Source organism: Cricetulus griseus, chromosome X (genome assembly GCF_003668045.3).
Source record: "Cricetulus griseus strain 17A/GY chromosome X, alternate assembly CriGri-PICRH-1.0, whole genome shotgun sequence".
NCBI classification, from domain to species: Eukaryota; Metazoa; Chordata; class Mammalia; order Rodentia; family Cricetidae; genus Cricetulus; species Cricetulus griseus.
Window position 1 is genome coordinate 59,892,828 of NC_048604.1, and position 72,089 is coordinate 59,964,916.

Sequence of the window (72,089 nt, forward strand, 5' to 3'; positions counted from 1 at the left end):
ATATTCCCTATGTTGGGATGCCTCACCCAGCCTTGGTGCAAGGGGAGGAACTTGGTCCTGCCTCAACTTGATGTCTTGCTTTGTTGACTCTTATGGGAGACCTGTCCTTTCTGAACAGAAACCAAGGGGGAGTTGATGGGGATGGATAGAAGTGAGGTGGGCAGGTAACAGGAGGAGAGGACTAAGAGGAAACTTTAGTTGGGATTTAACTAAGTGAAAATTTTAATAAAAAGTAGGGGAATTAGACCAAATAAGCAAAGAATATGAAATTTTTAAAAATCACTGGTGAGGAACATACAGGAATTATGAGACACAATTAAAAATCAAAATCTTCTAATTATAAGTATAAATAAAGGAGAAGAATTCCAGGTCAATGGCACAAACTAGATCTTAAACAAGATGATAAAAGAAACTTCCCCAAACTAATGAAAGGTATACCCATACAGATATAAGAGGTACACAGAAAACAAAATAGAAATCAGGAAAAAAACTTCCTCATGGCTTATCATAGTTAAAATTTCAAATACATAGAATAAAGAGTATTGAAAACTGCAAAAACAGGAACAATAACAAACCACAAATCAGATACAATGGAAAATTCATTAGAATAAAATCTTACTTCTCTGTGGAAACACTAGAAGCCAAATGAGCCTGGAGTGAATCCATCAGACAAAGTAGAATCCTATCAGACTTTAATGGAAGATCTAAAGTCGTTCTTTATTAATTAAAAAAATACAGATGTTGTATCTCAGCTTTCCCTCACCCTAGCCCCAGTTTCATGCCCTCCTTATTGCTGTGTCCCAGCTTTCAGAAGAGCAGAGACTCCCATATCTACCTGGGGCTAAATAGACTGAAATAAGTCTAGATAGGCTGCCTGTCCACCAAACTTCCTCACTCTCCCTACCTCTGCCCACTCTGTCCCCAGTCCCCAACTTTCTTAGTGGCCGTACACCAATCCCCTACTGGACTGAGACTCTTTGCCACAGCTGAGACCATCCTGGGGTGGAGACTACACCCTACAATAGATAACTTTAAGACCTAGAGAAGTCCAAGTGGGCTGCCCTACCCTCCAAAACTTCCACACTCTCACTATCTCTGAATACCTCCATCCTACTCCCAGTCCCTTGCCCTTCTACTTGCATCCCCAACTCCCAACAGGGGCAGAGACTCCCTGTTCTGTCACAGACTAAGCACACTGGAAGAAGTCCAGTTGGGCAGCCTGCCCATCAAACTCACCCACTTTCTTGCCTCTGCTCACTCTATTCCCAGTCTTCCACCATCTTAGTTTTCATATTCCAACCTCCATATGGGGCAAAGACTCCTCTGCTCTACCAGAGACCAGTTTGTCCAAGAAAAGACCAGCCACCAACTGGGTTGTAGACTTCCAGGTCTACCAGACACCACACAGACTGGGAGAATTTCAGGTAGGCTCCCACCCTATCTCACTATTTTGGTGTCCAACACCATACTCCCAAGTCCCACATCCTCCTAGTTGCCATACCACAGCCTCCAATTGGGGAAAAGACTCCCCACTCTACCAGAGACCAAGCAGACTAGAAGTCCAGGTAGGCTACCTGAGCACCAAACTCCCCCAGTCTCGTACTATTTTGGAACCCTACACCCCATTGTAAGTTCTGTGCCCTTCTACCTTATCAGCCTCCAACTGGGGTGTAGACTAACCACTCTACCAGAGAGCAAACTGAGAGAAGCCCAGGCTACACAGACTAGAAGACCAGAGAAGAAACATAAATCAAAGAACAAAACACCCATCTAACAAAGATGAACTCAGAAATTGGTACCTAGACTTTTAATTACCTCAAACACAACTGTATAGAGGCAAACATAAGAACACAAGAAACAACAGCCAAGGCAATATGAACCTTGACCCTAGAACCCAGCTATCCTACTACAAAAAGCCCCAAATACTCCAACTAAACAAAAACACATGTAAAAGACCTTAAAAACTTTATGAAGATGATTGAAATTTGTATATGAGAAATGCACAGCCAAAATCATCATAAATGAAGAAAACTTAAAGCAATCCCATTGAAATCAGGAAGGAAACAAGGATGTCAACAATCTCCATTCTTCTTCAATGGAATGGTCAAAGAACTAGCTGGAGCAATCAGGAAAGAAAAAGAATTAAAGGAATAGAAATAGGTAAAGGGTATGAAACCATCCACATTTTCAGGTGACAAGATAGTATACATAAGAGCCCCTAAAATGTTTACCAGGAAACATCTAGAAATTAGCAATATTTTCAGCAAACTGACAAGATGAGGATCAAGTATAAAATATTACTTTTTCTGATACAACAATGACAAGTACACTAAGAAAAAGATCATGGACAAGCACTCATCCACAATAGCCTGAAGGAAATAAAATATCTAGAAATAAACCCAAATTTAATTTAAACAAAACATCTTTAATGAAAACATCTCTGAAGAAAGGTTGTTAAAGACAGTAGGAAATGAAAACACATCCCAAATGCTCACAAATCATAGAATTAACATTATGAAAATGACTATTATAATAAGAGCTATTTAGACTCAATGCAATCCAATAAAAAATCCTTATCTAATTCTTCACAGAAATAGAAAAAAACTACTCTAATATTCATTTGGAACCAAAAGACTCTAGACAGCTAAAGCAATCATGAATAAAATGAACAATACTGGAGGGATTACCATTCCTGATTTTAAGATATATCACAGTGTTCTATTAGTAATAAAAACCAACATGGTACTGGCACAAAAACAGGCATGTATACCAATATAAGAAAACTGAATAATTATCACTAAAGCCATCTAATACCTGACAAAGCTAAGACAAACATACAGTAGAGAAAAGTTAGTTTCACCAACAAAATGATGTTATGAAAACTGGATGTCCGCATGATCATCCTTAACAACAATTAACTCAAAATGACTCAAAGACCTCAATGTTCACCCAAAACTGCTTGAAAAACAATAGCCAGCAAGTACCAGACAAGATACATCTGAAGAAACAGCTTTCTGAGGACTCCATTTACCCAGGAATTGAGGCCAACAACTGACAAGTAGGACCTACTATAACTCAAAGGATTCTGATCAGCTAACAAAACAAGCAAGAGTGAAGAGGAGAATCTTTGTCAGATATACATCTGATAAAAGATTAATATCCAAGATATAAAGAACTCAGAAAGAGACCCATAAACCATATGACCTATTTAATAAATGGGCTATGGATCGAAACATAGAGTTCTCAAAAGAAAGAAAAATGGCTAAGAAATATCTCAAAAATATTCATCATCTTAGCAATTAGACAAATGAAAATCAAAACAGCTTTTGAGATTGCAAATATATGTGGTAATTATCCAAAAGCTAAAAATAAATCTATCACTGCTTCTTGGCAAATGCCCAATGGAATTGACAACCTACTCCAGATATTTATTTAGTAATTGTTCACTGTTGCTCTATTCACAATAGTGAATAAATGTAATCAACCTACATGCTCTACATATGGAAAACGAATAATGAAAATATTTTCCAGATACTCTATGGAATGGTATTAAGCAGTAAAAATACAACCAAGTAATAATGAAATTTGCAGATTATTGGGTGGAACTAGAAAATACATTAAATGAGGTAACCCAGATTCAGACAGATAAATATCAAATATTTTCCCTCATCTGTGCACCTAGCTCCAAATCTTCACATGTGAGTATATAACCTGGGGCAACATCAGAAACCAGGAACCAAGTAAAAAAGGACCATAGGGGGGAGCTCTGGAGAGGATGTTAGAGCCTTATGCCATATCCTTATGCCATATTGACAATTTTGTTGGTTTATTTACAGAATGAATAGTATCTTCCAGGAGACCAAGTTGAGTAACTCTGAGAACTTGCTTTATACGCCTTGCTGAATTTTTAAAAATCTATATATTCAGAGTGTGTTTTGCCATTAAAAACTAGAAGAAACTAATTTCCATAGAAATTTGCCATTGAATGAATTGAATTAAAAATAAAATTATTTGCATATAAGTTATGGTTATGTAGAAAAGGCTCAAAAATCAATGAATGCTTATTTTATGTTCAGTGTAAACATGTAGTTTGTTACTTTATTGTTTAGGTTTTTATCATTGACATAATTAATATAAAAATAAGGTACAAGGTTCAGGAAATTAAATATGTTTAAAACTGTTATGCTTAGCTTTCTTCACCGAGGGTACTTAAAATTCTGGTCTTATGCCAGATAAATTTGCAACATAATTTTCATTTATATTTTGTGCTTTGCTTTTTAAATTTTTGTTTATTTATAATTTGTGTGTATGTGTGTGTGCACATATGTGAGGAAGTCAGAGGACACATTACAGGAGCTGGTTCTTTCCTACCATCATGTAGGTCTCAGGGATCAAACTTAGATCATCAGGAGTGACAGTAGGCACCTTTAGCTGCTGAGAAATCTTGCAGGGCCAAGGATATCATTTTTAGATGTTACTCAGGAATCTAAATCTTAAGGCAAATGTAACTCTATTTCCTCAGGCATACATAATACTAGTTGATTTATATTTTTTTGATTAGCCATACTACCAGTATCATTCACATCAGAAAACTGAGTAGTTCTCTTAAGTATTTTCTTCTTTCCTCCTATATCCAATTATTCAGCAATTTTAAGTCATTCTTATTTTAATATCTCAAGTATACATTCTTCTCCATTTTTACTGCCTACTGCCTTATTTCAAAATCATTTGAGTTAAAGTTTAAAATATTATAGTGAGTCAGGCTTTCTAGTCCCCGTAATTCTGTTTCTTCTAAATTCCATCCTCCATTCCACCAATAAAGTGATTTCTTTGCAGCTCAGTCGGATCATATTATTACCCTGCTTTAAGTTATTAAGCATTACCTATTTTCTGAGAAAAGTCTTACTTTTCTATTATGGTAAACAAGGGTCTTGCTTCTGTTCCCAATGTGAGTTACTATAGGCATCTCATCTACACCATGAACTCTATATATGCTAAACTATTGGTAGTTCCCTAAATGTACTAACATCTACACTGGATGACCTAAACTAAAAACTCAAGGATAAAGTCAATCCATATTATTGATATGATGCTTATGAAGGAGGTAACTATTATGTTGTGGGAAGATATGAAAGTGAACAGTATGTGTGTGTGTGTGTGTGTGTGTGTGTGTGTGTGTGTGTGTGTGTGTGTGTGTGTGTGTGTAAAAGGCATGGAAAAATTTAGGAAACTTGGCTACCTGAAGAAGACACTTAAATTTAAGTAATGGATAGTAGAGTTCACAGTGTATTCACTGTCTGTATCTTACATAAAGGTTTGTCAAATTCGCATGACTTGATTGCCTAAGTATGTAGTGTACCTGGAAATCAACACTCAAAATGAGGTGTTTAAAGTATGCTTAGAAACCCAGCTCTGCCTTCTAACTGAAAAAGAAATAAATTTTTATTTATTTCAATTGCTTTTCAGTTATGTTGTGAAGTCCTATACAATCTTTTGTTTCTTTAAGAAGGATCCATAGATAGCTTGACTTGAATGAGATAAATAGAAAGTTAAACAAACTGCACAATACTGATGAGTCTTAACTATTTTAATTTTGAGCTCCATACTCACAATACAGTAACAACAACAATTAAGATTAACAATAAAATATAGATTCATTATGGGTTCTTTTAAATCTGGAATGGTCACCACAATACTAAGTAAAATGTGTCTTAATTTTTTAAATGGTGAAGTTATGCTCTTGAGAACACAGAGAATACAGGAAAGAATTTCTGATTGAAAATCATGTCTGCATTTTGAATAATTAACAGTAACATTTACTTTTATTGTTAAGAGGGGAATATAGTGTGTCCTTTTCCTAATTCCAGAGTCTGCCACATGTAAGTATTATGGATGAGGCAAATGCCACATGGAACTTTGAAATATCTGTGGCCACAACAGACAATAAAAGCATGGACATATAATGGGGAGAATATCTAAGAATAAACATAAAATAAACATTTTCAGGTATCTCTGTAGTTCTTTTTGAAGTTATTTGCTCATATCCTCTGAACATTCTTGGTTGTGCTTTTGTCTTTTCCATCTCATGGTATTCTTTTCATTAATCAAAGGCCACGGTTTTGTCTGCTACCTGTTTGGAGGCTGAGCTGCAACAACAGGATAAAAAGAAACTAGGGAGTTATAAGTGATAATAAAATATATTTCTTCTTAAAGTACTTTAAAGGGTTTATTTAATAGAAAATGTTGGATATTGTGACCCTAGAAAAGTTCAAGCCCTAACCCAAGAAACTGCTATGATTACCTTATAGTAATAGGGATAATACTGTTTCTTAAAATACTAAGATAGGGACGGGCGTTGGTGGCACACTCGTTTAATCCCAACACTCAGGAGACAGAGACAGGCGGATCTATGTGAGTTCGAGGCCAGCCTGGTCTCCAGAGCGAGTGCCAGGATAGGCTCCAAAGCTACACAGAGAAACCCTGTCTCGAAAAAACAAACAAACAAAAAATACTAAGATAGGACAATAGTGATGTTTATTTTGTAACCTACATGTATGTTAATGCCATGTTTAGCATATTTGACTGATACAATGGAATGTTTTATCTAATATACAAATTAACCATATGTTTAATTATATGCTATCTTATTTTATAGCTATGTAATCATGGAACATTACTTGACTGTTCTATGCTTCTAATTCTTCATCTGAAATAAGGATAATGTAACTACATAGAATTTTATTTTGTATTACCAAGTGCTTGAATAATGTCAAATTTTTCCCATCTTCTAACTTCATCATTGATTTCTCAACCTTTTGTTATGTAACTTCATATACCATTTACAATTTGAATTGAAGAATATATTGAATAAATTAAGTATTGAAGTCTTCTGAGTTTTTGCTTAAAACACTCATAATTAACAAACTTAGTAACTTTTTCTGGTTGCAAATATCTATAAATTGTCATTTCAGGACCTATAACAATATTTTCTTTCTTCATTATCAAATACTATGTATTTTATTTAGGTGTTACCAGTTTCTATTGGTAATATAAAATTTACCAAATGAAAAATGCAGCTCTGATGCTATATTAAAGAGAAAGCTGGATGAAGAATTGGGGCAATTATGATTCTGAATTTCTTAGAGAAATATCACAGGCATTTATTTCTTTATACACAAGAGTATTAAGCAAGGTATCCCTTACTTGGAACTTGGAATAACTGGTACACTTTGAGTTCCTCACCTATATTTTGTAGGTTTGTATTTGGCTCAGAAAACCACACATCATATAAATATAGAGAAAAATTTAAAACCAAATTTATTTTTTCATTTCTGAGACAGAATCTCATTATGGAGCCTTTGTTAGTCTATCTGGAACTTGCTATGTAGTTGAGGCTATGCCGAACTCACAGTGCTCTGCTTGTTTCTGCCTCTGGAGTGCTGGAATTAAAGGCATGTGCCACAACCCCTGGCAAAATCTTTATCTTTTATAAGATTAATGGTGATTTTTCTCACAAATTATCCAGAAAACAACTGAAAGATTTACATTAATAGTGGCTCTCTTTCTTTTTTGACTGCTCAGTTTTTTATCATCTTAGAACTCTTGAAGAGAATACTTTAGTTATATTCAAGGCCTGTAACTATACCAAAAGGAGAATACAATTCAGTTTAATATATCTCAGTTGAACATTTCAATTCCCCATCTTAGTTATAGGTATAGTTAAATAGTAGATGGCCTATTTAATACAACAATGGTCCTGGTTCAATAACTCAACACTTTAAAATTTGAAAGATAAAATTTGTATTTGACAAGTAATATAACACTAAGAGACCATCAGGCACTTAGTAACATGGAAAAATATTAAATTGTTATATCACATAACTACTTTATGGCAATCTCTGGTACACCGATGGTGCTCTTAGTAAAGAAGTTTAACAATTAACAGACCTTGAGCAAGTTGCCTTTATCTTTGAACAGGAGGTCTTTCGTGGTATCTCAGACTGAAAATTTCTAAGAAACACATCTTCCACTGTAAGAAAATATAGCATACTCATAAAAAGCCAGGAGTGCACAAATTGATTATCACTATGTAGACACACTGGGGAGCATTTATTTTTAGAAGGACACTACATCCTGTGGATTATGTGGGCATTTAACATTTGTTTTAAGAATTATTAACCAAACTAATTAAACTTACTAATGGCCCTCTGTTGCGAAATATTAGTTTAACATGTGTTACATTTGTTTTTGCTGTGGAACATTTGTTTAATTATGCAAAGATGTGTTGCATTTTTTTTATGCTGCATTTGTTTTACTCTGTAAAGCTGTGTTACTTTGCCTGCCCAAAATACCTGATTGGTTTAATGAAGAGCTGAGTGGCCAATAGTTAGGCAGGAGAGATGATAAGTGGGGCTGGCAAGCAGAGAGAATTACTACAAGGAGAAATCTTGGAAGAGGATCAAAAAGAGAGAAAAGGAGAGGAGGAATCCCGGGTCAGCCACCCAGCTACACAGCAAGCCACAGAGGAAGAAGAAAGTTATATATAATAGAAAAACACAAAAGCTCAGAGGTGAAAGGTAAATGAGATAATTTAAGAAAATCTGTCTACAAACAAACCAAGGTAAGGCAGGACATTTTGGCAGGCAGGACATTTTGGCAGCCCCCCAAAAGAGCCAAAAGAGTAAAAAAATAACATTTTGGCATGCCAACATGAGGCTCCAGTATCTGTAGGGCCTGAGAAATCTGGGGAAAAAAACCAAACATATATAGCTCCTTTAAGAAACTCTGCCTTAGACCAGAACACTTAAAACAGCCATTTTCATGCAATATAGGAACAACAACAACAACAACAAACTAAGTAAAATAGCCGCCTGCCACAGTGCAGGGCAACGGGATTCCATAGCTGGGGGTGTTGCATGCAGTTCCTGGCTGAAGGCACCTCTGACCTGCCTAAGAACTTTAGGCTTGGCTTTCATGGGCTCAGAAGTGAGCAGAGCTAACCTCCAAAGCTATGCTGATGTTCTAGCCATGCTGCTTAGCAGCTTAAATATCATGGATGAAAAAAGACTACAGATATAAAGACAGATCCAGACGGAAAAAACTCTAAACAGGTTATAATCTGTTTAACAATGTGCATAGGCCTAAAAAAAGAAAATGGATATAGACAGTCATAGAAAGAAAGAGTTTAAAATCAATAAAGTCTTTAAAGAGAGAAGAAAAGTAATATAAAAAGAATAAGCTACATAGAGATGGGAAATACTCAGGAAGTCTGGATCCTGTATGTTACCATGTTGATTTTGAAATTTTTGATTGCTGCTAAGCAAAGGACAGCTACTAAAAGACCTAGAATTGAAAGAGGACTGCTGAAATCAACAAGCCTGAATACTTTACAAATGCTTTAACTTTAAGATGAAACTAAAAAATGTATTTGCAAAGCAGAACTTAAAAGATACATTGCATTGGAGAAGAGGTTTTGTTTTTGTTCCCACGGGAAACAAGAGGCTGTGGATTCCTTCAGGATTGATATGGATCACATTTGATCAGGAGAGACTTCCTGAATCATGATATGTGTTATCTATCAACAAAGGTTATAACTGGTCTTCCCAGTACTTAGTCATCATCTCAATTTTATCAGCAACCCCTAAAGATGCTTTCTTCCACAGATGACAGGAAGCAGTCTAGAACACAGTGCCCACATTCCCAAGAGATGGGATGGGTGTTCTTTGGTTATTTGGTGGGTTATGGATGTTTGTTATCATTTAGGGGAACATAGTATTATAGGATAAAAGGACAACTATTAATCTCAGATATTTTGCTTTGGCATGGATTTTGAAATATTTATACAAATTTAGTTACTTTGCTATACTGTATATATGTTTCTACTCTTGTTTGGGTTATTAGGCTTCATTTAAAATGCAATGTATAATTAAGAGATGAGGTTAGTAGTTAATCTATAATAATTAAACTTGTAGTTAAGTTAGGTATGTTTTCAAGGTTAAACAGCTATATTTTAAAAGAGTTGATCTTCAAGCACTTAAAAAACCTATAAAATATGGCTTTTACAATATTTTCTAAACCTAAGGTTTTTCATGTTAATGAGACACATCTGCTCATGGCAGCACCAGTTTACTTCATAAAAGGATGATGAACATTGAATAAAATCCACATGGAGTTTTCTTTCAGTGGGGTAAGACTAGCCATTTGGGTAAGAAACTGCTCTTGCCTGGACTGCTCGACACTATTCTGTACAGAATACACAGTCAGGACCCATAGGCAAGTGACTGGTGAACTTTGCCAGTCCTTCAAAATTTCTGCTTCATAGAAGAGTCTGCCTAATATTCTAGGCCTGTAAGCTGAAGATGGATGCCTCAATACTTCAGAGGAACTTTGGATGACTGTTCATGCAGCCAAATGTCTCTGTTGTTAGGTAATATCATATCCCTCATGGGTCTTTTATGGAGTTGAAGACTAGATAGTTATAGCTGCAGTTTTCCTTAGTTATGATAGAAAGTAAATTAGGTATAAAACTTGGATTTACTAAGATAGCTAATGGATTATTTTCTTTGAATTTTCTAAATACAAATGAACTGAATATTGTAAATGCAATTCTTACTTGGTAACTTTTTGTTATATATAGTTTTAGTATGTTAAAGTTAAAACCTTTCATGTTTATTTAAACAAAAAGGGGAAATGTTTTGAAATATTAGTTGAAAATGTGTTACATTCGTGTATGTTATGGAACACTTGTTTAATGATGAAAATATGTATTGCATTCTTTCATGTTGCATTTGTTTAACTCTGTGAAGCTGTGTTACTTTGTCTGTCCAAAATGCCTGACTGGTTAAATAAATAGCTGAACAACCAATAGCTAGGCAGGAGAAATGATAGGTGGGGCTGGCAGTTAGAATAAATATGAGGAGAAATAAAGATTGAGGAGTGAGGGATAAGGAGGAGGACTCCAGGGGCCAGCCACCCAGCTACACAGCAAGCCACAGAGTAAAAGGTAAAGAAAGGTATATAGAATAGAGAAAGATTAAACCTTGGAAGTGAAAGGTAGATCAGATAATTCAGGCAAAGCTGGGTGGAAGCAAGCCAAGGCCAGGCATTCATAAGTAAGTATGTCTCCCTGTGTGTATTTATTTGGGAGCTGGGTGGCAGGCCCTAAAAGAAAAACAAGTCAAAGGAAAGAAAAATCCAACAACATACTTGCGTGATTATAAGAACAGGAAGAACATCTTGTACTAGGGATAGTACTTAAAAGTACAAGTCCAACAACTTTTGTCTACTTAAGACTATTTTCCTTTTAACAATGTTACATTGTAACTTTCACTCTTTCCAAAACAGTGCCTTATATATTGTATCTCTCAGATATTCAAGATACTTATAAGAACATGTTTACTGATTTATTTTTGATGTGCTTTTTAGATGTATTAAGTGAACTTCAGTACAAAAAGCACATTTGATTGTTATGTGCAAACATTTAATTTATTAGTGGAAATACCTACTCCATATTCATAATTTTCTAGGTTTAATTCACTGTATGAAAGTACAGTATTGTTCACATTTATTAATCATTTTGTACTTCAAACATTCTGCTGTAAATACAAATGGCTGACTCTGAATGGTTTTAATGCAGTTCTTGAAGTCATTCAAATCTGTCATCAGATATGAATTGTATTACGTTTGCTTTTATAACCTAACTTTTAGATAACTTATTAAGTGACATTAGTCATTTAGTAATGTAGTTCTAATTCTACTAAAGACAAAATTAGACATAACTATAAAAGAGATAATTTTGGGAATTAGGATCTCATTAAGAATTTCTAAAACTTGTAGAACAAAATGATAATCACCACATGCACTTTCAACTAACTTAAATACATTGTCAACGTGTTGGGATCAAAATATCTTAAAAACATTTCAAACCACTCTGGAAACTCAGAGAGAAGCTATTAAATTTGTTTTCATTTCCTGGTTATCTTAAATGTCTACTTACTTTCTATGAAGGTTAGTAGACTGAGTTCTTCAGATGCTAGCAGCTATGTTTTTCACTTAGACTTTAACTATTTATTTTACAGCATGTTTTAATTATTAACTGTCTATTAAATGGTTGATTAAAAAGGTGCAAATGTTTTAACTATGTATTCTGGACCTGGGTTGGTTGTTTTAGTTGACTTATGACTGGTAGAAAAGTATAATTTCTTTCAAGTACATTTTGTTAACTGTATGAATGAAAAGTGCCCATGTTCTATTAACAATTGTTGTTTCCAATGGGAATATATGAACAGGGAAGTAATAAACCAGCAAACTATGGAACATCAAATGTCTAAGGGAAGGCAATCAGAAAATACTCTGTTTTAGAAGGCACATCAAATACATTATTCATAATGCTATTCACAATTTACTGTGAAGTCTGCTAATCTCCAGTGAAAATATTTCAATTGTTTGCAAGTACTTCAACTGTCTAGTCCTGGTATACACATTAGAAAATGTGCCAGGTATAGTATTTATTTGTATACATAGTCCATGAAAAGCTCATTTTGTTATCATAGTTTAGAGAAATCAATGCCTTGCACTTGGAAATTTGTTTTTAATGTAAATGTAGTCTATTTTGTAGATATATTTCATCTTGTCACCCTTAGTTAGAAAAAATAGTTCATAAATGCCATGATTTTAACCACTAAATGATAACTACATTCCTCAAAATTTGTAAACTTTAAAACCATGCTTTCACTTGACTATAAATACCAAAAGAATAAAATAAAACATATTTAAATGTTTTCATACTAAAATAAACAAAGGTTCATTTGAGAGAAATAATTGGAAAAACAAGAAAAAAGAACTCTTTATATTTTAAAGATTTTACCTGAGCAATAAATACTCTTTTATTACTTACAATTGATCAATATTAACTTTAAGTTTATGTAAGAAAAATATAAAAACCATACTTGCTGTTTCTAGGAAGATGTTGTCTCTTGGGAAAACCCATAAAACTGTTCTCTATTAAAGTAAAAGCATTAAGGATATAATTTTGTACTTCTGTTTTGGCTATTTGAATCTGTGCTATACTCTAAATGTATAGCTATATTTACTTACTTATTTTATGGAAAACAAATTATATGAAGCTGAACATTTGTAAATAGACATGAAAATCAAATTAAAGCTTATTTACCTTGTCTAATTATAAAAGGGATAAAATTCCATGTATATCAAATTATTTATGCTTTCTTGATAATGTTTTGGTAAAGTTGCTTACAAAATAACAACTTTGTTATTGTCAAAAATAATTCTCCATATAATTTAGCAATCTTAATTTTTGCATGTAATTTAGACTATTAGAGGAATTATTTGGTAAAATATAGGCTTACTTATTATAAAGAAAAATAAGATAAACAGTTTAAACTTAAGTTAGATAACCTATTAAGGGGGCTTTGTTTTCTGGTATGTCACCAAAATAACTCACCGGCTATTTATTTAAAAATGAATGAGAATTTAGAATCCCAAAACAACTTCAAATACCCTTCTTAAAAAGATCAGTGTTTTCAAATTTGATTTTAATTAAATGATTTCATCCACAATACTTAAGATTAATTTAATTGCTCTTTCCTTTCTTCTTCCTTCCTTCTGTCCCTTCTCCAAACCTCCTTTCACCTTTCCTCTCTCTATCAACGGTACATGTGGGTAATACATGTATAACAATTACTCGATTGATTGTGACCAGGTTTACATTTATGAACTATTCAAACATTACTAAGAAACAGAACAGTCTATTACAGCCCGTTTATCTATTTTTCCATTTACCAAATATATAGAAGATGACTATTTCCTATTGAAAATCATACTATAGACTTTCCCATGTCAAGAAATACTAGATACCTTGTTGACTACTCTATTCCACAGTTTACATATCCAAGTAAAATAATTTTAATCCACATTCAACAACCTAGCACTGAAAATTACAAAAGAGAATGAATTTGAAATGTATGTTTATGTAAACTTACCTTAAATAATTGATTCACAGCACCTGATGATATAGCAAACTTCACAAGATCTGGCAGCTCAGCTTCCACTATAACATCAAAGCTAGAGAGTGGAATATTTTGATTGGAAAGAATCTTGAAAGAAGAAGGATCCTTGATGCCAATTGGATTCTGGACCCTAGAAAAATCTTTTAAAAAGCCAGATTCTTTGGCATCAAGGGCGTCCACTGACCCAGTGGCATACTTAGAAATATCAGGGTACGTGTATCCAGTGGAGTTTTGGAACTGAGCACCAACATTCTGGTTATCAAAAATTATATAAGCTCTACCAAGTTCAAGAGGATCATAAAATTCAGAGGTTATCAAAAAATCAGGATAAGAAGTACAGTTTGTGTCAGCAATAAAATCTGAGACAGTTCCATAAACAATTTTAAAAATAGAAGATATGGAACTGGCTTTCACTTCAGCATCATAGGGAATGTTAATATTGCTGGTACTAGGAGAATTATGAGCATTCTGAATATTTTTGATGATAATGTTGAAACAATTAAAATGACTAAATCCAGGGAAATATTTATTTTCTGGGGCATTTTTTTCCCCAGAAGTAAACTGATAGCTAATAGTGCTAGTATAGCTGGTGATGCTGCTAGTATCATTGGCATTGATAATGCTACGTGCAAAGCTGGGTCTAATAGTGTATTTCTTTCTGCCAAAATAGTTTGGGTTGACTAGAAAACTTGACCTTACTTCGTACGTAAACCCTGTGACACCATTAAGGTCTGAATAATATTTTAGGGTAGCTGTATTTTTGTGAATAGCAGTGCTAGTAGGTTCTGTGCCATAGTTAGGGTAAACAATATGGTTAGGATTAACAACATCATGACTAGAAACATTACTGAGTTTGGTATTATAGATAGACTCAAGATCTTTTAGGAGTCCATGGCTGTTTGAAGGGCTGGGATTGTTGTTGGGATCATTCTCACTTTGGGTGAAGTCAAGACTATTGGAAATTGGTCTAATGTTCTCAGAGAAAATATTATTTCCTTGTCCAGTGTCATTTCTAGCGATGGCAACAACATTGTTGGAACCAGAAATATAGTCCATCACAGTTCTATTTTTGTTTCCAGAGGCAGAGTTTGGATTTGTGCTACCCTTGGTGTCAACATTATTTTGCTGATTGAAATCTTCTGACAGATCAGAAGCATTGTCTAAATCGGTGCTATATTCCAAGTTAACATCACTGTTTGAGGCATTTTCCATGGCAGGGTCAGATTCATTGTTGTGATCAGTTACATTTTTAGAGTCACCATCATTGCTGGAATCAGGTCCACTTGTAGGCCCAGAAGCACCACTGGGATCAGACCCAGTATTACTATCAGTATTATTTTCAGAGTTCCCATCTTTAGGATCACTGCCATCAGGATCCGATTTGTCTTTGGGATCTTTCTTATCTTTGTTATTGTCTTCATCTTCAGTGTCTGTTTCATCTTCAGCATCTGTTTCATCTTCAGTATTTGTCTCATATTCTTGATCTGTCTCATCCTTGGAAAGAAGTTCCTCTTCAACATCAGCCTCATCTTTGATATTTCTAGCACTGTCATCTGGATTATCCTTATTTTGAGGTTGAGCAGACAGTCCACTTTCAGACACTCTTTCTGGTGTTGACATTATGTAGCCATAGGTACTATGTTGACCCATGATTTGTTCAGATTTCATAGGAGTGGTGTGGGTATCAACAGAGCCCTTAAGATTTTGGAGAGCTGAACATCTTTCACAATGTATATAAGAGGTGGAATCCACAGAATATCTGAAATCTTCCCTGTGCAGAGAGCAGCGGTTGCCCACACGATGTTTAGGATCCAGGGATCGAGATAAAGGGTTATTTCGAGAAGTCTTAAAGTGTCTAACAGTTTTAGATCTCAGAGAATATTTAGAATCTAAGGAAATCTGGCCATGTAAAGGAGAGTCAGAGTCAGAATCATCAGAATTTGTGGGGCATTTATGAAAAGAAGAGTCACTAATTTCCATAAAACATCTGGCACATCTTTGAGTTTCCACATCCAAATCAAATGTAATACTTCTTCGAGTCTTCTGTCTTGTGGCAGACTTCAGACTCTTAGAATTTGGGCTGCCAACACGTGATGATACATTTGAGGTGGAAGACTCAGAACTTGGGGGAATGGGTGAAATTTGATACTTAAAACTCTCACAACCACGGGCATATCTATACTCCTTGCAATGACGCTTATAGACAGATATTTTCCGGCTTGCTTTTCTGTGAAACTTTTCATCTGTGAATGTGTCAGAATCTGGAGAAAAGCCATAGCTGTACTTTTCCTTTATTTTTTCCGGTGAGAGTTGTTTGTCACTGAGACTTGAAGATGCCTCTTTGAATCTCACAGTTTTGTCTTCACTCTTGTATCTTGTTAACTGAATTCTGCAAACTAAGAGAGAAGAATAAAATATGAGCAAGAGTAGGCAAATATACAACGAATGTAACTTTAATGTTCACATTACAATAAAATATGTGCAAACAGAATATAATTTCCTTCAAAGTATTATGGTGAGTTTTATTTGATTTTTCATGGGGAGACCATGACCCTAAATTTTCTGCTCAATTAAATAGCATTTTCAGCTTTTTAAGATACAAATGAAACATGATAATTTACTTGAGATAGTCATTTTCTTCAAGTTGACAGGGCTTACTCTTTAGAAAAGAAATCATTATAAAAGAATACAGAAAGTGCTGTGACCAATATAAAAATATGGCTTTACAAATTTGTTATGATAAATCTATTTACATTTTTTCAGTATGTTTCTAGAAATATTAAGAACTTTATTTTTTCCTGGCTATACCACTTATAGTCTTTAAAATCTCTATATTTAGAGAGAAAAACACCCTTGTGCTTGATATATATTCTGGTAAGAAGGTTAATAGAAATGCTATCTTCTATACCTATCAAGAATTCAATGTTGTAGCATCCTGGAGGTATAGATATTTACTGATATTTTAGCTTTAAAATTGAACTAAAATTATTGAATTTCATTATGGATAATCTTGTAATCAAGGTACATAGGCAGGTATATGACTGAATTTTAAAAACAAATATTAGATTCCGGCCCCCACAGAGTGCAGAGAGTCCAGAGGTGAGCTGATTCTGCCCCTAACTTGGGACAAATTGCGCCTGCCCGCCCTGGCAAATCCCGCCCCGGGATCTGCAAGAAGACAGAATGGGTCCCTGAAGACCCTGGGATCCTGTCTTTGCTGAGATGGCTGGACCATCCCAGGCCCCACAGAGTGCAGAGTGCAGAGGTGAGCTGATTTGGCCCCTAGCTTGGGGCCAACTTCCATCTGCCCTCCCTGGCAAACCCTCCCCAGGAATCTTCGACAGGATGACTCGACCCCTGAGGACCAAGTAACCCAGAGTCTGCTGACATCTCTGAGCCAGTGCTACTCTCACCCACCTGGAGGGAGAGTACCTCAGATCTGCCTGCACCCAACTTGAAACCCATCAGAGAACACTGGACCCATACACACCAGGAAAGGAAGTGACATCAACTGTACCCACTGGAACAAGAGATGGGAAGATGACAATATAAGAACACATCCAACAACAGGAAAACCAATATGCCACCACCAGAGCCTAGGGACTCTATACCAGCAAGACATGATCATACCATCACAGAAGAAGCAGAAGAGAACAACCTTAAAAACAACTTCATGGAAATGATAGAGAATCTAAGAGAGGAAATCAGAAAATCCTTCAGAGAAATGGAAGAAAAGACAAACCAAAAGATGAAAGAAATCAAGGAAAGCCAAAAAAGCCAAGAAAATAAAATCAATCAGCGGAAGGAAACAATTTAGACAGTTCAAGACCTGAAATCAGAAATAGAGACAATAAAGGAAACACAAACTGAGGGAATGCTGGAAGTGGAAAAGCTTAGTAAACAATCAGGAACCACAGAAGCAAGCATAACCAATAGAATACAAGAGATGGAAGACAGAATCTCAGATGCTGAAGAAAAACTAGAGGAAATAAACTCGTCAAGCAAAGAAAATCTCAAGTCTAACAAATCCATAACACAAAATATTCAGGAAATTTGGGACACCGTGAAAAGACCAAACCTAAGGATAATAAGTATAGAAGAAGGTGAAGAAACCCAACTCAAGGGTGCAGAAAACATATTCAACAAAATCATAGAAGAAAACTTTCCCAACCTAAAGAAAGACATGCCAATGAAAGTACAAGAAGCCTACAGAATGCCAAATAGAGTGGACCACAAAAGAAAGACCCCTCATCACATAATATTTAAAACACCAAACCAAACGTACAGAATAAAGAAAAAATATTAAGAGCAGCAAGGGAAAGAGGCCAAGTAACATATAAAGGCAAACCTATCAGAATTACACCAGACTTCTCCATGGAAACTCTGAAAGCTAGAAGAACCTGGATAGATATTCTACCAACTCTGAGACGACATGGATGCCAGCCCAGACTACTATACCCAGCAAAGCTTTCAATCACTATAAATGGAGAAAACAAGATATTCCACGACAAAACCAGATTTAAACAATATGTAACCACTAATCCAGCCCTACAGAAAGTACTGGAAGAAAAACTACAACCTAAGGAAATTAACTACACTCGAATAAACATAGGCAATAGATAATACCACTCTACAAGAACACAAAATAAAAGGCAGGGTAAATCCATAAACAATACCAGTACTAGCAACAAACCAAAAACAAACAAGAATAAACACTGAATGGAACTTAATTTCCTTCAATATTAATGGTCTTAACAAGCCTATAAAAAGACACAGGCTAACAGATTGGATACGAAGACAGAACCCATCCTTCTGCTGCATACAAGAAACACACCTTGAATTCAAAGACAGACATTACCTCAGAGTAAAGGGTTGGGATAAGATACTCCAATCAAATGGACCCAAGAAATGAGCTGGGGTAGCTATCCTTGTATCTAACAAGATAAACTTCAAAATAAAAATCAATCAAAAGAGATGAAGAAGGTCATTTCATATTCATCACAGGAAAAATCCATCAGGAAGAGGTCTCAATTCTAAACATCTATGCCCCAAATACATTATTAACTCAAATCACAAATAAGGCCTCACACAGTTATAGTGGGAGATTTCAACACCCTACTATCACCACTGGACAGGACCACCAGACAGAAACTTAACAAAGAGACAAAGGAAATAACAGAAGTTATGACCCAATTGGGATTAACAGACATTTATAGAACTTTCTATCCAAACACAAAAGAATATACCTTCTTTTCAGCATCACATGGAACCTTCTCAAAAATCGACCACATTCTCGGCAACATAGCAAACCTCAACAGGTACAAAAAAATTGGAATAATCCCCTGTGTCTTATCAGACCACCATGCTTTAAAGATAGAAATCAAAAACACATCAAAGTACAAAAAACCTACCAACTCATGGAAATTGAACAACATGCATTTGTAACATTCCTGGGTCAAGGAAGAAATAAAGAAAGAAATTAAAGTGTTCCTAGAATTCAATGAAAATGTTGACACAACATTCCCAAACCTATGGTACACTTTGAAAGCAGTATTAACAGGAAAGTTCATAGCTCTAAGTGCTCACATGAAGAAACTAGAGAATAGCCACACCAGAGATCTGACATCACAGCTGAAAGCTCTAGAACAAATGGAAGCAAATTCACCCCAGAGGAGCAGACACCAGGAAATAATCAAACTGAGGGCAGAAAGCAATAAAGTCAAAACAAAGAAAACAATTCAATGAATCAATATAACAAAGATTTGGTTCTTTGGAAAATCAACAAAATAGACAAACTGTTATCCAAATTATCCAAAAGGCAGAGAGAGATCATGCAACTTAACAAAATCAGAAATGAAAAGGGGGACATAACAACGGACACTGAAGAAATCCAGAGAATCTTCAGTTCATACTTTGAAAACCTGTACTCCAAAATTTGGAAAATTTAAAGGAAATTGACAATTTTCTGGACAGTTATCACTTACCAAAATTGAGTCAAGAACAGATAAGCAACTTAAACAGACTTATAGCCTCTAAAGAAATAGATGCCATCATCAAAAGTCTCCCAACCAAAAAAAGCCCAGGGCCAGATGGATTCACTGCAGAATTCTATGAGAAATTCAAAGAAGTGCTAATACCAATACTCCTCAAATTGTTCCACAAAATAGAAGCAGGAGGGGCATTGCCAAACTCTTTTTATGAGGCTTAAATAACCTTGATACCCAAGCCACACAGAGACACAACTAAGAAAGAGAACTACAGACCAATATCCTTCATGAACATTGATGCAAAAATTCTCAATAAATCCTAGCCAATCAAATACAAGAACATATCAGAGAAATCATCCACCATGATCAAGTAGGCGTCATCCCAGGGATGCAAGGATGGTTCAACATACGAAAATCTATCAATGTAATTCACCATATAAACAGACTGAGAAAAAAAAAACCACATGATCATCTCACTAGATGCTGAAAAGCCTTTGACAAAATCCAACACTCCTTCATGACAAAGGTCTTGGAAAAATCAGGGATAACAGGAACATACCTCAACATAATAAAAGCAATACACAGCAAGCCAACAGCCAACATCAAATTAAATGGAGAGAAACTCTATCCAATTCCTCTAAAATCAGGGACAAGACAAGGCTGTTCACTCTCTCCATACCTCTTCAATATTGTCCTTTAAGTACTAGTTAGAGCAATAAGACAAAAAAGGAGATCAAGGGAATACAAATCGGAAAGGAAGAAGTCAAACTCTCACTATTTGCAGACGATATATAGTCTACATTAGTGACCCGAAAAACTCTTCCAGGGAACTCCTACAGCTGATAAACACCTTCACCAAAGTGGCAGGATACAAGATTAACTCAAAAAAATTCATAGCCCTACTATATACCGATGACCACAAACAACATAAAATACCTTGGGGTGACACTAACCAAAAATGTAAAAGACCTGTACCCTAAGAATTTTGAGTCTCTAAAGAAAGAAATTAAAGAAGATACCAGAAAATGGAAAGATCTCCCATGCTCTTGGATAGGTAGGATCAATATAGTAAAAATGGCAATCTTGCCAAAAGCAATCTACAAATTCAATGCAATCCCCATCAAAATCCCAACACAATTCTTCACAGACCTTGAAAAAACAATTTTCAACTTTATATGGATAAACAAAAGACCCAGGATAGCCAAAACATCCCTTTATACAATAAAGGAACTTCTGGAGGCATCACCATCCCTGACTTCAAGCTCTATCACAGAGTTATAGTCCTGAAAACAGCTTGGTATTGGCACAAAAAATAGACAGGTAGACCAGTGGAATAGAATTGAAAACCCTGATATTACCCCACACCTATGAACACCTGATTTTTGACAAACAATCCAAATTTATACGATGGAACAAAGAGAACCTCTTCAACAAATGGTGCTGGCATAACTGGTTGCAAACATGTAGAAGACTGCAGTTAGACCCAAGCCTATTGCCTTGCACAAAACTTAAGTCAAAATGGATCAAAGATCTCAACATAAATCCAGCTACGCGGAACCTATTAGAAGACAAAGTGGGAAATACCCTTGAATTAATCGGTACAGGAGACTGCTTCGTGAAGATTATACCAGTAGCACAGACACTGAGGTCAACAATTGATAAATGGGACCTCCTGAAACTGAGAAGCTTCTGTAAGCCAAAGGAGACAGTCAGCAAGACAAAACGGCATCCCACAGACTGGGAAAAGATTTTCACCAACCCCACATCTGACAGAGGGCTGATCTCCAAAATATACAAAGAACTCAAGATGCTAGTCCCCCAAACACCAAACAACCCAATTAAAAAGTGGGGCACAGAACTAAATAGACAATTCTCAATAGAGGAATCTTAACTGGCTGAAAGACACATAAGAAAGTGTTCAACATCCTTAGTCATCAGGGAAATGTAAATCAAAACAACTCAGAGATACCATCTTACTCCTGTCAGAATGGCTAAAATCAAAAATGCCAATGACAATTTATGCTGGAGAGGATACAGAGAAAGGGGAATACTCCTCCACTGCTGGTGGGAGTGCCAACTTGTACAGCCACTTTGGAAATCAGTATGGTGACTCCTCAAGAAAATGGGAATGAGTCTACCACAAGATCCAGCAATTCCACTCCTAGGCATATACCCAAAAGAAGCACATTCATACAACAAGGACATCTGTTCAACCATGTTCATAGCAGCATTATTTGTAATAGCCAGAAACTGGAAGCAGCCTAGATGCCCCTCAACCGAAGAATGGATAGAGAAATTGTGGTACATTTACACAATGGAGTACTACTCAGCAGAAAAAAAACAATGGAATCTTGAAATTTGCAGGAAAATGGATGGAACTCGAAGAAACCATTCTGAGCAAGGTAACCCAATCACAAAAAGACAAACATGATATGTACTCACTCATATGTGGACCTGCTTTATGATACATGGTAGTGACCATGCTTGATCAGAGCTGTTTTTAATGATGTTGCTCATAATGGTTTCCTCCCAGTTGATGACTGAGAAGCTAATTTAAAAAAAAATGGTGCCAAGTACCACAAGAGTAGTAGAACTGTGCTATTTCTGGGATTCTTTCTTTCTTTCTTTCTTTCTTTCTTTCTTTCTTTCTTTCTTTCTTTCTTTTTTTTTTTTTTTGGTTTTTCGAGACAGGTTTTCTCTGTGGCTTTGGAGGCTTTCCTGGAACTAGCTCTTGTAGACCAGGCTGGTCTGGAACTCACATAGATCCTCCTGCCTCTGCCTCTGGAGTGCTGGGATTAAAGGCGTGTGCCACTGCCCGGCTGGGATTTTGTTTTTTACTTTTGTTGTTGTTTGTTTTTGTTTTTTGTTTTTTTTTAATGGTTATTCTGGATGTCTCTACAATTTTGTTCAAATGACTGCAGTTCCTGGAAAACCTGTTGCTGCTATTGATGCATAACATATTGCTATTATTCCTCTTTATATACAAATATAAATATAAATACACACACACACACGTGTGTGTGTGTGTGTGTGTGTGTGTGTGTGTGTGTGTGTGTGTGGTGATGAATCCAAGGTGTTTCAGTGAGTGCTCACCTGTGCATGCAAATTTGATTTCATCTTTAGTAAGTAGTAAAGTTATATGCTTGCCAAAAAAAAAAAAAAGAAAGTGACACACTGGAAGACAAATGTCATAAAATTTCAATTTTATGTGTAACCTAGAAATGATGAACTTATGGGAACAGAGAGCAGAATTGTGGCTATTAAGCTCCAATGTGGGTCTTTTAACAATGGGGAAACGATTGGTTTAAGGATATAAAACTGCAGTTGGACAAGATGCATGGACTCTGTAAAGTCTTGAGGTCTACTGAGAGCATGATAAATATGGTTGATAACAATATGCTGTATTTTAAAAGTTGTGAGATAGTATAATTTAAGTGTTCTCAAAACAAAAATGATGAATATGTGTGATATAACATGTTAATTGTTTTAATTTAGCCATTCCATTGTGAACATACTGTATTGTGTATCATAATTGTGCATGACTATATCTATGAGCTAAATAAATGAATGGAAAAAACAAAAAAATAAAAACAAATATTAATATCTCTTTTGCCATTCCCACCAGGCTTCAACACATACATGTATTTCAAGACAGGGTTTCTCTATGAAGCTTTAGAGCCTATCCTGGAACTTGCTTGGTAGACCAGGCTGGCATTTAGATCTCCCTGCCTCTGCTACTTGGGTGCTAGGATTAAAGACATGTGCCACTACCACACAGCTTTCAAGTATATATTTTTTATTTTTTATATATTTGAATTACAAACAAGATTGAATTACATGACGATCCATTTTATGCCTAAACATGAAATCATATTTTGGAAAGAGTTTATGAATACTGAATAGTAATTTCCACTTGGAAATTGGCAATAAATTCTTACAAAGACCTAAGCCTTCTCATCAAATTTCCCTTATCACAAGAGTCCATAAGAGATGATTATAAATTTTTTACTCTTTTTTGGTGTTTATAAAAGTTGCACAATCAAGTAGGTTTACTCTGAAGGATATTCACTAGGATAAGGTATATATGATCTACCTATAATAAAATATTTCTTTCTGGAAACACTTCCAAGATTTTATTTTTCATAAAATCTTTGTCATATTTTTTACTGTTTGGTTACTTCTCACTAATTGTTTTTATTTATACAATTGTTTGGTATTTTTATTATTTACAAATTGTTACTAATCAACTAAATTTATCACTATTTCAAAACCATTTGCCAGCTAGCCATCAAGTAGAGTTTAGATACAGAGATGAATATGTACAAATTCTTACTGTCTTTAAGAATCTGATGGATGTACTATGGATATAAGCAATGTTATATTAACACACAAATCTATCACTGACAAAGGAATTTCTGGAATTATTCTATAAAAAATTCAACATTTTTTCAAATCTTATTTGTGTGTAAATGAAGTCTGTATGTGTGTACTCATGCGTGCATTTTATTTGTATGAATTGGGCAAGTGTTACACATTGCTTGAAACAGTGTATCTCTTATTCACTGCTGCATGTGCCAGTGAAGCTTGTATTCAGGTCTACAGTGACTCTACTGTCTCTGTCTCCCACCTTCTTTTGGGTGTAGTGGGATTAAAGATAAGCATTCCCCTTGTCAGCTTTTACTTAGGTTTGGGGGACCTGAAATCAGTTATCAGGCATTTGTGGCAAGTGTTTTACACTCTGCCCCAAGAAAACAAATCTTAAAAAATGAGTAGACTCTTAGAGAAGACCTAGTGTGTCTGTGGAATACTGAGATTTAGATAGCAGGCTATTTAGTGTGAGTTCTCTCTTGAATAAGGCCATTTGAACAAAATGTTGGCATGGTGACTATTTTTATAATGTACAAATACCAATATGAAAAGTCAAAGCAAACACTAAAATGGAAATTTGTTCAAAACTATGGAACCAGATACATATCCAGAAATAGATTATAATGAAATTGAGATATATTATTTACTTAAAACATAAATCAAAATAATAATCATAAGTATACTCAGCATAAGGAAAAAAGATATTAACAAATTGAGAATTTCAAAGGTATCATGCTAAATAATAAATATATATATATATAATTATAATAGAAAAACAGTTAATATAATAATTAAAATAAAAAAATTTACTAAAGTAGATCAATAGCAAGCTAATACATAAAAGGAAAATGAAATAAGAAGATAGCTGGAAATTAGGGGGAAAAAGAAAAGAGCAATGAAATTACAAGGAAGATATAGTATAGTGGCAAGTGTATCAGTATACACATTTTTGCAAACTCAAGCATGGAGAACAAGAAAAATTTATTTGAAGAAATATGGACAAAAGTCCCTAAATTAGGGAAGAAAGTGATTATGAAGTCATATAAACTCAATATAAGGCAAAGACAAAAACATAATCAAAACAGCAAATAAAAAATTTAAAAATAAGAAAATTAGTTATGATCACAGAGGAATTACTGTTTGCATATTTAGTAACAGAAAGAATAAAGGGAAAAAAGAATCAGTTGATATATTCAAAGTACTATAATTAATAAAAACTGCTAACCCAGGGTATTAAGTCATGCAAAATTGTTTTATAAAGTAAATAAAGAGAAACATTTTATCTTGTAAACAAAAGATTATGGAATTTCTCTAATTCTGAACTGCTTTACAGGAAATTCTAAAGAAAGTTATTCAAATAGAGATAAAAGGATATTAAGTATGAAAACATAAAATTATAAGCATACTAGTAAATGTATGAACTAATACAGCCTATTTTAATACTGTATCTGTGTTGAGTAAATGAGCTTTAATCCTACTATAAAAGACAAAACTCTGGACTATTAAAATATTTTTTATAAAAATGCTAATTGCTACCCATCTCCTGAGACCTCAGCAGCTCCCTGGGACACAGACATCTACTGCCCAGAGAGGACTGAGAGTGGCCCCTTGGGACAAAGACATCTACTACACAGAAAGGATTGAGAGAGAGAGGACAGGATTGGTTCAAGAATCAAAGACACTGCCTGCACTAACAGGAAGAAGAGATGGGTAGACATCAATGCAAGAATACATTCAATACCTAAAGAGAAATACAGCAACACCAGAAACTAGTGGTACATTAGGAAGACTTGAATATCCCATCCCAGAAGAAAAACCTTAAAAGCGACTTTATGAAGATGGTAGAGGCCCTTAAAGAAGAAATGAAGAATTCCCTTACAGAAATGGAGGAAAAGACAAGAAAAAATGGAAAGAACTCAATAAATAAAGAAAGCCAAGAAAACCAAGAACGAACAAAGAAGTCCAAGATGTGAAAATTGAAATGGAGGCAATTTAGAAAACACAAACTGAGGGAATTCTGGAAATAGAAAATCTGGGTAAACAAATAGGAACTACAGATGAAAGCATACCCAACAGAATACCAGAGATGAAAAAGAATCTCAGGTGTTGAAGATATGATAGAGGAAATAGATTCACCAGTCAAAGAAAGTGTTAAAGCCAACAAAAGTCATAACACAAAATATCTAGGAAATCTGAGACAACATGAAAAGACCAAACCTAAGAATAATAGGGATAGAAGAAAGAAGAATTATCAGCTCAAAGGCACAGAAAATATATTCAACAAAATCACAGTAGAAAACTTTTCCAACCTAAGGAAGGAAATACCTACGAAGATACAAGAAGTTTACAGAACACCAAAAAGACTGGACCAAAAAATGTCCTCTCAACACCACACAATAATCAAAAACAAAATATACAAAATAAAGAAAGAATATTAAGAGCTGCAAAGAAAAAAGTCAAGTAACCTATAAAGGCAGACCCATCAGAATAACACATAATTTCTCAATGGAGACTCAAAACTAGAAGTTCCTGGACAGACATTATGTAGACTCTTAGAGACCATAGATGCCAACCCAGACTACTATACCCAGCAAAACTTTCAACCAACATAGATGGAGAAAACAAGATATTCCATGACAAAACCAGATTTAACTCATACCTGTCCACAAATCCAGCTCTACAAAAAGCATTAAAAGGAAAACTCCAACCCAAGGAGGTCAGAGGTACCCAGGAAAACACAGGTAATAGATAATCACACGCCAGCCAATTCTAAAAAAAAGGACACACACACACACACACACACACACACACACACACACACACACACACACACACACACACACACACACACGCCCCACCACAACCACCAAAAATTAACAGTCACATGTTAAAAATACACAATCACTGGTCATTGATATCCCTTAATATAGATGGACCCAACTTGCCTACAAAAAAGAACAGGCTAACAGAATGGGTATGACAACAGGATCTAACCTTCTGCTACATACAAGAAACCCACATCAATTTTAAAGATAGAAATTTCCTCAGAGTAAAGAAATGGGAAAAGACTTTCCAATCAAATGGACCTAAGAAGCAAGCTGGTATAGCTATCCTAATATCTAACAAAATAAGACTTCAAACTAAAGGTAATCAAGAGATGATGAATGGCATTTCATATTCATCACAGGAAATATGCATCAAGAAGTCTCAATCCTAGACAGGCGTTGTTGGTGCACGCCTTTAATCCCAGCACTCAGGAGGCAGAGGCAGGCAGATCTCTGTGAGTTCGAGGCCAGCCTGGTCTCCAGAGTGAGTGCCAGGATAGGCTCCAAAGCTACACAGAGAAACCCTGTCTCTAAAAACCAAAAAAGTCTCAATCCTGATCATACATGCCCCAAATACAAGGGCACCCACATTTGTAAAAGAAACATTACTAAAATTTAAATCGCACATCAAACCCCACACACTAATAATGGAAGACTTCAACATCCCACTCTCACCAGTGGACAGGTCTTAACAGAGAAATAAGGGATCTAACAGATGTTATGACTCAAATGAACTTACCAGACATCCATAGGACATTCCACCAAAACACAAAGAAATATACTTTCTTCTCAGCACCCCATAGAACATTCTCTAAAATTGACCACATATTTGGTTACAAAGCAATTCTCCACAGATTAAGAAAATATTGAAAGAACACACCTGTATCTTATTGGATCACCATGGCTTAATAAGAAATTATAGAGATTTCCTGGAATTCAATGAAAATGAATGTACAACATGCCCAAACTTATGAGACACCATGAAAGCAGTGCAAAGAGGAAAGTTCATAGCACTAAATGTCTACATAAGGAAGTAGGAGAAATCCCACACTAGGGAATTAACAAAACACCGGAAAACTCTAGAACAAAAAGAAGCAAACACACCCAGAAGGACTGGATGACAAGAAATAATAAAACCTAGGGCTGAAATCAATAAAATAGAAACAAAGAGAACAATAGAAGGAATCAATGAAACAAAGAGTTTGTTCTTTGAGAAAATAAGCAAGATAGACAAACCCTTATCCAAATGAACCAAAAGGCAATGAGAGAATGTACAAATTAACAAAATCAGAAATGAAAAGGGGGGGTATAACAGACACTGAGGAAATTCAGAGAATCATCAGATCATACTTGAAAAACCTATACCCCCAAAATTGGAAAATTTAAAAGAAATGGATAGTTTTCTAAATAGGTTTTTACATACCAAAATTAAATCAAGACCAGATAAACAATTTAAATAGAACTAAATCCCCCAAGGAAATAGAAGCAGTCATCAAAAGTCTTCCAACCAACCAAAAAAAAAAAAAAAAAAAAAAAAAAGCCCAGGACCATATGGTTTCAGAGCAGAAGTCTATCAGAATTTCAAAGAAGAGCTAACTCCATTACTCCACAAATTGTTACACACAATAGAAATAGAAGGAACATTGAAAAACTCCTTTTATGAGGATACAGTAACCCTGATACCCAAACCACACAAAGAAAGGGAACTACAGATCAATTTCCCTCATGAACATTGGCAAACCGAATTCAAGAATACATTAAAAAAATCATCCACCATGATCAAGTAGGCTTCATCCCACAGATGCAGGGTTGATTAAACATACAGAAATCTGTCAATGTAATCCACCATATAAAACAACTGAAAGAAAAAAAAACACATGATCATCTCATCTTATTAGATGCATTCAACAAAATCCAACAGCCCTTCATGATAAAGGTATTGGAGAGATCAGGGCTGTAAGGAACATATCTAAACATAATAAAAGCAATATACAGCAAGGCAACAGCCAAAATCAAATTAAACAGAAACTGAAAGTGATTCCACTAAAATCAGGAACAAGACAAGGCTGTCCTCTCTCTCCATATCTATTCAATACAGTACTTGGAGTTCTAACTAGAGCAATGAGACAACTAAGGGAGATCAAGGGGATACAAATTGGAAAGGAAGAAATCAAACTATCACACTATTTACAGATGATATGATAGTATGCATAAGTGACCTCAAAATCTATACCTAGTAAATCCTGCAGCTGATACACACCTTCAGTAATGTGCGAAGACTAACAAGACTAACTCAACAAAATCAGTAGCCCTGTTGTAATTTAAGAAAAGCAGTTCTCAAAAGACTCCACGTGACAGAGTTCAAGCAGAGGGATTTTTTTAATTAGGGAAAGATATCATAAAAAAGGGGAAAGGGGAGGGGGGAAGGAGACCAGCCTCTGGAGACAGAAGCAGCAGCAGAGAGGAAAGAAGGGCAGAGAGAGAGGGGAACAGAGAGAGGGAGAGAAGAAGATGGGAGGCGGGCAGGGTCCTATTGAAAGTGAACATAGTGAATAGGCACTAGTGGTTCTCTTATTGGCAGCAGCTGAGGGCATACCCTGTCAGTACCCAATGAGCAGGCCAGTGTAGATGCCTGAATACTAAAAATCCCTCCTATAGAAAAATGGTAAATGGTCTGAATAAGAAATCATATAAAGTTCATAATTTACAATAGCCACAAATATAAAATATCTTGGGGAAAGTCTAACCAAACAAGTGAAAGATGTGTATGATAATAACTTTAAGTTCCTAAAGAAAGAAATTGAAGAAGATATCAGAAAATGGAAAGATCTCCCATGTTCTTGGATAGGTAGGATCAATAAAGAAAAAATGGTAATCCTACCAAAAGCAATCTACAGATTCAATGCACTCCCCATCAAAATCTCAACATAATTCTTCACAGACCCTAAAAGAACAATACTCAACTTCATATGAAAAAAACCCACAAAACCAAGAATAGCTAAAACAATGCTGTACGATAAAGGAACTTCTGGAGGCATCACCATCCCTGACTTCAAACTCTACTATAGAGCTATAGTAATACAACAGGCTGGTATTGGCATAAAAAGACAGGTGGATCAATGGAATTGAATCAAAGACCATGACATTAATGAACACCTATGAACACCTGATTTTTGACAAAGATGCCAAAATGGCACAAAGGAAAAAGGAAACCATCTTTAGCAAATGGTGCTGGCATAACTAGATGTCAACATGTAGAAGATTGCAAATATATCCATATCTATAGCCATGTACAAAACTCAAATCCAAGTGGATAAAATGCCTCAACACAAAACCAGCTACACTGAACCTGATAGAAGAGAAAGTAGGAAGTAGCCTGGAATACATTGGCACAGGAGACCATTTCCTAAATGTAACACTAGTAGCACTGACACTGAAAACAACAATCAATAAATGGGACCTCCTGAAACTGAAAAGCTTTTGTAAGGCAAAGGACACTGTCAATAAGACAAATGACAGCCTACAAAATGGGAAAAGATCTTTACCAACCACGCATCTGACAGAGGGCTGATCTACAAAATATATAAAGAACTCAAGAAACTAGACATCAAAATACATAATAACCAAATTTAAAATGGGGTACAGAGTTAAATAGTTAAACAGAATTCTCACCAGAAAAATTTCAAATGGCCAAAAGATACTTAAGGAAATGTTCAACGTCCTTTATCAATAGGGAAATGCAAACCAAAATGACTTTGTGAAACCACCTTACACCTCTCAGCATGGCTAAACTCAAAGATACTGAGGGCAGCTTATGTTGGAGAGTATTTGGAGTCAGGGTAACACTCCTGTACTGCTGGTGGGAGTATAAACCTGTACAGCTATTTTGGAAATCAGTATGATGGTTTCCAAGAAAACTCAGAATCAATCTACCTCAAGACCCAGCAATACAACTCTTGGGCATATATACACACAATTATAACACAAGAACACTTTGTCAACAATGTTCATAGCAGCCTTATTCATAATAGCTAAAACCTGGGAACAACCTAGATCCCCCTGAACCAAAGAATGAATAAGGAAAATGTACATTTATACAATGGAGTACTACTCTGCTGTAAAAAATGAGGACCTCATGATATCTGCAGGTAAATGGATGGAATTAGAATGAAAACATCCTGAGTGAGGTAACCCAGACTCAGAAAGACAAACACAGTATGCATTCACTCAGACGTGGATATTAGATGGAAAGAAAAGGATAACCAGAATATAATCCACGGCTCCAGAGTAGTTAGGTAACAAGGAGTACCCTAAGAGGGACACATGATACTATCATTCAGACAAAGTGGCAGGCTACACAATGGAAAAAGATTTTTATAAATTACACATCTGATAGAGGGCTAATATCTAAAATCTATAAAGAACTAAAAAACTCCTGGACATCAAGAAAACAACCCAAATAAAAATGGGGTAGACATCAAAACAGAATTCTCAAAAGAGGAAATTTAAGTGGTTGATAAGCACTTTAAAGAAATGTTCAACAGCCTTAGTCATCAGGGAAATGCAAATCAAATATACTTTTGATATTTTATCTTAACACCAGTCTGAATGGGTAAGACCAATAAAACAAACAACACCTCATGCTGATAAGTATGTGGTGTACTGGAAAAACTCATCCAATGGGGAGTGCAAACTTTCACAGTCACTATGGAAATTAGTGCAATAGATCCCAAGAAAGATACAGCTGTACCACTCTTGGGTATACACCAAAAGGACTAGACATTCAACTAGAGAGACACTTGTTCAACCATATTCAATGTGGCTTTATTCATAATAGCAAGTAACTGGAAACAACCTGTATGTCTGTCGATGAATGGATAAGCAAAATGTGGTACATTTACTCAATGGAGTATTACTAATGAATTAAAAAAAATAAAATCTGGAAAATTGCAGGTAAATGAATGAAACTAGAAAAATATCCTAAGTGGGGGTACCCAAGACCCAGAAAGACAAATATAGTACGTATTCACTCATAGTGGATGTTAGCTATTAAATCATTGATAAGCAAGTGACAATCTATATAACCACAGTGGTTAGGTATACAGTCAGGGACTGGGGAAGGGATGCATCTCCCTAGGAAGGGTAAATAGAATATAGATAGACAAGGGAGGATGGGATGGGTGGTTGGAACAGAAGGATTAAACAAGGAGGTGGGAGGAAGGGGGAGCAATTAAGAGAATACAGGGAGGAACAGCTAAAACTAAGGGCCATTTGAGGGGTCATATGGAAACCTAATACAGTAGGTATTTCCTGTACTATATACATATATGAAGGCAGTCTAAATGAAATTGCAAAAAAATGGGAGAGATAGAGCTACAATTGGGTATCTCATCACCAAATTAAGCTTCCAACACTGGGAATGTGTTATGTTTAATTGAGTTGTTAGCCAAAGGAGCCCAATGGGAACCCTCAAACAACCCAGTCTATTGTCAAGGCTTTATGGTTGCTCTCCACAAACTGATGGTAAAGCCCCGTTGCTGAAGACAACACCTAAGTGACTCAATTGGGTAAGGAAACTTCAAGATGGTTCATACCTAGTGCCTCTACCCCATGGACTAATGTTCATGGTATTGGAAATTACTCTGCTTGCTACCATAGGAGAAAGGTAAACACCAGCCCAGCTATAAATGTTTAGATCTAAAATGGTGACCTGCCTCCAAGATAGACTGGGTGCAATCATGTCACAAATCTAGGAGCAACCAACTAATATTTGATTTGATTTAAAGCTCACTACATGAGTTGGAACCCATAACCAATACTGCTTAGGTGGCCACAAACCTGAGCCCAGCAGTCTAGGGGAAAACCAAATACAACTGTTCTGCTAAAGGAATATAGTATTAAAATTTCTCCTAATGACATTCTGCTATAATGCACAGACCAGTGCCTTCCTCAGATATCATCAGAGATTTGTCCAGCAGCAGATGAAAATAAATACAGAGACCTACACCCCCAAAAATGCAGAGTGGGAGACCTAGAAACACTTAGCCCTAAATGGGATGTCTCCATCCAATCCCTCAGGGCTCAGGGAACTCTGCAGAGGGGAGGTGGAAAGAGTTTAAGGACCAAAGGAGATGGAAGGTACCTTTTTTAAAGACTAGGGAACTGAGAAGAAACTTCTCAAAAGAAGAAATATAAAATTTTAGTTAATAATTCAAAAAGTTTCCTACATCCTTAGCCGTAAGGGAAATGCAGTAAAACTACTTTAAGATTTCATCTCACCCAAGAAAGAATGGCAATCATCGGGAATTTTACAAACAATAAGAAATGCTGGAAAGGACATGGGTGAGGAGGTATCTTATGCACCGTTGGTGGGAGTTTAAACTAGTGCATCCTCTTTGAAAATCAGTTCGAACTTTCCTCAGAAAACTAGAAATAGATACATTTATTATATCCAGAGCATACCACTCCTAGGCATATATTCAAATGACTATACGCCTTAATACAGAGACACTTCCATATCCATGTTCATTTTTGCCCCTCCATTCACAATTGCTAGGAAGGTAGGTGAATAAACATAGACACCCATCAACTGAAGAATGAACTGAGAATTTGGTACATATACACAATGGAATATTAATCAAATGTAAAAGAGAATAAAATAATGAAGAGAACAGGTTTTAGAAGAAATTATAAGTGAGTAGGAGTAACCAAGGCTCAAAAGACAAATTATATATTTCTCTTTTATATGTAGATTCTAGATAAATTTTGTTTTGTGTATTTAACTTGGAATACAAGTGAAATCTGGAAAACTGGAAATGGGCCATGGTGCCACATATTTAAAGGATAGTGGATTAAAAACATAGGTGAAAGGAAAGGATAATTGGGCTACTAGGGGCAGAATGACTCAAGCAAGAAGTGGACTAAAGGGGATGGGGAAATAAGAGATCAAAGGGAGGATTAACAAAAATAAAGTGTATATGAGGAAGCTACATGGGAACCTATAACCTAGTAACTCAAATAAAAATTTAATTAGAATGGAAATTATATGTGATATGAAAGAACAATGGAGAATATTAGAAACTAAAAGTTTAAGTGGGGATAGGGACACAGAGTAGGGAGCAGAAGAAAGGGGATTGGGTTGGGTTAAACAAAATTAATGATCCATTAAGTTTGTAAACTATTATACATATATAGAGTTTGAACAGAGGTACTACAAGGAGAACAATGCTGCTTCTCAAATAATATATGGGCTTAATGAAAATTTCAATGTCAGGCATGGGTTACTTTTCTGTCAGAGATTCCCTGAGAGGCACCCAAAACAATGAAGGATATATCTATTGCTCTTGGTTGCCCACTTTAACTAAATACCAAGACCCTACTGCTGGAGACACCACACATTCCACTTGTATGGTATAGAGAAATCATTCTTTTAAAATTGTTTTTGTTTTTTTTAATTGTTTTTGTTTTTTTAATTAAATTTTTTTGAGAAAACATTCTTGAACTGAGCATGATACTACCTTTCTCTTGGCTGGTTTTATAGTCCTACAAATTGCTATGCGGGCTCTTTGGTGAGAAAAGCCATCACTGCTCTTATAAAATATTGTAGTCTTCATGCTACAATACTCTCTTACCAGGCAAGATATACCCACTGGAACATTAATGAGAAGAATGTTTATGGAGTCACTGCCCACTGTCTTGATTGGATTTGAGGCTTGCTCCACAGGAGGGAATTTATGCCTGGTTCTATACACATAGTCAAAACCCATGACTAGAGAAATAACAAGCCCAAGGGCAGAACCTGGCAGAGGAAGAATCACTCATTTTCATTGTGAGTGGTGGCCAGTGGTAGGTTGCCCATGTGTCAGTGGATGATCCTGTGCATATGTGCAACACTAATTGGACTCAGTGTGTTATAAAACATTTGTAAAGAAGACATGAAGCTAGTAGGAAGATGTGTTAGAGTAAGAGAATGGGAAAATGGGTATGATCAAGATACATTATATAAATGTATGATATTTTCAAAAAATAAGCAGTGGGAAAATGTAACTGGAATGCCTTAAAAATGAGAGCATTTTAAAGAAACATTTCTGCCTTTTGCTCCGGCTATCTGGTCTGGTGAAAAAAGGCACACCATAGAATTGTAATTCCCTCAAGGAATAACACACTGGGAGAAGTGGCTTAGGCTTGATGATAGCCAGAGGGAGAGCTTATCAAGGAGAAGGGATCTCATATACCGCCAACATGAAAGCTTTTCAGGGTACCATGCAGGACAGACCAGAGTAAAGGCAATACTAAGTCAATTATGGTCATGACCACACCTTGACCAGCACTTAGTTATACATACCTTTTACCTTCTATTTAAAACTTAATCATATGTCAAAATGCCAACTATGGACTGGTAGGCATGTCCCTGTATTTCTTTGCTTCTTTTCCCAATTTTGTCACACTGACTAATCTCCTTTGTCTGTTCTTCACTATTATTTAGGTTCTTTTAATAAGTTTATTGAGGACAGGTGGCTGAACCCAGTTTGTTAGGATTTCCAGGGGCACAGCTCTCATCCTAAGTATGGCAACAATACTAAGATTTTGGAATCTTTGGTAGGTGATTAGATTAGATAAAAACATTCAAGTGAAAACTTCTGGTTTGAATCCAAGTTGATTCATAAGATAAGTAAAAGAAATCAGAGAATACACAGCAAATTGAATCTTCCGTGTTCCTTGTTATTTGTTTCCCTGTATCACCTTAGGACTCTGCTAAATAGAATGCCATCACAGGGTATATCCCCTCAAAGTTGTACCTTCAGAAAAATGTTACAAAAATCTTTTCCTTATATATTAACTTGCTTCACATACTGCATTATAGTACCAAAAATGAACTAATACATCAAGTCATATCTTCATTGTTATCATTAAAGCAGCTGCCTGTCCACTTGTTTTATTTCCAGAATCTCTATGAAGTTGTAATGGTAATTCTGCAAATTCTAAATTAACTGCTACTGCAAATGGGAAAATGCTTTCTATTAAAATGTAGCTAATTTGGATGATAAAAAGGATATGAATATATTAAATACTTATTACTTCATAAGTGCTAAAAGGATAATCCAGGTCAGAAAGGGGGTAAAAGAAATTAATAGGACACAATTCCATTGGCTTTCTCACTGAGGAATAATTTAAAATGTAAATGCTTTGAATGTAGAAACTTGAGTGAGTGATTAGAACCAATCTTTTTTGTTTCTATTTTTTAATCTATCAATATATTTCAAGAAGGAAACAAAATGTGCAGGCAATTTCTAGATGTATATATAATGGAAGTACTTTAACTTTTTTTCAAATAAACAATTGTTACATAAGATGTTTACTCATAATTTCTGATGATTTTACCACTCTGTAAATATTTTGGGGCAAGTTGATTTGAACTCTAAAAAGGAAGACAAAAAAGTTTAGTGGATTCTTGTTTGTCACTGAGACTTGGAAATAATCTGACTCTGCTTTCTTGGTTCTGCTTTTCTAAAAGAAAGCTACTGGCTTATTTTGTCTTGGCTTTTTATTATTGATTTCATATGACCTTATAGCCTAGACCTAAATCTATACTCTAATAGACTTGCTATCTCAGACCTAATAGTAAGCTGTGTCAAACAGCAGTCACTCTATTCGATAAAAAGTATGTCAGAATTTGCACACTTCTACATGTACCCACAAACTCACAAAACCTCATGATGAGTACTTCACTGTTTCTGGCTCATGAACAAATGTTTACAGGAAAGGGTTTGATTTTTAATTAGTTTGAAAACAAGAAGCTAATATCCTTTATATTTGTAACACAGAGACTGGTTGCATCCTAACTTGCTATTCTTCCCCATCCTGTACATTGAGGGAGAGCATACCACTAGGAGTGTAATCACTCCTGACATATTGGACTTTGGATCATCTCTGGGGCATGGCTCACTGCTGTTGTCTTGTACTCAATTTCAATATTAGCGTGGTTCATAAAAATGCACTAAGAGCCTGATTTACCTTATTTATCTACCACCCTGACATTTTAATACAGAAATCTGATTGCTAAATGCAGCTATCCCAGAAAAGAATTGATTTTTTATAGGCTGACCATAAGATCATAGTATGAATAGTGAAATATCATGTAAAGCTATTTTTAAAGGAGGAGTCCCAGTGAGGCCTCAAATCAGACCAATGACTCTGCAATGAACACTTGCAAGTGAAGATATAGTGATGAAAGTGTTTACTGCATGACTCACTGTGTCACGTTATAGTTTCCATGGTGAGATTAATTTTTTCCTTTTTCACTTAAATTTTATTTTATTTTGGGGGGTAGTTTGCAAGGGCAGATGGCAAATATGAAGGGACAGAGAAATGAGTAGGTGATATGAAAACACAAACAATAAATAAAAAGGAAGTTAAAAATAAATAAATGATTTTGGGCAGAATTATATTTACATAATTTCCTTCATTCCTCTAAATCCTCCCATGTATTCCTCCTTTCTCTCTTTCAAATTCTTGGCCTCTTTATTCTTAAACTGTTGTTATATACATGTTTGTTTGTACGTGTATTTGTACGTGTGTGTGTGTGTGTGTGTGTGTGTGTGTGTGTGTGTGTGTGTGTGTGTGATAAATTCAACTTGCTCAGTCTATATAATGTTATTTGGAAACAATATAACTTTGGAAACAATATAACTGGGGGACAGTAATTAAGCAACAAATAATGAATTTTGATGCAATTTCACTTCTAGAAATATTACCAGCAAGAAATGAAACACATAGCATCATAGAATCTTTTGAAAACATTTAGAGAGACCTTATTCATTGTATCTGAGCTTGAATGAATATAATCAATTTATAGGTCTGTATATAAAATGTGATAATGCCTAATATGGAATATTGTTCAATCATAAAAAGTATGATATACACTATCATAGAGTAAGCTTGAAGTAATTATACTTATTAAATGAATGTAGTGATAAAGTGGCATTCATCATATGATTCAATTAATATAAAATAAGTAAAATAGGGAAACTGACAGAAAGTTGTTTAGTTGTTTCTGAGGGAAGATGCATAGGTAATATTTGTAGTGTTGTCATGGTACTGATAAAAATATTCTAATAGAATTGATAGTTGCATATGTCTGTGAATATATTAAAAATCACTGAGTTTCATACTTTATTGGGTGAATTACATCCTAAACCATTAAAAATATATTGAATAAGAAATAGAGTAATAAAAAAGCTATGTAAAGATGAACAATACACAGAGAGTCTGGATACTACATGCTATATTCATTTCTTTAAATTGTTTGCTGAAGAAAGAACTACAGCTGCTAAAATACATTTGATTATAACTGCTGCTAAATTAATCCAACTTATATATGTTAAAAAGGCTTTGACTTCAGAATTTAAATATAAGGACAGGTTACTTGGGAAAAGAGTTTTTGCTTGTATTTACACAGAAAATGTAAAGCTATGGATTCCTTCCAGACTAATATGGTTTGATGAAGTAAGACCCCCTGAAACAGTGTCTCAGGAAGTCCAACATCTATAACAGCTGAGAGGATGAAGCCTTACAGACTACAGAAACAAGGACCTGGCTAGGTTTCTTTGTTTTGTCATGATCCCCATGTTATGGACAGCACCCCTAACTAGCAGGAAGCAGTTTGGAAAGAACAATGTCTAAATTCCCAAATATTGTTTATAAATTTTTGTTTTCATTTAAATGGAGTTGATTATAAATGGTTAATGATCACAACCAATGTCTTTTTTAAAGGAAAGAAGGGGAAATGATATAGAAATGTATACTTTGTATTGGAATGGATTTTTATTTGTTGATACAAATTTAAGATCAATTTTGTTATATGTATATTTCTCCTCTTGTTTAGGTATTGTGTTTATACAGATCTTTAAAATGTAATGCATAATTAAATACAGATTGTATATAGTTACCTATAATAGCCAAACTTAACAGTTAGATTTGTTATGTTTTCTAGATATACAGAGATATATTTTAAACGGATATTCTTCAAACATTTCAAAGACATTCAGAATATGGCACTTAAAATGGTTTAGGGTTTTTCATGACAGTGAGACACAACTGCTCCTGGCACACCAATTATGTAATAAAGGAAGATGGGCATAGAAGAAACTCAATGTGGAGTTTGCTTTCAATATGGCAAGACTAGCCATTTGGGTAAGAACTGTTCTTGCCTGGACTGTTTGACTGTTGCTGTATAAACTGGACATGCAGGACCCACAGGAAAGTGACTGCTATACTTGTAAAACAACATGGACAGTCCTAAAGTGTTCCTGCTTCATGGAAGAGTCTGCCAGACATTCTACAGGACACATAGAAAAGTGACTGACAAACTGCCAATGCAGGTAGACAGTTTAAAATTTCCTGCTTCACAAAGAAGTCTTCCAGACACACTGTGGCCTATAGCCTGAAGATGGATACCCTGACATTACATTGGAACTTTGGGTGACTGTCCAGGTAGAGAGATGTCTCTGTCAGTTCTAGAGTTTATATATTATCCTCCTGTGGTCTTTGATGGAGTTGAAGACAGATACTTATAGTTTTCCTTAGTTAGGATAAAAGATAAGTTACATATAAGACTTTAGACTCACAAAGATAGGATAGATGATAAAGTTATTTTCTTTAAATCTTACTAAACATTATTCAACTAAATATTGTAGCTATAGTTCTTACTTGATAACTGTTTTGTTATATATTTTACTATGTTAATGTTAAAACCCTTTTTTTCATTTAGACAGAAAAGAGGAGATGATGGGGGAAGTCCTTCTGTGTATATGTTTGTCTTATTGGTTGATGAATAAAGCACTGTTGGCCAATAGGGAAGCAAGATAAGTGGGACTAGAAGTCAAGGAGAATGCTGGGAAATGTAGTAAAGAGTGGAGAGTCGCCATGTGATCCAGGGAAGAGAGGACACATGAGGCAGGCATCCTCAGTAAGACACGTCCTTGTAAAAATATATACATTAATTAATGGGTTAATAATTAAGTCGGAGCTAGCCATTAAGAAACCATTGCCAAAGGCCAACAGCTTTATAATTAATATAGTGTCTCATGTTTTATTTGGGGTTTACTCAACACTGGGACCAGGCTGGTGGGAAGAGTTATTGTAACATGTATTATTATGTATTATATTATCTTGTAACAACTCTAACACTTCAGAGTCTGAATTTATTTTCCCAAATAATAACAAATAACTTGATTAAATTCTTAGACAATTTCTACTGAATATACTCACATCTGTTATCTTTTTGTTGTAGAGACTTATGCTCTTCAGTTTTCTTTTCCTGGCCAAGCTTAGGAGTCAAGATCACAGGCCTCCAAAAACCTAGAATCATATTAAACAGATTCAGTTATTTTCCAACTACTAATAAAATGGTATTATTTAAAAGAATGTTTACTACATAATTCCATATTAAAAATCTTATTTGATACTGTAACATCATTTTCAAATATACTTATTTGTAATGGTACTCTTATTCACAAATTTCATAAAGCTTACTAAAGCCATATAAAAAATAAAGTTTAAAATAATGTTACAAGTTGGAAACAAAGGCAATAGTACGTGGACTTTGGACATTTATTAAAACTGTAGAACCAACTCACTGCATCCTTGTAGAAATGTAGTGAAATGACTGTAGTGTGTGTGTGTCTTCTATCAAAAATATAAACCATCGAAGACAGGAAAAATGAAGTTTAAATAAATGTCATACACCATTTAGTCATAAAATGCTAGTCTCTTCTACCACAGTTCTAAGCAACCACTAAGATATCTTTTGCCTCTATAGATTTATACTTTAGGACACTTTAAATACACGGGAAGGTGCAACATGTGTTTCTTTTTTATTAGTTGTTTGTACTCAGAATAATGTCTTCCAGGTTTACCTATGACATACCAAAAAATGAACACTGCCTTTTTTGTATTGCTAAATAACATCATCCACTGTGCAGACATGCAACATTTCACTTATCCACTCATTATTTGCAGAGTATATGAGCAGTCTCCACATTTTAGCTATAATGAATAATGCTGCTACAAAGTTGCCTCTTGGGCAAAAATGGTGTTCTGTGATAGGATGGTAGTGATGTTTAAACTAGTTTGTGAATACCCTGCAAACTAATGTTTCACAAATTTTATGGATTTGTCTTATTTCTCCAAAGAAGTTATATTCCTGCTCTATGGGTTTTGTATTTATTGTTTCTCTTTCAGGAATACTCATCCTCAGATGTTACCAGTTTCCTTCAGGTCTATTCTCATTCACTTTCTCAATGTGCTTTTCTCTTGCCACATATATGGTATGCATTTAAATATCCTATATATGCAACACACACACACACACACACACACACACACACACACACACACCTTTATTGACTATTTTTCTTTCATTAAAGGACATGCTACCTCAAAGCAGAAAAAAATGGAGTTTAAAATGTTATGGCATGTACTTTATGCAACAACTAAAAATACAGTCAGATTTGAAAACTTTGTAGCAAGTTCATAAAAATAGAGTGACTAGCTGGCCAAAAAAGTCCTATCTACTTAGTGAACATAGTCACAGAATGAAAGTGACTTCATTTTGGGAGTGGGAGATACAGCCAACTCTTTTCCTTACATCTATTTACTGTTATAAAGAGAATGTGATAAAGGATGCCTTTGTTTTATTGCTCATTTGGAAATGAAGAGGAGGTGTATAGCACAAAGAGCAGGTTTTTATCTTTGTATAAGCATATCTTATTTATTAATAAAAAGGGAAAATCAGATATAACAAAACTGAGTAAATTTATCAGCAGACATTTTGTTAAAGAAGGCATATAAGAACACTTTCCTTATACTTAGGAATTTTAATTGTAGGTTTAAAATTATACTCAATTGTAGGTTTAAAATTATACTCAGAGTATCAGTTTATATTTTTAATATATAATATGTACAGATGAGTGAGGAATCCCAGATACTCCACCAAAAACTTTTTTAATTTTAAATATTTTATTTATTTTACATACCAAACACAGTTTCCCCCTTCTCCTCCCATTTCCCCACCTCATTTCTATCCCCTAATCCACTCCTCAGACATGATAAGGCCTTCCAAGGGGAGTCAACAAAGCCTGGCATATCAAGTTGAAACAGGACCAAGCTCCTCCTCCTGCATTAAGGCTGAGCATGGAATCCCACAATAGGGAATGGGCTCCAAAAAGTCAGCTCATGCTCCAGGGACAGATCCTGGTCCCACTTCTAGCGGCCCACAAACAGACCAAGCTACACAACTGTCACCCACATGCAGAGGGCCTAGATCAGTCCCATGCAGATTCCCTAGCTGTTGGTCTAGACTCCTGAGCTCCTAGGAGCTCAGATCAGCTGTTCCTGTGGGTTTCCCTGTCATGATCTTGACCCCTCAGGCACGTATGTTTTAATACTTGGTGTCCAGTTAGAAGAAATGTTTGAAAGGATTATGAGTTGTGGCCTTTTTGGAGTTAAGTTTGGCCTTTTTGGAGGATTGTGTTACTGTGGGTAGGTTTTCAGGTTTCAAAAGCCCATGGCAGGCTAGTTTCGCTCTCCCTCTCTACATGCAAACTTTGGATCAGATTTGAGTTCTCAGCTACCGATCAAGCAACATGTCTGCCTGCCTGAAGTCATGCTTCCCACCATGATAATGGATTAACTCCTGAAACTGTTAAGTAAATCCCCATTAAATGCTTCCTTTTATAATTTGCCTTGGTCGTGGTCTTTTATCCATAGCTACAGTAACCCTAACTAAGGTATACAATTATAAACTAAATTCACAGATATATCTGAGAAAATACTAGACTAGGAGTTTCTGTACTCTAGCTTGGTCAATAATTACCTATGTGGCCATTTAGGGAAGATGTCTACTTGGGCTTTAGTTCTCAACATTTATAGTATGCACTTATATACTATATCATTATTACTGTTTATTTTGTGTACACTCACTCGTGTGCTTGCACATAGCTAGGGGTGTACATATATGTGCAGGCAGACACACCTTTGTGTGTCCATGTGGGTGGAGGTCAGAGATCAACATCAGGCATCTTGCCTCAGAGTTTTTCATTTTTTTTTTAAAAGTATGTCTCTCAATGGGAACTTGAGCTGTCTGATTAGCTGAGGCTGGCTGGCTGGCCGGACATTGAGTCCTAGGAATGATACCATTTCTGCCATCCCAGCACTGAGATTAAAAGCATGTACTAACAAATTCAATTTTTTTTACAATTTTTTTCTAAATTAGAAAATCCAGGATAAAATGTTAAAATATATGTATCATAATAATGCTTGTAAACTAAGACAATATATTTAGGTAACACAAAGTTCAAAGTCTACAACAAATAACTTGAACTTCCTAATTTCATGGTTCTTAATGGGAAATACCTCTTAGAGTTGTCTAATAGTGCATCTTCATGGTCAGCAACATAAACACTAGAGCATTAGTTCACATCCTATTATTTATTGTGCTATTTTGGTTACTTATTTGTACATCCATTTGTAAAATAAAGATGATAATAGTAACCTACCTTCTAGTATTTGAAGGACTTAATACATTTATATATGTAAAATCTGTGAGCTTTAATAAACTAGGGCCACTGAATCAACATAAATTAGTACATGTAAAGTATTTATAGTAGTTCATAGCAATTTTATATAAAACATATATATTTGCTCTCAAGAGTCACTTAAATTGTCTAGGGCAGTGGTTTTTAACCTTCCTAAATCTTTTAATATAGTTCCTAATGTTGTGGTGACCCTCAACCACAAAATTATTTCTGTTATTACTTCATAAATGTAATTTTGTGATTGTTATAAACTGTAATGTAAATGCCTGATATGCGGTATATCTGACATTCGATCCCTGTGAAAGTGTCATTTCCCCCCAAAGAGGTCATGACCCACAGTTCTGGGAGCTGGAGGATTATAATAATGTATATTATGATAAAATTAACACAAGTAACAGATAAACACAAACAATTCATTGAAAATTATGTAACTTGAGGAAAACCTTTATGAGAGAAGAAAGGTAAATGCTGATGTGTTTAGGCTTCTATGCTTATATCTCTTTACAATAACTAAACAGGAAAAATCTCCTTTTACTTATTCCAGAATGATAGAAGTTAAATTTACCATTGTGTTCTTAGGCCAGAATAGACACTGCTTTTATATGCATTTTTAACTTCCCTCCTTTTAAAATAGAAGAGATAAAACTTTACTTAAAGTAAGATGATATTCCCATTTTGAAAGTGAAATAAAAATCTGGTATGAAGATGTTTTATTTCTGAATTTTGTATTTTCTTAAGTGGTTTCAGTCCCAAATATATCAAAGTAACTGACATTTTGGGAAATGTTATGTTGCTATTAATAAAATTTGTAAGTTATTTTCAAAGACTACATACATTTTAGCTTACCTGGAGGACGATTCTCCTTTCTACGAGCACCAAGCCGGTGTGCTTCTTTTTGTGAATCATAGCGGTCAGTCTCCAAGAGATGTTCTCTTTCTTTAGCCACTTGAAACCCCTTATTGTCAAATCCCTTCTCTCTCTTTATGGGGTATCTTTTACTTTCAGGTTCATTTTGATCACTTTCATTTCCGGGTTTTTTCTGATATTTTTCAGAACTGGAGTCTACTTGATCTTTTTCAGTGATACTCTGAAATGTTTGAAGGTCACCCTGACATTTTCCAAAGCTATCTTGAGGTACTATAGACCTAAACTGGTATTTTCCAGAGCTATCCCAGTGTCCACTATGACCAGAATCTAACTGTTTTCTTTTAGCATCTAACCATTCCTGCAGAGACTCAGATTTATGAGCCACCTTGAGTCTTTCTAAGTTACAGGAACTTTTGCATATTTCAGCCTTCTTCATGTGCTTCGCAGAATCAGAGGACATCACAGGGCTTTCAGAATCTGAGTTCACTGTTCTTCTTTCAGACCAAGAATGCTTTGGGAGCTTGTTAATAGCAGTTTTTATATCCATGAAACATTTCACAGCGGCTGAGGCTAGCTCATGTCTTTCTGAATCTGAGTCTGTCTCACTTGTTGCAGATTCAGAGTCCTCCATATATCTCTTAGATCTTCGCTTTTCTGTTTTTTCTACTTGTATCAGATGTAGCTTAGACACTGATACTCTACCTTTTTCTGTGCCTGATTCCACTGCATAGCTCTCAGAATCAGGAATCGTCCAGAAATTTTCAGTCTCCATCACTGTTTTCTCAGATGCCATTAGACGTTTTATAGAATCTGAAGCCATTTGACGTTTTTCTCTTTTCTTCCTTTCATTATCAGAGTCAGAGTCTCTTTCAGAGTCAGAATCTTCCAGGAACTTTTCTGAGCCTGAGGGCACCCAATGTTTCAGAGATCTAGATTCCACCTGGCACTGTTCAATTCTCACCAGCTGTTGCCCTGTCTTACTCAAGTCTTCAACAGAGACTGACTCCATTTGATCATTTTCTGCTTTTAACAGGTGTTTTCTAGAGTCTGAATCCCTAAGAGACTTTTCTGAGTCAGAAGACTGTTCCAACTCAAAATCTGACACAACACCTCTATCAGAGTCAGAATTAATCATACACCTTTCAGAACCAGAGTCTATAAGAGGAGTATCACTTTCAATAATAGTTAAGTCTTGGAAAGTTTTATAGTAAAAAGAACCTCCCAAAATTTCAGATGCATTTGTATCAGAAATTTCTGTTTCAGATTTGCTTCCTTTGTCATGTTCCAGTGTAACTGCTCCTTCATCACTTGAAGAAAAACAAACATAAATACATGTTTAAATATTTACAACTTGATACTAAGACATTATCTCTGTTGAAATTATTCTGTAAGAAAATACTATGGAGCATATAGTCCTATTTGTTGACTTATAAAGCAAAAGACAATATTAAGGTTTTTTGCAAAAAAAATAAGGATTATTGTGTTAATTATACACTCTTCCCTGACATTAACTATTTGCATATTCCCATAATTAATTATTTTCCAATGAACTTAAAAGTATTTCCCCAAGTAGACTACTTCTTAATACGTCATTTTTTCACTATCTAGTCAATATATTAACATTTAGGGATCAAGTATCACATTTAAAGTGTACTACAAATTAAAAATAGGATATTTTTACATTTAAGTCTAGGTGAAAATTGTATATAGATAGATCTGATTATTAGTGAGAGTTACCTTGGAGTGTCAACTCTTTGTGAAGATGAATAACTCTCAGATACTCCTTGATATGGAAAGGATGTATATTGAATGGAAGGTCCAGATGATAAGACTGTTGTAGTTATTGGCTGAAAAATAAATCACAAAGTTATAGCTTTTTCAGTTAAAAACAAAACACAACACACTAAAGCATTTACACTGGAAAGAATATCATCCTGATTAGCTACAAACTTGTGCTTGATAGGCTTTGTATGACCTTCTTGAGTAAAACCTCAGAATTAGTATTTAAAAATAGACATGGTAGACACATTATGGGATGTTTTGTTCATTATCTATGTTCATATAAACTAATTTCCACTCCTAAATACTAGAACAGTCCTATGCAACCCAGTCTTTGGACTGCATGTAACTAGCATTTGATTCAAAATAGAGTAAGCCTATCCTATTTGATAGAGATGTAGAGTTAGTATTCAGGAAAAATTTTTCCCTGCAGGTTGTGTGAAAATGAGGGTATGCAATCTTATTCTCTGTGCTAATTCTGTCATATGCTTAGAGAAGTATAACAACCTTTAGAGAAGAATAGAACAGAGCCATACATAGAGGAAGTAGATATAAGTGATCATATGCTTCTTTAAAAAGAGAGAAGGAAATATTTTCTATCAAGTTCTTGATATTTTTTCAGTTCCTTATTTAAGTTTCTCCTTAGCATTAACTCTATTTCCTGTCCCTGAATACTTTTAAAGTGATAAAAGATTACTAAATTAATTCCACCCCCATTTGTCCGTTTGTTTTCATTCTTCAAATGTAAGTAACACATTGTTCCTTTCACTCATAATGACTTTTTCTAAGAGAGCAGAATTGCAGCCAATATTTTACTGAAAATCTCTAAGTAGAAAATGCATATAACAAATGTGACTTTTACACACATGGAAAATACAATCACAGAAAGAAAGTTGAAGGATAGCCAAAATTAATTTGATTCAAGTGAGGAGACTTCTTTCTTTTATGTAAATTGAAAAGGACATAATAATATACATATACTATAACGTGTCATATATGTATGATATAAAAAAATTTCCATGATATCTCTTATATTTCAGAATTGATACTAATACATAAAAAGGTTTGAAATATACTTTCTTAGAAGATAACTGAAAGGCTTAAACAAGATACTTAGAAATTTTTGGAAATATAAATAATTATAAAATATACATGTTTAAAAATTAAAGATAACATTTACTTGCAAGGTAAATAAACAAGAAAAATATTTAAAATTTCCACATGACAGGAGAAGTGGATAGCAAATGGCATTTATATTCTTCTAAACATCTATCTAAAAGTGAAAAAACTCAGAACTTCTCTGACTCCTATTCTCAGCTATATATTAAAAGTAATTAAACCATGATTTTTTCAGTGGCTTGTTTTTGTTTTAGTGGTTTTGTGTTATTCATTCCTGTTCTGCTTTAAAATTTTATTAGGAGGCAGTCATTGAAAAAAGTGACACATTTTAAGTGGCATTTTCCTTTAAGTACCTTGACTCCATCACTCTATACTATTACATTTTCAATTTTTTCCAATTAGACCCCATTTACTTACTTTTTATATGTGTATGTGTATATTTTTTTCATGAAGAAAACATAATGTTTGTGTGAATCTGCATTATTTCACTTAATATGATTTTTTCCATCAATTTTACTACAAATGACACAGTTTCATTGCTCTTTGTGCATGAATGAAACTCCATTGTATATCTATACATTGTCTTTTTTCATTTGATGATGAACACCTAGGCTGATCCTATAATTTATATATTGGGAATAGTGCTATAATAAGCATGGTTGTTCAAGCCACTTTGAAAATAAGTATGATGTTCCTCAGGAAAATGGGAATCAGTCTACCACAAGATCCAGCAATTCCACTCTTAGGCATATACCCAAAAGAAGCACATTCATACAATAAGGACATCTGTTCAACTATGTTCATAGCTGCTTTATTGGTAACAGCCAGAACCTACTATCTGGATACCCCTCAACTGAAGAATGGATATAGAAAATGTGGTACATTTACACAATAGATTAATACTCAGTGGAAAACAACAACAGAATCTTGAAATTCGCATGCAAATGGATGGAACAAGAAGAAACCATGGATATAGAAAATGTGGTACATTTACACAATAGATTAATACTCAGTGGAAAACAACAACAGAATCTTGAAATTCGCATGCAAATGGATGGAACAAGAAGAAACCATCCTGAGTTAGGTAACCCAGTCACAAAAAGAAAAACATGGTACGTACTCCTCATATATGGATTTTAGACATAGAGCAAAGGATTACCAGCCTACAATCCAAGCCACATAGAAGCTAGGAAACAAGGAGGACCCTAAGAGAGACCTAAACATGGTCCCCTGGAGAATGGGAAAGGGACAAGATCTCCTGAACTAATTGGGAGCATGGGGGAGGGGAAAAGGAGCTAGGAGAAAGAGAAGGGGAGAAGAGGAGGGGAGGAGGACATGAGGGAGCAGGAATATTGAGTCAGGGGAAGAATAGAAGAGGGCAAGAAAAGAGATACCATAATAGAGGGAGCCATTATAGGTTTAAAGAGAAATCAGACACTAGGGAAATGTCCAGAGATCTACAAGCATGACCCCAACTAAGAATCTATGCAATAGTGGAGCGACTACCTTAAATGTCCTTTTCCAATAATGAGATTGATGACTATCTTATATGCCATCATAGAGCCTTCATCCAGCAGCTGATGGAAGTAGAAGCAGACACCCACAGCTAAAAACTGAACTGAATTCCTGGAATCCAGTTGCTGAGTGGGAGGAGTGGTGAGCAAAGGGGTCAATACAAGGCTAGTGAAACCCACAGAAACAGCTGACCTGAACAAGGGGGAGCTCATGGTCCCCAGACTGATAGCTGGGAAACCAGCATAGTACTGATCCAGACCCCATGAATGTGGGTATTAGTGATGAGGCCTCAGAAATCTATGGGGCCTCTTGTAGTAGGATCAGTACTTATCCCTAGCATAGGAATGGACTTTGGAATTCCATTTCACATAGAGGGATACGCCCTCAGCCTAGACATATGGGGCGAGGGCCTAGGTCTTTTCCCAAAGGGTATGACAGACTTTGAAGACCCCCCCCATGGAAGGCCTCACTCTCCCTGGGGAGCAGAAATGGTATTGGATAGGTGGGGTGTTAGTGGGGGGCAGGGGAGGGAAGGTAGAGGGAAAGGGGATTGACATGTAAAACAATCTTGTTTTTAATTAAAAAAAAAAAGAAAATAAGAAAACTAAAACAGGAAACTTTCCTGCAATCTGTTTCTGAATCATGAAACACTCATTTTGATATCATTAAATACCATTTAATAAGTTCTTTCAACTTTTATTAGAGGATTAAGAGTTGAGAGATATGAAAATAGGAAGAATTAAACATTTCAATTTTGTATCAAAATAAAACTTTACTATTGTTTATCTTAAATTTTAAAATACAGTGCATACTGAGGAAGCAGAGACAGCACAAGAGCTTGATTTACACAATTTCTAGGAAAGTTAGTAACAGATAGTAAAACCCCGACTCAAAAAAAGTACTGACAAATATAGCTCTACATTATACCACTTATTAAAATTAATTCCTACTTTCATAGTTTTGTTTTTATTTATATGGTTTTATGTAAAACATACAGATGTCATTAAAGGTATCCAATGATTCTGTCAAGGTAGCAAACTGAAATATTGTCAGCCAACCATTAAATATGCACACATTTTTTCACAGGATACCTCCATAAGTAATTAAACAAATTCTCAAGGGGAAATATGCTTCAATGTATTCAACCTTAATTGTTAAAGCTGAATGACTGGAAAGTGGCTGAAGAAAATCTCAATTGAATCTAGATAGCTAGTAGTTTGCTGTAAGAAAGGCTGTATCTCACATCTGCTTTCTCTGACCTAACTCTTGCTTATTTTTGTTTTAAAATCTTTTCTCAGCAATCACAATCCAAATGACATTTCTAAAATGCAACTCTGACCTTTCCTTGCATTTTATACTGTAACATTCGAAATTATTTATAGAAAATAATATGGCTAGTGAGTAACCTTCAAAATAATTGTGCTTAGTATGGTCAAGGAACTCTCTTGGGTTTATAAAGGAAAAACTAAGTTCCTTCTTTGGATGAAGGTGTATTCTGATAGCAAAGCTATCCTGACATAAAAGAAAAACAATACAATGTCACCATGATGACAAAATTTTATGGCACAATAAATATAGCAAGTGGGTATGGATTGAAGAAACCAAATGATGAAGATAGAAATCAGTTTTGAAGAGACAAAAGAATTCAAAATATTGACATCCTCAGCAACATAAAAAGACAAATAGTAATGAATAAAGAGAATTTAAAGAAAGTAGTCAATTATAACTTGGGTAATAAATACATAAATAAACACATGAAACCAAAAATTAGAGGTATTAGGAATATAAAGTGTTACAATTTCAGTGGATACTTTCACTTATGAGTGTAAGTATTTGAGTGTAAGTATTCATAATTGAATTTCAAATAAAAGACCAACATAAAGATTTTGAGTAAGAGAATGATGCTGAATAACAAAGAACCATTTGCAGAATAAATGGGCTTCTTTTGCAATATATAGAATAGCTGATTAGTTTGGAAGTTATTAGCTTTTAGGTTTTCAATGTGCATGCATCATTGATAATAGCAATAGAGGTTAGGTAGTTAGTACGAGATTAGGGGAGGGGACAGGAGTTTCCAAGGAAGAAGAGATAGAATATAGTTTTATAAAGGGATTAAAGGGAAATGAGAATATGAGGGGTGAATGGTGAAGCTAATGGGAGGGCAGGTTAAAGGAGGGAATCTGGAAAAAAAATTTAAAAAGGAGGTAATTAAAAAACTCAAAGAACTGTACCATAAGAATTTTGAGATTCTAAAAAAGGAAATTAAAGAAGATACTAGAAAATGGAAGGATCTCCAATGTTCTTGGATAGGTAGGATCAACATAGTAAAAATGGCAATCTTGCCAAAAGCAATCTACAGATTCAGTGGAATCCCCATCAAAATCCCAACACAATTCTTCACAGACCTTGAAAGAACAATTCTCAGCTTTGTATGGAAAAACAAAAGACCCAGGATAGCCAAAACAATCCTGTACAATAAAGGAACTTCTGGAGGCATCACCATCCCTGACTTCAAGCTCTATCTATTACAGAGCTATAGTCCTGAAAACAGCTTTGTATTGGCACAAAATAGACAGGTAGACCAATGGAATAGAGTTGAAAACCCCAATATTAACCCACACACCTATGAACACTTGATTTTTGACAAAACAGCTAAACTTATATGATGGAATAAACAAAGCATGTTCAACAAATGGTGCTGGCATAACTAGATGCTGGAATGTAGAAGACTGCAGATAGATACATGGCTATCACCATGCACAAAACTCAAGTCCAAATGGATCAAAGATCTCAACATAAATCTAGCCACACTGAACCTATTAGAAGGCAAAGTGGGAAATACCCTTGAATTAATTGGTACAGGAGACCGCTTTTTGAACATTACACCAGTAGCACTGACACTGAGATCAACAATTGATAAATGGGACCTCCTGAAACTGAGAAGCTTCTGCAAGGCTAAGGACACAGTCAGCAAGACAAAACGGCAGCCCACAGACTGGGAAAAGATATTCACCACCCCCACATCTGACAGAGGGCTGATCTCCAAAATATACAAAGAACTCAAGAAGTGAGTCTCCAAAACACCAAACAATCCAATTAAAAAGTGGGGAACAGAACTAAATAGACAATTCTCAATAGAGAAATCTAAAATGGCTGAAAGGCACATAAGAAAGTGTTCAACATCCTTAGCCATCAGGGAAATGCAAATCAAAACAACTCTGAGACACAATGTTACTCCTGTCAGATTGGCTAAAATCGAAAATACCAATGACAGTTTATGCTGGAGAGGATGCAGAGAAAGAGGAACATTCCTCCACTGCTGGTGGGAGTGCCAACTTGTACAGCCACTTTGGAAATCAGTACGGTGACCCTTCAGGAAAATGGGAATCAATCTACCACAAAATCCAGCAATTCCACTCTTAGGCATATATCCAAAAGATGTACATTCATCCATCAAGACATCTGTGCAACAATGTTCATAGCAGCACTATTTGTAATAGCCAGAACCTGGAAGCAACCTAGATGCCCCTCAACTGAAAAATGGATAGAGAAAATGTGGTACATTTACACAATGGAGTACTACTCAGAAGAAAAAAAAACAATGGAATCTTGAAATTTGCAGGAAAATGGATGGAACTAGAAGAAACCATTCTGATTGAGGTAACCCAATCACAAAAAGACAAACGTGGTATGTAATCATTTATATGTAGATTTTAGACATAGAGTAAAGGATTACCAGTCTACAATCCATACTGCCAGAGAAGCTAGTAAACAAGGAGGACCCTAAGAGAGACATACATGGTCCCCTGGAGAAGGGGAAAGGGACAAGTTCTCCTGAGCAAGGGAGGATCATGGGAGGAGGGGGGAGGGAGCTAGGAGAGTGAGAAGGGGAGAAGAGGAGGGGTGAGTAGGACATGAGTGAACAGAAAGTTTGAGTCGGGAAGAATAGAAGCAAACAAGAAAGGAGATACCATAATATAGGGAGACATTTTAGGTTTACAGGGAAATCAGGCACTAGGGAAAGGTCTGGAGATCTACAAAGATGACACTAACTAACAATCTAAGCAACAGAGGAGAGGCTACCTTAAATGCCCTCTCCTGATAATGAGATTGATGACTGACTTATATGCCACCTGATAGCTCTCATCCAGCAACTGGTGGAAGTAGAAGCAGACACCCACAACTAATCACTGAACTGAACTGGAATCCAGTTGCAGAGAAGAATGAGTGACAGGCAAAGGGGTGGTGAAACCCACAGAAACAGCTGACCTAAACAATAGGGAGCTCTTGTTTCCCAGACTGATAGCTGGGATACCAGCATGGGACTGATCCAGACCCCAGGAATGTGGATTTCAGTGAGGAGACCTCAGAAATCTATGGGACCTCCTGTAGTAGTTCAGTACTTATCTCTAGCATAGGTGTGGACTTTGGGAGCCCAATCCACATATAGGGATACTCCCTAAGCCAAGTTACACAGAGGTGGGCATAGTCCCTATCCCAAAGGTTATAATAGACTCTGATGATACCTTATGGAAGGCCTCACCCTCCCTGGGGAACAGAAAGGATATGTGATAGGTAGGGTATTAGTTGGAGGGTAGTAGGGGATGAGGGGAGGGAGTGGGAACTGGGATTGACATGCAAAACAATCTTGTTTCTAATTCAAATAAAAATAAATAAAAAGGAGGTAATTTGCAGAAGAATCACTAATATCATGGAAATTTACTACAGTAGAAGTTTTCTAGCATATACTATAAATGGAATTTAAGTAGAGTCTCCATAAAATGAGGGAAACCTTGCCCCTACTAGATATTTTATTCTACCAAATAAAACATGCACTACTAGGAAGGGGTTATATCTTGTTTGGTCATTAGAAAAAGAGATCCCAGAGACCCCTTAAATATGACAGGGTATTGTCAATGTTATTTATTATTCTCTACAGCTAAAGGCATAATATTGCTAAAGGCGTCAATTATATATGGCACCTGGTATGTAGGAATCAAGCTGATACCCAATGAGAAGCTTCCTCCCTACTGACTAGCATTTATACTGCTGAAAGATACTATGCACACTATTGGAGGAGACAGGTAACCATCACTTTCATGCAGCTACTAACTCTGAGACATACAGAAGAACCTATGTACAAGATATAGCCTCACAAATATTATAGAAATAGTCAATTTTTATTGGATTTAATGGTCATACTGTGAGATAGAAAACATACCTAACATTGTTAATCTGTCCAAGAACATAAGAGTTTATAGGTCATGAGCCCTAAGGGAACACCTGCTACTATTATTCTGTTAAATGAACATAGCTATCAAACTACAGCTAATGACATATCTCCCTCATCAGAAGAAGCTTCTCCTTGCAAGAGTTCAGAACTAACACAGAGACCCACAACTGGGCAATGTGCAAGCAGTGAGAGATTTTGAAGCCCTCAGGCCTAAAAACACCCCTCTTCTCAGAGTTCAGGTATCTATGCAGAAGTGGAAGTAGAAAGATTTTAAGAGTCATAGGTGGGGGATGACTCCAATGAAATACAGGACTGACATACATATAAACTCACAGACACTGTTAGAGCCTACAAAAGGAGATAAGTTTTCTCCAAGTGACACTGGGTATGACAGTCCCATGATCAGGAGTAGTACAAAAACATAAAATATACTCATGGTGTGTGTGTGTGTGTGTGTGTGTGTGTGTGTGTGTGTGTGTGTGTGTGTGTGTGTGTGTTTGGTATTTTTGCCATTTTGTTTGTTAATATTTTTATTTTGACCAAGACAAAGAAAATGTATTTTGGTGGGTAGAGAGGTGGGGAGAATCTAGGGAAACTTGTGGGAGGAGAAAGAATATGACCAAAATATATTGTATGAAAAAACATGAGGTTTGTATAAAACTGAGTTTAAAACATAAAAAAACATGGAAGTTTTGAGCTAAATAACAGTAAGAAGAAGAAATTGACAAGCAAAATATTTGCAATTAATATTCATGTTTATATGATGTTCACATCTCAATCTACCACCACAAACAACAAAAATGTTGGTTTTTATCAAAGTGTAATTCATGTTCAATTAGTAATGTACTTTTTCAAATCCTCAAAGAGAAGAGGCAAAGGATATGGTCAGTATATATAGTCATGCTATCAAAGCATAAACAGGAGAAATATGTGGTTGAGTCTCTAAATAAGAAAACACACAAGAATATACTGATTGAATTTGAAAGATGTTTTCTGACAATTTTGAAAGCTGTTTCGCATAACTAGTATTATGTAGTTAGTTGCCATTTTTCCATGTAATTAAATGGCCATATATCTTAAAAAGCATAAACATGCAGCATCATTATTTTCAATTAGTACAACAGGGACAAATACCAGTATAATATAAACGAAATACTGTCTTTGTTAGAAAGAGTTACAAAATGTAGGAGTAGAATGTTAAAGGGTCAATATTTTTCAGTACAGACACTTTAAAAACTGCTTCTGAGAATTCAGGCTGGTGGGAAGATTCAAAATGTCAAGGAGGTTACTACTAAGCCTGATGACCTGAGTTTAATGCCCAGGATCTATACAGTGGAAGGAGACAACCAACTTCTGCAAGTGGTCTTTGATCTCTACTTACACACAATGGAATGCCTCTCCTAACAAACAAACAAAATAAACACAAAAGGAGGTATTTAATATTTTATCATTATACATCATCTTTTTAGAAATGTAGCTTGCTAGCACCAGAAAATGATTTTAATACTTTTTGAAATAGATATTAATTTAACCCAAATCGCTCAAAATTTAAAGATAAATAAACCAAATTAAAACTGTTTATTATCTATTTTCCTTTAAAGCAGGCTATTTGGCATGACAAATCCCTAATTAGAAAGATAAACTTAGCATTTAATTATGCCTCTTTAAACACTTTTTTATTTTTGACACTATGGAATTTCTATGGAACTATAACCAACCATGTTTTGTCATCATATATAAATTATATGATGACAAAATTGATATTATGTGCTTTTATGAAATCTTTGTTGAAATCTGATGTGGCTGGATAAAATGATTTGTTATTTATTAATGTTACAGTTTAATATTAGTTGATATAGGAATGCAAATAAGTATCTCTGAAGTTGTTTCTACTAAAATATCTAAACAATTCCCATTTACTTATATATACTTTGGCAAATGTTTCCAAACTTTTTATATGAAAAGATGTAGGTGATAGATATGCATTTTGGTGTAGGAAGTTTACTTTTTACATGTAAGACTGGAGGTTTGAATTATCTAATTAATAGGTATACACACTTATCAGAGTGGTCCGGAAGTACTTTAAAATGTGTTCTTTGTGTGTTTGAACATAGGAAGACTAACTGATTCTATCTCTCTAGGAAAAGAGTCTGAGGTTTCTTTTTGTTGGGTAGATAAAATGGAGATGTCTGAATAAAATAAACATAATTCACCATGCTTACCATGGGAAATTTTGTCTCTTGTATTCTGAATCTGGTGGGCCAAATAAAAGTTTTTGATTTATTCAAACATGTACCCAGGGTTTTGCCCTTCCCTCAGTCCAGTATAACATCCACCAACCTAACAATCTATCTAGACTTCTACATACCCACCTACCCAACAGAAGTAGACGTTTTTAATGAAAATTTCTGTTGACCACCAAAAAGACTGAACTTTTGGCATACCTCACAACAAAAATAAAATTAAGCCTTGAAGTAATTTTTAGAACTGTATTAAAACTGCTGTCATACTGTGCACTCACTCTGTATAAGTTTAACCTGCCTTTAAGAAAACAATATAAAAAAACAACCCTATTTGCCTTGGATTTTCTACAAAATCAGCCTTTGTAAACTATGTTAATACACAGTTTTAACCTTTTGTTATGTACTTGTTCATGCCTCTGACCTACAGTGGATATCTATGTGGATATGTGATGGGGAATGTACTTCTATGCATGTTTATCTTATTGATTGTTGAAGAAAGCACTGTTTGGCCAATAAGGCAGCAAGTTATATGGAACTAGGAGTTGAGGAGGATTCTGGGAAATGTAGTAAAAGGAAGTCTTGTGATACATGCAGGAAGTGACATAGCAGGGAGACTCATATATAAGCAAGGGCAAGAAGGAAGTCTTTCCTTTTCTCTCTCTTCCTCCTGGTCTCTGCTCTGGAGTCTCCATGTGATCTGCCAGCAAGAGAGGGTGCCAGCTGAAGGTGTCCTCAATAATATAAGTCTTATAAAATATATAGATTTATGATAATTAAGACTGAGGTAGCATATAAGAAATCCTAGTCTTTGGCCAAGCAGCATTTGTACCTAATATAAGTCTCTGTGTATTATTTGGGGCCCTAATGGGGCAGGCAGAACTTGGGCGGCTGGCGGAATGCGCCCATGTGGTGACAGGGCTCAGGCGGCTTTGGAGTAAAGACTTATTGTTATAGAACTGCATGTGTTGGGTTAATCAGTTCCTATAAGCAGTCAGCATGTTGGACGCAACTTTATATAACAAATATCAACCACAAATATTGAAAGGAACCTGTGGAAATATCTTGAAAACATGTGTTTGCAGTTTACTAATCTGTGTCAGTTATGTCAGTAAAATTACTTTTCCCATATAAAATTCTGTTTAAAAATTTCCATAAAGAATCTTAATTCTTTTCCCATGCCATATTTTCTGTGCTGTCCAATAAACACAGACCAAAACTCATTGTCAGGAACAGACAGCATCCACAGGGGGAGAAATGGAGAGTTCAAGTTTGGTTCACTCTTGTTCATATTAATCCAAGAGGAAGTATATTTTTAGTTTTTAATGCACTATCTATTTATTATGGTGTCCAAAAGGATGAGTTAATGAAGCACCTATCTACTCACCTATCATCTGTCTATCTATCCAGCCATCCACCCAGCCATCCATCTTTTCACTCATTGAACAAGCACTGATTACTGATTTAATAGTCATTATTAAATGCTGTGATTAGAGAAACTAATAGGAAAAATGTCACAGACTAAGTGGAATACAGTGTGATGAGCTCATTATCAGGATTATGTACGAGTATTATATGACAATAAAGCACAACCCAATTAAATTTTGGCCATTATTTCACAATAGAACCAATTCTTGAGCTTCATGAATGTTGGAGAATGAAAAATAATTAACAGTAGAGAAAGAAGAAGAATAAACCTAAGTCCATTAGAACTTTATTAAAAAGCCCAAAGAGTTGGAACATATGGAGCATTGGTGAATATGGGAGTAATTATAGTATGCCTAGCAGATTCCAAGACAGGGAATAATGTGATGTTGAGCTTGAAAGATTGCTAAACTTTCCAATGATGTGTATGTTGTGCTGAGGTGTTAAAGCTACTAAAATCAACTTAGATACATAGTCAGTAGCATGGTTTACATACAAATAATATTATGAGAGGAGAGAATTTATTTAGGAACCTAAATTCTAGTAACAAGTGGAACATTTCTTAGACCATTAAGTTTATCCCTCACCAATAGTGAATTTCTCAATACTTACAATGAATTTAAGTTACTTACCATTGATAGATGTTGGATGAGTAGACTAAAATCAGCTTTAGGTTTCACTGAAGAACTCATTGTTTTAGGTTCAGTGGTAATTGGCTAAAAGCAAAGTAAAAAATTTTAAATACTGAGACTAATTTGATATAAAAAGGAAACCATAGCTATTTATCGTAAGTGCAGACAGCAGAATTAGGATTTTTAATGTTTCTATGAAAATTGCAACATCATAAACACATGTACACTGGTATACATAAACAGTTTGTGAAAAAAGAGAGTTTCCTATATGTTAGACATTATTCTGAGGTTTGGGGGCATATTAACTCTTTAAATTCTCATAACAAACAGCCTTATGAGATAGGTATGATTATTACAGATATGAAGAAACTCAGACATGGATAAATACGCTAATCTTATCAATACTTAAGTTATAGAATTGAGATTTGAACTCAAGAAGCCTAAGAATGGAGTCAACAATTTCAATCACTAAACCAGTTTAGTAAATTTTAGAAGTTTAAATTTAACAGAATCATATGAAATGGTTTATTTGAGAATTTTCCTACAAAGCATAACACATATCAGGTTCTATTTCCGTGCTTTTTAAATATGAACTTATTTAGTATGACTTGGTGTTATACTGATAATAACTTTATTTGAACATCTGAATGAGTTTATTATATAAAACATATTATATTGTCTTAGTCTCCTTTGTACTAGAAAAAAATGTTTTACCTAAATAAGTAGATGAAAACATCAAAATATTTTATAATGCAGAAAATAGAAAATATACATTATCAAGATTTAATCATGCAGAAATAAAAAAACTAACAAATGAGTAATAAGAATGAATGGTTAACTAAAATGTTTCATCAAAGAAAAGCTCAAGAACAGATAGCCTGACTGATGATTCCTACCAAACATATAGAAAAAAAATCATACCACCAATTTTTCTTAAATTGTTTCATGAAATTTACCAAAAATAATTTTTCAAACTCATTCTACATGGCCAGCCTTTCTCTGAGACAAAAACAATTACAGAAAACAACATAAGAGAAGGCCATGAACCAGAATTCTTAACTAATTGAGCATTTTAATAGAACATTAGCAAACCATATCCAAAAGAGTATGAAAAGTTGTTCACTGTGGTCATGTAGAATTCACCCTTAACTCCAAAGAGGGATTAACATGAATGAATCAATAAAAATGGTAAATACATGGACCATATAATCATCCCTGGAAGTACAAAATTAAACATAAGAATTATGAAAAAATGGGTAGAAAAGGAGCATACTTCAATTTAATAAAAACCAATAAAAATAAGGAAACAAATAATAGTACATCGAGTGTATGAAAGCTAAAAATCTTCTGTCTTAAATCTGGTACAAGCCAAGGATGTGTATGACAAGTTCATCCATTTAATTCAACATGCTACTGGAAGTCCTAGTTTGAATAGTTAACATAAACAAACAAATATTAAGACTTTCCTTAAGTCAAATTGTCTCTATTTGCAAATAAACATGAATTTACATATAAAAATTTCTAAGAAAAATCTATTAGAACTAATATATATGTTCTTATTCCCAGTGTTGGAGATTGACCTTGGGGCTTCATACATATTGGGCAAGCAGTCTACCACTGACCTACATCCCTAGTCACTAAGGTTAATGAACTAATTCAGTCAAGTTCTGACCAATATAAACAATATATAAAAATCATTAATCACCATATGCCACTTACAATAGCTATAAAAATTAAACATTTGGTAATAGATTTAACCAAAGCACCGAAAGACCAAAAAACTAAAAATATGGTATATTGATAAAAGAAATGGCAAAAGATACAAACATGGCAAGATGTATTATATTCAGATTGGGAGAAAAATTAATGTTAAAATGTCCATGCTGTTGAAAGCAATCTATAGATTCTTGCCACTTTTTGAAATTCAACATCTTTTAAAATACCAGTGGTGTTTTGTTTGTTTTTGAGATACACTTTCTCTGTGTAGCCTTGGCTATACTAGAATCTATAGTCCAGACAGGCCTTGAACTCATAGAGATCCGGCTGCCTCTGCCTCCAAAGTGCCTGGATTAAAGGCATGCACCACTATCAACTGGCCAAAAATACCAGTGGTATTTTTAGCATGATGAAAAAAAAATCCTATAATTTTATTGGAACCACTGTAAAACTCCTAAAGTAATCTTGAGCAAAAACAGCAAATAGGGGACATTACTACCTGGTGTTTTGGTAACCAAAACAGAATGGTATTGACATAGAAGTAACCATTTAAATCAGTAGAACAAATAACCTAGAAGTAAGTCTACACATTTACAACCAATTGAAATTTGACAATCCTAAAAGCCCACATTGTAGAAAGGATAGTATTTTCAGTAAGTGAGCATCGGCAAATTGGATGCTTACATTTGGTTTATTACAAAACAACTCCTACTGCCTACTAGTTATAAAAAATCAATCAAAAATACCTCAATGTCTTAAACTTAAGGTTAGAAATTCATAAAATTATGAAAAGAAAATGTGAGAAACATTTCAAACAAATGAAAGGAAAAGGCTCTTTTGAAAATATCTCAAAAGTGTACAAAATAAAGGTTTAAAAAGTTGTATTCTACCAAATAAAAAGGCTCCTGCACAGTAATCACCAGAGTGAAGAAATAACTTATAGAACTGGAAAAATATTTAAAATTAGCCAATCAACAGATGGTGATGATAAGAAAAGATACAGAAATCAAAATCTCAGTAGCATACAAATAAATAGACCAACTAAAATTAGCATTTGCTTCCAGAAATCATTTCCTAAAAGACATGAAAATGGCCAATATCTTTGAAAGTCAAATGACAAGACATGAAGATATGGAAAAATGCAACCTTTGAAGGAGTACTGATATTACAAAAAAGAATATGGAGGTTCTTAAAAAGTATACAAAACAGAATAGAAAATATGACTTTTGTAAGATCACTGTATATCCAAAGAAAAAGAAACCAGTATGACAAAGAGATACATTCATCCCCATTCATTGTAGCACTATTCTTAAAATCTAAGGAACCCACAAGGATGATACCAACTAAGTATCCTAGCGGAGAGGGTTCCTTAACTGGCCTTCCTCTGTGATCAGATTGATTCTGCCCTAACTGTCACCACAGAACTTTTATCCAGTAACTGATGGAAGCAGATGCAGAGATCCACATCTAAGCACTGGGCTGAGCTCCAGGAGTCCAGTTGAAGATATGGAGGAGGGATGATATGAGCAAAGAGGTCAAGATCATGATGGGGAAACCCACAAAAACAGCTGACCTGTGCTAGTGGGAGCTCACTGACTCTGGACTGACAGCTGGGGAACCTGCACAGGACTGAAATAGGCACTCTGAAGGTGGGTGACAGTTATGTGACTTGGGCAGTCTGTGGGGCCACTGGCAGTGGGATTAGGATTTAAGGCTAGTACATGAATTGCCTTTTAAAGGCCATTAACTATGGGAGGATACAGCCTTGCTCAGCCTTGATGCAGAGGGGAGGGGCTTGGTCCTGCCTCAACTAGATAAGCCAGACTTTGTTGACTCCCTATGGGAGGCCTTACTCTTAATGAGGAGTAGATGCTGTGTTGGGTGGGGGGAAAGTGGGGGAGGAGTGAGAAGAGGGAAGGGAGGGGAAAATGTGGTTGGTATGTAAAATGGAAAAAAAACTTTCAAATAAATAAAAAATTTTGAAAAGAAATTAAAATAACTTATATGACCATGAATGGTTGAAGTAAATGTAATATACAGACACACACACACACACACACACACACTATTCAGTAATAAACGAAGATGTTATCATTTGTAACAACATGTCAAATGAGGCAATTCAGGCAGAGAATGACAAACATCATTTGATTTGATTTTACTTATAAGTGGAATCCAAGAAAATGTATTATGCATAAAGAAATAGAAAAGTGGTCACCAGAAGATGATAAGAATAAGGAGAAGAAGAGTTTGGGAAACTGCATACTAAGCTAAAGTTAAGTGGAGGTAGTAAGTTCTGGTGTGCAACTACATACTAGAGTAACTATAGTCACTTTGTTATAGTGATTATATAATTACTTTATCTTGTTTGCTATACAATTTGTGATAAAATATTTAAAATCTAGTTTCTTAAAAATTGAAATATATTAAAATATTATTAACTGTACTCATCAAACCATATAATAGATGACCAAAAATTTTTAATAGAAGTATTTAATATAAGGAATAGAGAACATATTATCCAAATAATTATACTCTTAGTAGTAGAGAAGATACTTTGAAGAAATAACTCCACTTACAAATAAAGTGAATTGACTTGTATAATATGCATAATGTGACTTAATTTTTTCTCAGCATCACTTATATATAAAATTTAACACAGTATAAAATTGTGGTACAATGATTTTAAATTCTAGTTCTTACAATTATAAAGAATGTATGTTTGTAAAAGTGAAACTTTAAGTCTTGTTTTCTTCATTTATAAGAGATGTTATGACTCATGTTTGTTTTATAGATTGAATGATATGCCGTGAATAAAGTGTTTTGTATATGGGTAACACAAACTAGCAACTATTCTCTTTTACTTCACAACATCAAACAAAGCACTGCATTAATTTGTGCTTTAGTGGATATTCATTTTGAGGAAATGACCTTAAATAGATTAACAAAGAATGCTGGTAGGGTCCTTACTCTGAAAAAATTCAAATGTGCTTTTGAAGATTTAAAGCCACTGCTTTACTTTGTCTGTTTGTTTTGGTAGATCAGTATCTCTAATGTTATTGTTGCACTTAAGAATACCAAAGCAATGCTGGGGCTGGGATTCATTGGCAGAGTGCTAATTCAGTATGACTAAGACTCTTAAGTTTGACAGAATAACCCAAACAATTACAAGCCTCAGTATAACAGTAAAGCATAACTCACAAGTTTATTGATTGATTCATACTATGGATTTCAGTTATTATGCTGTCTTTTGGTTAAATTACTAAAACTTCCCTAAGCCATTAAGCATGGTATTTAAAATCAATAATGTTCATTGACTAACAGTTCCAGTGGTTTCATAGCACTGTTTTATTATTAACAGGAATTCTTAAGGTAAAACAAAGTGTTGAGTGATTAGAGACTATTGAAAGGTAAAATATCCTCTAATCAGATGAAAGTATATTTTAAGATTATTATTTTAATCACATGTGATAAGACGGAAGTTATGCACTGATATATAGCTTAAAGGTTAAAAACATTCAACTACACTTCCATAATGAAAATAGTACTCAGAAAACTAACCTTTACAATGAATATGGATATAAGATGGGAATGATACCACCTTTCAATTTTGGAGCAAGATATTTTTACAAATATATACTTTCTATAAAGATAAGTCTCTCTATCCTTTCATTATTTTTATCTTATTTAAGTTAACAATATGGTTTGAGGTTAAATATTAAGCTTGTGAATATCTTGGAAATGTCAGTTCTGTGATAACTTGGAAAAATCGGGAAAGATATGTACTAAATGTTAAAATGTGAATACATTTGAGCAACAACAAGATTTATTTCTTCTTCATATAATTTTAAAATTGATGAAAAACTGAAGATAATTCTATTTCATACAAAAAATTCAGACGTAGGCTAGAAATATTTTAAATCCTATTTATTATACTATATAAGTATATATTTTATAAATTATATTATACATGATATTTACATGACAAATTAAGCATGTAGCTTATGGTTACAATATCAATATCAATATACTATAACTACAAATTAGGCTACCTTTTCCCTCATGACTTTCTTTCCTGAAATTTTCTTCAGATTAGTGTTTAACATAGTGTTAGTTTTCACTTGGTTATCTAATGACTATTTTCCTTTTTAAATGTTTTCATTTTCAATATTTTTATTTTGCTTTAAATTTACTATCCTTACAATAATTATGCCATCAAATATTCAAGGGAAATTAATAATTTTTTCTAGAAGGAGTTTTTCAGTCTTAACAGACATGTGTAACAAGCTACCAAAACAGACTTAAAAGAGACAGCTTGAAATTTATTTGTATCTGTTGGCATGCATCATAAATAAATAGACACAAGAAAACATTTTAAAGGAACAAGCCAATTTTTAGATTAAATACAAATCAAGATTTTACAAATCAAGAATGAGATCACTAGCAGCTAGAAACTAATTAATTCTTTCTAGATTTTTATTTCTAGCACATAGTATGGATCCGATAAATGTTTGCTGAATTAATTTGATTATAAAATTAAAGAGCTGAATAAGTGCTGAAGTAAAAGGGCAAAGTAAGCTTTCTGTAAATTTACAAATGTTAAGATTTATAGAATAAATACAAGTGAAACATATAACCCATGTATGATCCAGAAGAGAACTGCAGGGTATTTAAAAGCAGAAACTAACTCAAATGGGCAGAATGAAAAATTAACAAAATTCTATTCCACCAATTATAGTAACAGAAACATTAAAATAAAATTGTTTCTTCGGTCCACTATGTAGCAGAAACTCTGGTCTTTATTCAACATTAAATTTGTGATTTTTTTCTCTTGAAAACTCAATTGGACATTTAGCACTACTAGTTCATATTTTACTCCAACTTATGAATGAAAAGCCATTCTAAACCTTTATTCCTTTTTTGATGATTTTTTATTTTCCTTTTTTATCATTTTTAAAACAAACTTTTCTCATTTTACATACCAATCCCAGTTCTCACTCCCTCTGCTCCTCCTGCTTTCCCCACCTTCTACCACCCCCACCCCAATCTACTCCTCAGAGAGGGTAAGGCTTCCCATGGGGAGACAATGAAGTCTGGCACATCACTTTGAGGCAGGACCAAGGCCCTCTACCCCCTCCACCATGTATAGGCTAAGCAAAGTATCCCTCCAGAGAGAATGGGCTCCAAAGAGCAAGTTCAGGCACTAGGAATGAATCATTTGATTCCTTTAAGTTACAAAACTAAGAAAATCCTTATTATCATCACAAATAATCATATGTTTTGACAATTCCAAAGCATATTTTGGTAAATGCTACACATGAACAAACATCTCTGTTCTTAATGACTGTAACTGGCAAGAATACAAAGAGAAACATCCCTTTTGGATGGGATTACATTATGAAAGATAAATGCAAAGGATAAAAGAACTTTTGAAAAAAATTTAAATCCTTAAGGAATATGTACTTTTTATTTCTTATAAGTTCTTTAAATATGTAATAATCAGTCTGAATTTGTCAACTGTCTCATTTAATTCCCATGGTAGTAAGGAAAATCAGATCTCTAATTTTAAAATATAAGTGTTCAGCAACTTTACTACTATATCTGAAAGCACCCCCTAGGTTTAAAATAAACAACTGGTTGGTAATTTCTGCTAATGAGTTAGAACTTAGTTTTAAAAACTACTTAAATGTCAATATCCTGTTTTGTTCAAAAAGCTATATTTATAGTAATCTTTACTTGAAACAGGTAGAATATACCATGAGTTTAATATAATTTCATCCTCAGAATAGGATAAGATTAAAATTATTCCAAACTTCTGCATATGGGTTGCTTATTTTTGAACTTCTAATTAGTTGATAACTATAATTGTGAATGCTAATATCAGTAAAAATGAATTGGTGTAACAATGAAATGGTAAGAAAAGGGGCCCACTAGTCTTGCCTACACAAAATCAATGGGAAAACCTGAAAATGACTATAATAAACTTTCAAAATTTGGAAACAAACAAAAATCTTCTAGAAAATGGGAGAATCTGTGAGAACAATGCAGTTTGTCGCATTTCCATTTGTCTTAATTTTATTCTTCCTGCTCGTGATTAGTCAATAACCTGAAACTGGTTAAAGAAATAAACTAAAAAGACCTCAGAAAAGGAACACTTTTAATGATCCTTCATATTACTTCTTCAAAAGTGTCACTATTTGATCTAAGTGGACATTGAAAATTCCCACACATAGGACTGTTTATTTTACTTGATGTCATATTCATGTAGTATGAAACCTTTCTTTTGGGGCATTTGTGGAAAACAAGTAGAGGCATCTGCTTAAGTAATAAGCAGCCGTCTGAAGTATGGATAGTAGACGGGTAAATGATGAGCTAAACAAAAAGAATCATAAAGGAAAAGTTGGTGAATGGTATGTTCATTGTAGCTGTTATAAATACCAACATATTCACATGGAATCTGCAAACATACAGTTATGCACAGAGCTGTATGTATGTACTCCCAAGGCTGAGAACATACTCAAAATCACTCATGAATTCCCTACACTCTTACAATGAAGCTCCTGCAAAGTATGAATTCTAAGAACAGAAATGTCATCTGACTATTGAAGCTGAATGTTTCTCGATGTTACTAAATGAATCACAAAAGGAGTGAACACAATTATTTCACCTATATTCTCCTGAAAATACAACTTGCACAATTTTAAGCTATGCATCTTTAGCTTCTGTAAAACTGGGTTTGTAAATTTCTGTGAAAATAACCATCATTCACTGTCTTTTATTCAAAGTTTCCTTAACCATTTGTAGTAAACACTGTGCACTTTCTGAACATATCAGACATATATGTCACCCAGAACATACTAAATTACACAAGAGTATGAAATTGTACCTTTGATCACCACATAATAGTCACATACGTTTTTCCAATTGGACACTAACTGCATGCGTTATTTCCACTACTCTTAGATCTCCCATACTCCTACTCTTTTTAATATCATATTGCAGTAGGCACTGAAGAATATTGAGTCACTCTAATTATCAAAAGAATGCTTGAAACAGCAGTGTTATCAGACTGAAGAAATGAATTGGTGAAAAGGTATGAGATTACAATTATATAGGATGAATAAGTCAAATGTATCTTGTTACTAATATCGTATTATATACCTGAAATTTCCATATGAAAATATGCTCAAATACACAGAACAAGATACATTAAGAGAAAAATATGATTATTTTTTAATTAAATTTTCATTATCATATATATATGATACTAAAACATACTAAAAAGAAACTGTCCTGTCATCATTTCCCAGTCCCCAAGATACTTGTTTACTTTCCCACTTTTCTGATATTTTATTCTTATCCTGGAGATACCCTTAACCCTATAAAGATTTCTCAAAATTTAATAATACTATTTTTCATCATCATTCCATTGAGATAAATTAATATCATGCTACTAGTTTTTCTTATCATTATTCCCCCAACATTCTCTATGAAAATATATAATATAATGTGCAGGTCACTATATGTAAGAGGTCCACTTTTTGATATGTTGACTCTATGACATGAATAGTGATAATTTCAAATTCTTGAATAGTTTGAAAAAGAAATTTATGCATCACCTTTTGGAAAATGCATACAGTAATTTCAGCTATAATCAAAACACAATAAAAAACTTTTTAATAGAAATTTGTTCTCAAGCAACTTAGGGATTCACTATCTTTAATTTCCTTATCAAACAAAACTGGAGCTGAAATACACTGATAGAAAGCATGTTTAGGATGTATGCAGCCCCTAGTTAATGTTGACAAACAAATTAACCTTGACTTCAAATTTATGTGCAGAGAAAGTATTATAGGACATTCCCACAAATAAATGAAATGTATCAAGAACAGAAACTGTTGTTTGAAATATTTTTTAAAATGTAACTAAGAAAATCATTTTGTTTTCTGAACAAATTGATAGTTTAAGTACAATATCCGCCCCTCCACCGGTGCTGCTCTGCCCCCAAACTCCCCCATCACCCCCTGTTTGCTTCTTCCTGAGCCTCCCCCTGGACAAGAGTGGACCTGCCCAGACTGGAAGGCCCATCCAGGGTCTGGATGTACCTCACCATTGTCCTCCCTCTGTCCTCTGCCATCTGCCCTCTGCAGGCTGACTGGGAAAGGGAGAGACCCCACCTGTACCCACTGGAAGAAGGGATGTGAAGACAGAATAAGAACACACTCAACAACAGAAACCAATATGATACCACCAGAATCTAGGGACTCCACACCAGCAAGATCTGAAAAGCCCAACACAGAGGATGAAAAGTCCAACACAGAGGATGAAGAAGAGATGGACCTTAAAACTTATCTTATGAAGATGATAGAGACCATTAAAGAGGAAACAAGAAAATCCTTTAAAGAAATAGAAGAAAATAACAAGCAAAAAAATTACAAGAAATAGAGGAAAAGACAAACCAAAAAAATTCAAGAAATAAACAAACCTTTTAAAGAATATAAAGAAAGCCAAGAAAAAACAACCAAACAAGTGAAGGAAACAATTCAAACAGTTCACAAATTGAATGCAGAATTAGAAATAATAAGGAAAACACAGAATGAGGGAATGCTGGAAATATAAAAACTGGGTGAACGATCAGGAACCTCTGATGTAAGCATAATCAATACAATACTCTACCAGGGGACAGCTGATAAATATCTTCAGCAAAGTGGCAGGATACAAGATTAACTCAAAAAAATCAGTAGCCTTACTATATACAGATGATAAATGTGCTGAGAAAGGAGCCAGAGAAACATCACCCTTTACAGTAGCAACTAATAACATAAAATATCTTGGGGTAACACTAACCAAAAATGAGAAAGACCTGTATAGTAAGAACTTTGAGTCTTTAAAGAAAGAAATTAAAGTAGATGCCAGAAAATGGAAAAATTTCCCATGCTCTCTGATAGGTACGCTCAACATAGTAAAAACGGCAAACTTGCCAAAAGCAATTTATAGATTCAATGCAATTCCCATCAAAATCCCAACACAATTCTTCACAGACCTTGAAAGAACAGTACCCAACTTCATATGGAAAAACAAAAAGGCCAGGATAGCTAAAACTACCCTGTAAAATAAAGGAACTTCCAGGGGCATCACCATACCTGACTTCAAGCTCTATTATAGAGCCATAGTCCTGAAAGCAGCTTGGTATTGGCATAAAAATAGACAGGTTGACCAGTGGAATCAAACTGAATACACTGATATTAACTCACACACCTATGAACACCTGATTTTTGACAAACAAGGTAAATTTATACAATGGAAAAAAGAAAGCATCATCAACAAATGGTGTTGGCATAACTGAATTCAGACATGTAGAAGATTGCAGATAGATCCATATCTATTGCCATGCACCAAACTTAAAACTCCAAATGGATCAAAGACCTCAACATAAATTCAGCCACACTGAACCTCCTAGGAGAGAATGTAGGTGGTACTCTCGAACAAATTGGTACAGGAAACTGCTTTCTGAACATAACAAAAGTAGCACTAGCACAAACATTGAGATCAATAATAAATGGGTCCTCCTGAAACTGAGAAGCTTCTGTAAGGCAAAGGACACAGTCAGTAAGACAAAATGCCAGCCCACAGAATAGGAAAAGATATTCACCAACCCCACTCTGACAGAGGGCTGATCACCAAAATATACAATGAACTCAAGAAGCTAGCCACCAAAACACCAAACAAAACAATTGAAAAGTAGAGTGAAGAACTAAATAGAGAATTCTCAACAGAGGAATCTAAAATGGCTGAAAGACACTTAAGAGAGTTCAAAGCATCCCTAGCCATCAGGGAAATGAAGCTCAAAACTTCTCTGAGATACCATCTTACTCCTATCAGAATGGCTAAAATCAAAAACATCAATGACAGTCTATGCTGGAGAGGATGTGGAGAAAGAGGAACACTCCTCCATTGCTGGTGGGAGTGCAAACTTGTGCAACCACTTTGGAAATCAGTTTCTCAGGAAAATGGGATTCAGCCTACCTCAAGATCCAGCAATTCCTCTCTTGGGCATATACCCAAAGAATGCACATTCATACAATAAGGATATATGTTCAGCTATGTTCATAACAGCATTATTTGTAATAGCCAGAACATGGAAGCAACCTAGATGCCCCTTAACTGAAGAATGGGTGGAATGTGGTATACTTGCACAATGGAGTACTACTCAGCAGAAAAAAAATAATGGAATCTTGAAATTCACAGGCAAATAGATGGAAGTAGAAGAAACCATCCTGAGTGAGGTAAACCAATCACAAAAAGATAAACATGGTATGTAGTCACTCATATAGGATTTTTAGACACAGAGCAAAGGATTGCCAGCCTACAATCCACACTGCCAGAGGAGCTAGAAAACAAGGAGGACCCCAAGAGAAGATTGCATAGTCCCTCTAAGAAGGGGAGGGGGACAAGAACCCCTGAACAAAGTGGGAGCAGGGGGCATGGGTGGAGAGGGAGGAGGTGGAAAGGGAAGAAGTCAAGGGAGGAAAACAAGAGGATTGAGACAGGGGAGGAATGGAGAAGGGCAAGAAAGGAGATGCCTTGATAGAAGGAGACAGTACAGGTATGGAGAGAGGTCTGGCACAGGGGAAATGTTAGGGGATCCACAGGGATGACCCCAACTAAGACTCCAAGCAATGTTGCAGAAAATGCCATTGATGCCTCTCTCCTATAATAAGATTGGTATCTACCTTGGTTAGTATTCCTAGAGCCTTCATTCAATAGCTGATCGAAGCAGAAACAGGCACCCACTGCTAAGCACTGAACCATATTACTGGAATTCAGTTGTGGAGAGGGGAGAGGGATGAGCAAAGGAGCCAAGATGGGGCTGGAGAGATCTCCAGAAACAGGTGACCTGACCTAGTGAGAGCATGGAGACCCTAGTCATAAAGCTGCAGAAACAGCATTGGACTGAACCAAGCCCTCTGAATGTGGGTGCCAGCTAGGAGGCCAGGGCAGTCTATGCGATGTCTAACAGTGGAGCCAGTCTTCAACCTTAGAGCACAAATGGACTTTGGGAGCCCATTTCCTATAGATGGATACTGTTGCAGCCCAGATACAGCAAGTAGGCCTAGGCCTTCCCCCAAACGATATGACAGACTTTGAAGGTCCCTGGTGGAGGGCCTCACTTTCCCTGGGGAGGAGTTGGGGGATGGGCTGGGGGGTTGTGGGGAACATGGGAGGGTGAGGGAATGGGGGTATTGGATATGTAAATATGAGTGGTAATTTAAATAAAAAGTACCAAATCCATTAGAGAATATGTTTGTGAAGACTGAAAAGAATTGGATATAACATGTAAGAAGGTTTAGATGAACATAATCTGAAAAAGATATTTATAATAAATAATATTCTACCATAATCAGTATTGATTTAAATGATATTTTTAATCTGTGGATTTTGTTTTACTTAAAAAATAATGTATATATTGACATACAAAATGCATTTTGATACACATGTTAAGGTTATTACTTTAAATAATTTATGGATCACATCTCCAATTATAGTCTGTATAAGGAGAATAAAACTTTCTCAAATTTTCAAGATGCATTATTAACATCACCTTTATTCTATATATTAGCATGCCAAATTTATCCTCTGTTCTGGCTAGTTATATGTCAACCTGACAAAAAATAACAGAGTAATTCTGGAAAATGGAACCTCAATTTTAAAAACGCCCTCACCAGACTGGGCTGTGGGCAAGCCTGTGGTAATTTTTTTG

General features: G+C 35.0%; 1 protein-coding gene across 1 annotated transcript; it reads right to left on the minus strand.

The window, feature by feature from the left end:
• Positions 1 to 9,122: 9,122 nt before the first annotated feature.
• Positions 9,123 to 45,462, minus strand: LOC100760342 (uncharacterized protein DDB_G0283697-like). Its single transcript, XM_027433033.2, has 4 exons — positions 44,649 to 45,462; positions 40,477 to 40,566; positions 14,001 to 16,423; positions 9,123 to 9,140 (listed from the first exon to the last, which is right to left on the minus strand). Exons 1-4 carry the CDS (start codon positions 45,460 to 45,462, stop codon positions 9,123 to 9,125), a joined length of 3,345 nt encoding a protein of 1,114 aa, XP_027288834.2.
• Positions 45,463 to 72,089: the final 26,627 nt, after the last annotated feature.

Excerpts from the sequence above, each read along its gene's own strand:
- LOC100760342 (XM_027433033.2), bottom strand. The coding sequence starts at position 45,462 with ATGGCATCTGAGAAAACAGTGATGGAGACTGAAAATTTCTGGACGATT. Across the intron at positions 40,567-44,648 it reads AAAGGAGAATCGTCCTCCAG|GTTTTTGGAGGCCTGTGATC; the intron begins GTAAGCTAAAAT and ends ATATGATTCTAG. Across the intron at positions 16,424-40,476 it reads ACAACAAAAAGATAACAGAT|TTTGCAGAATTCAGTTAACA; the intron begins GTGAGTATATTC and ends CTTCTCTCTTAG.